We start from the raw sequence: 72,089 nt of genomic DNA on the forward strand, positions 1-72,089 counted from the left end.
AGCACAATTTTGGAAACTTAATTTTTTTGTTAGGACATTATAAGGGTTAAAATTTGACCAGCGATTTCCCATTTTTCCAACAAAATTTACTAAACCATTTTTTTAGGGACCACCTCACATTTGAAGTGAGTTTGGGGGGGGGTCAAAATAACAGAAAATACCCAAAAGTGACACCATTCTAAAAACTGCACCCCTCAAGGTGTGCAAAACTACATTCAAGAAGTTTATCAACCCTTTAGGTGCTTCACGAGAACTAAAGCAATGTGGAAAGAAAAAATTAACATTTTTAACCACATTTTTTTTATTTTCACAAGGGTATCAGTAGAAAATGAACCATAAAATTTGTTGTGCAATTTCTCCTGAGTCTGCCAATAACCCGTATGTGGGGGAAAGCCACTGTTTGGGCGCATGGCAGGGCTCAGAAGGGAGGGAGCACCGTTTGACTTTTTGAACGCAAAATTGGCTGTAATCAATGGTGGCGCCATGTCGCGTTTGGAGACCCCCTGATGTACCTAAACAGTGGAACCCCCAATTCTAACTTCAACCCTAAACTCAACACACCCCTAACTCTAATTCCAACCCTAACCATAACACTAACCACAACTCTATTCCCAACCCACACACTAACTATAACCCTAACCATAAACCTAACCCTAACACACCCCTAACCCTAATCCCAACCATAACCACAACCCTAACCCTAGCCCAACCCTAACTTTAGCACAACCCTAACTTTAGCCCAACCCTGACCCTAATGGAAAAATGGAAATGAATACATTTATTTCATTATTTTTACCTAACTAAGGGAGTGATAACGGGGGTTGATTTACTATTTTTTTTATTTTGATCACTGTGAAGGGGTCTATCACAGTGATTAAAATTAACCAATAGGAAAAATTTCCTATTGTTGCCGGGTTCTGGTCGGCAGATCTTGGCGGGTGCATTTTCTTCCCGCAAGAAGACGCAGGTGGCAGGGTACAGGACTGGAGGATGCAGGAGGGTCCTGGGACACCAGAGGTAATGGGGGGAATTGGGGACCCCATCTCTCTCTCCTCTGATGTGCGATCACATCAGAGGAGAGATAAATTAAATTTCAAATCTGACTTTTTTTTTGCGGTCGGCGTTATTCCACTAATAGTGGCAACTGCAACACTGGAGTCGGTAAAAACTGACCCGAATCATGCTCTCTGGGGTCTCAGCTACCCCTGGAGAAATTTCAACTCTGGGGGGCGCTAAAGACTTATTTTTCAGCGCCGTTAAAAAGCGGCGTTGAGGCATGAGTACTAGGGATGAGCGAGTATACTCGTTAGGATTCGGTACTCGGCGAGTAATGCGGTACTTGCGGTACTCGAATCCTAGCGAGTAAATTTCACTTCTCGCCTCGCAATATTCAGATCTCCTGCCTGGCATGTGTTAGCCAATCACAGTTAAGCCGCCGCCTTCTTTGTTGTGGCATTACTGTGATTGGCTGGCCGCGCAGCGTCACTGTATTGCTGGAGCCCCTGGAGAGCGGTCACATCAGCTGATGCGGCTGTTCTCCACGGGAGATCGACGTGGGACCCTTGTTATTAATGGGATTACGGCGGAAAGGTGAGTATAGGTTGCTTTATTATTTTAATTTCTTTACAGGTGATCGATGGCTTCGGGGAATTAGGTGTGTGCGGTGAGTACATACTCTATGTTATGTGTTGTATGTTATGTGTATGTCTTTTTTTTTTTTACATTCACCACATTAGCTGGATGATGGGAATACTACTTTCCTATCATCCGCTGATGCTGTCACTGCAGCGGGCATAGCCGTATGGGACAAATGGTCCCATCGGACGATGCCCGCACAGCCCACACAGGCCCCGCACAGCACTGTCACAGCCCGCACAGGCCCAGCACAGTCCCGCACACACACACAGCTCCACAGACCCCCCGCACACATTCTCCGCACACATAGTCTCCTCCCGCACACAGTCTCCGCCCGTTACTCGCATTTCCCATAGACTTACATTGGATTCGTTACGAGTACCCGAGTATTAGGAGTACAGCGAGTCCGAGTATTTCACTACTCGCTCATCCCTAATAAGTACCTTTAACTGCCGTCATTAAAAGGCATATCAGAGGTCGTTAAGGGGTTTATTTGCATAAGGTGTAGTACAACACACTGCCAATAAATGAATGGATGTGTCATTCCAAGTGGCAACCAGCTTGGTTACCGCTATGTATAATGAAGAGATAAACAACTATGTCACCTGTGAAAGTAGATAGATAATTATGTCCCTAAAAGTGCCCAGTATCAGGATTGTCACTTACTGGAAAGAGTGCCTCTGGCTGGATGAGTCCCGCATCTCTCTGCCCCAACGCACGTTTTGTCCTCACATCCTCAGGTGGTGTGAAGATTGTCCATCTTCGGGTTCTGAAACATGTCACATAGTTTGTGACAGGTAACACAGTTGAAGATAAGTTTATTCACACATCTCTTGTCTCTGACTATCCATAGCCCAGAAGCTCATAGATTCCCTTCAGTAAACAATCGGTCCTAGTGTTTCACCAAAAAGTAGTGATTTTGCTCAAGCAGAGTCCTGATGTGATGTCCAGGAATTATTACAGAATGTTTCTCTATAAATTAAACTTCGGCTTCATGAAGGCGACCTCCAATTCTTAAAAGCCCATCCTTATTTTCTTCATCTTTGGGTGAACCATAGCCCACTTGTTTGAGTTGCCCTCTTGATTCTCAATAGGTTGATCATCCACCTGTGGATTTAGCTTCAGAATCTTCCTCTTTGTTTTCCTTTACCTGTGGTTCTTTGCTTGGATCTTCTGATGTGTCAGTTTCTGGACCTGACACCTTAGCATCCTCCACTGACTTGGTTGTCTCCTCTGGATATTTTCAGAACTGTTTTCAGTTTTTTTGTTGTTCAATTTGGGGTTCTTTGGTTCCTTCCAGACCTACATTAGCAGTATGATCATTAACTTCTTGTTCTCTTGTTTTTTGGTGCTCTCCGAAGTTTATGTTTGAGGGAGACAAATTGACTGTAGACAAGTTCTCTGTTGTTGGGTAAGCGTTGTCTCTGGGGTTTAAATGTGTGCGACCCAACTTTTTGACTCATCCTTTACAATTTCTTTGTCCATGATATCCAAGAACAGTCTATCTTCTATTGACATTCCAATCCTGTTATCGTCTCTTGTGGAAAACTGTACACTGTATGTGATCTTGGTCACCATCATAAGTGTGGTCCTCACAGGAAAGGTCTGTGAAAGGACAAGGCAGAGGAGTTCCATGTGGCAATTTTTTTACCTGTAAACTACTCTGACATGGTTGTAAGCAAGTTGGTCATCCATTTTCTAGTGTACAAGTGAGCATACCGTTGACTGAAGTTGGCTTGTGTGCTCCTCCTGGACAGACATCTCCTATAATGACCCATCCCAGGTCAAGTTTATGGAGAGTTTTGAAGGCCATTGATCTGTCCTCTAGCCTTATGGACTCTTCTGAGGAGTAAGACAATTGGAGCCTCTGGTTCCAGTATTGGTATCTGGTGAGCTATACTCTTCAAATGGGGGTGGTATGCTGCTACCTCAGGTATAGTTATCTTGGTCCTGTGGTCAGGAATCTGATTACACTCCAGTATGGTCAGCAGGAGTAAGCAGGTCTGATCTGCCATAGACTCCACTTCGAACACGATCTCTTGCCTCCCCGCCATCTCAACAGTATCTGCATATCTTCAAGGAATAGGGAAAACTGGGGCCTGAATTGTTAAAGGTGTCAATGTCAAAGAAGGACTTAGTTAAATACCTGTTGCTTTGATCATTAGGTTTTCATATATCTTGATGGCTTTTTCCTGGTGTCCTGCCAGATAGACTCTGACAAGGCAGATTTTTGAGCAAGATCTTGCTCCCACAAGTCCTCTACAGATCTCCATACACTGAGAGGTGACTGTGAAGAATATGGGGGGATTTAAGTCATGCCCATCAACTCTATATCTATTTCATCTCTAAACTCTTGGAGCGCCTTGTCTACTCCCGCCTTACCCATTACCTCTCCACTCAGTCACTCCTAGACCCTTCACAGTCCGGCTTCTGCCTCCTACACTCGACAGAAATTGCACTCATCAAAGTGACCAATGACCTTCTGACAGCAAAATGTAACGGAGACCACTCTGCTCATTCTTCTTGACCTTTCGGCATGTTGAGACTTAAATGAAAGCTGATTTTCTCAGAAAAACTATAACACTCCTGCCATCAAGCTGTGAGCCTCGCAGCCAGAGTTATAGCATAAGACTAGGGGGCTCGAGTAGGAAGTCGTCTTTTGCCTGGGGATCAGCTGTGGCAAGCTGTGCATTTTGACCTGTCGCTCTGGGAAGGTCCCCTCCCCACTCCTCCACATGGTGTGCCATTGACTGAGATCTGTAAGTTTCATAATTTAATCCCTGTTATTTTGTAATTGCCTGTATATACTGTATCTTGTCTTTTTTGTAACATCTTTTATATTTTTTGTAAACACTGTCTATTTTTTCTGGTGTAAATCTATAAAAATTTACTAGTTTCATTTTCCTTGCTATCTAACCTACCACCATGTCCTCCGTGCTAAAATTACGCTACCTAGTGGGTTGTCTCCTGTCCCGATATTGATTTTAATTGTCCAACGAGGAGCTGGTGGCAGCAAAGTGTTCTGGGTTGTTTGGGAGATTCTGGCATTGATGGAACGGAGGTTTTATGTGTGTATTTCCTGCCTGAGATTGGGGATATACATACCGCCCTCACTGCAGAGTGCCCAATAGCCAGTACACAGCAAGGCAGCCTTTCTGGTGACTGCTTACCCTAGGTGTAGTTCCCTGACTGACCTGAGGGTGCCAGAGAGCTTCAAGTTACAATCCGGAACTGGAAAGTGGGATACAATAAATCCCTGACAACTGGGGGCAACCACACCCCCAGATCATGACAGACTGCAAAGTAAGTCCTACGAGGAATGGTTAAAGGATCTGGGAATGTTTAGCTTGCAAAAAAGAAGGCTAAGAAGAGACTTAGTAGCTGTCTACAGATATCTGAAGGGATGTCACAGTGTAGAGGGATCATCCTTATTCTCATATGCACATGGAAACACAAGAAGAACTAAAATGAAACTGAAAAGGAGGAGATACAAATAAGATATTAGAAAAAACTTTCTGACAGTGAGGGTGATTAATGAATGGAACAGGCTGCCACAAGAAGTGGCAAGTTCTCTTTCAATTGAAGTCTGCAAGTAGAGGCTGAACAGACATCTGTCTGAGATGATTTAGTGAATCCTGCATTGAGCATGATTGGACATGATGACCCTAAGGTCCGTTTCAACTTTAACATTTATTCAATCATGCACATCTGGGACTTCATTTCTTGTTACATTCACCAACGCCATGTTGCACCACAGACTGTCCAAGAGTTGACTGATGCTTTAATCCAGGTCTGGGAGTAGATCTCAAAGGAGAAAATCTGGCACCTTATCAAGAGCATGCCCAGGCATTGTAGGGAGGTCATACTGGCACGTGGAGGCCACACACTCTATTGTGCATCATTTCCTTGTCTTGAGTCATTTCCACTGAATCAGTCTGTAATATGATTTTCCAATTTGATTTTGAACATCATTCCAAATCCAGACCTCCATGGGATATTAATTTTAATTTACAATATTCATTGTTATGTATTTTTGTTGTCAACGAATTCCACTATGAAATCTCTATATATAAAAATCAATGTGTGTGTGTGTGTGTATCACCAACCAATCACAAAGCATCTTTCATTTCACCAGAGCTGTTCAAAAGACGCTAAGCTGTGATTGGTTGCTATGACCAACAGTTTTCCTTGCAACCAATTACTAAGCATCTCTCATTTCACGAGAGCTGGTTAAAAGTAGCTGAGCTGTGATTGGTTGCTATGTGCAAGTTTTCCCACTTGTCAACACCTCAGCAGACACTGACATGGTGGGAGAAATGTAGCATCCTCAGGAACATAAGCTCCAGCCACGTCTGTACCCCAGAAAGGAGCAGTGAGTACATGATAGAAATGAATCCCCCCTCTCGTGTGGTATCAATAAGTGACACACATGAATGTAAGAAAGTGTCATTAAATGTCATGTGGATTTAATATTTTCTCACAGACACTTTTATGCATTATTGATGTGTTACTGTGCTCTGATGCTGTGAGTTTTTTTAAAGTGCTACTTTCCCCATAATTCACCTGAATATACCCATATAACACGTAATGCTTTTCCCATAACAACCCATTAAATATGATACTATACTGCATACAGATGCTGCACATCCATGAGCATATATAGATATAATCATTATAATTTGTTATAACTAACCATAGTTAGTTACTATGCCCGGACACTGGTTGCTATGAGCAACAGCATGTGTGTGTCAGCCAAGCTCACTCCATATAGCACCAACCAATCACTAAGCATCTTTCATTTCACCACAGCTGTTTAAAAGATGGTAACTGAGGCCTATTATTCTATGGTGTTATTGTCCTTCTGTAAAGCTGGAAATAACACAATTTATTACCGTGCGGACAGAGACCACTCTCTGACACAAACTGCAGGGGGAGCCCAGAATCAGGAATTTCTCTTTGTCTGGCATGAAGCATCCTCATTAACTTAAAAATTCAAACACAGATTAAAAAAAAACACAAGATGGATTTCTCCAACCCAGGTATCATTTTAGTTGGGATGATCTGGGATATTAGGGGTAGTAGTCCGGTGGCTCTGATGGGATGATGTGGGATATTAGGGGCAGTAGTAACTGAGGCCAATTATCTTTATATATAAATCTGAATGTGTGTGTGTGTATCACCAACCAATCACGAAGCAGCAGAGTGGGACACCAACCAATCACGAAGCAGCAGAGTGGGACGCGGTTGGAGAGCAGGGCTGAGGATGGGTACAGCAGGACAGTGCATGGAGAGCGGGGCTGTGAGGAAGACAGTCTTCAGGACAGGGGCTGAATAGTGCCGGCACCCTCCCAGCCCTGTCCCGGCTCAGTCGGCGCTCCCCGTCGCCAACTGCGCTATCCCCCCTCTCCCCTGCAGCTTCCCGGCCTAAATTTAGTCCCCGGCTTCTACTGCAGCCTACTACAGTGCTAGGCCACGTCCAGCACCCGAGTGCCGCCTTGGAGCAACAGAGTCCAGCACCTGAGTGCAGCTGTCCAGCAACAGTGTCCAGCACCTGAGTGCAACTGTCCAGCAACGGTATCCAGCACCTGAGTGCAACTGTCCAGCAACGGTGTCCAGCACCTGAGTGCAACTGTCCAGCAACGGTGTCCAGCACCTGAGTGCAACTGTCCAGCAACGGAGTCCAGCACCTGAGTGCAGCTTCTAGCAACAGAGTCCAGCAACTGAGTGCAGCTCTACACCATAGCTGCCACTCCACCAAGCTTTGCAAGAATTCTTCACTGACACCATAGCTGCCACTCCACCATGCTTTACACGAACTCCTCACTGACACCATAGCTGCCACTCCAGGACTCTGACTGAGCTGCCCTGGACTCTGCTCAGCTGCCCAACAATATCACCAACATGAGTGAGCACAACTGACACACCTTTATTGAGTAAACACACCTGTTAGTGATTCCCGTGCAATTACACTAACCACCACCGGGGGCAAAACTATCTCTAAAAGCACCAGTGCAATGACCATACTGGCCACCGGGGGCAAAACTATCTCTAAGCACAAAGCTCAGAGAGAGAAAAAAAAAAGGTTACCAGTGCTCTTATCTGACATGATCCCGCATGGATCATGACACCGCCCAATCACACTTGCTGCAGCTCCGCTCTAGCTCTGCCACTACGGCAAGCTTTGCCCACTCCGGCCACCCATGCTAGGCCACGCCCCCACAGGCCGCCCAATCACATGTGCTGCAGCTCCGCCAACTCCACCCAGCTCCGCCCACTCCGGCCGAAAGAACAATCTGCGCACCTCTCTCTCCTGGTCCCGGCGTAACTGCATGTGGTGCATGGAGAGCGGGGCTGTGGAGGAAGGAAGACAGCGGGGCTGTAGAGGGAGAGAGCATGAGAGCAGGGTTGCGAAGGAAGAGAACGGGACTGTGGACGGAGAGAGCGGGAGAGCAGGGCTGTGAAGGAAGAGAACAGGGCTGTGGACGGGGAGAGCAGGGCTGTGAAGGAAGAGAATGAGGCTGTGGAGGGAGAGAGCGGGAGAGCAGGGCTGTGGACGAAGAGACCGGGGTAGTGGAAGAAGAGAGCGGGGCTGTGGAGGGACACTGGGACATGGATGTAGAGCGTGGCTGCGGAGGGATAGAACGGGACGGCGGGTGGAGAGAGGGGATGTTAAGGAAGACAGCGGGACCCACAGTTAGGTACTATGCCCAGGCAACGCCGGGCTCTTCAGCTAATAATAAATAAAATAAAGATTTGCAACTGGAACATTTTATTCAGTGATATCTAGGGTGCGGTATTTGTTAAACAGTGAGTTGTTAACTTTTTTTTTGTCACAGGGGTTTTGTAATATACAGCATTCAGACCCCTTTACATTTTTCATTCTTTGTTTCATTGCAGCTATTTGGTAAATTCAAAAAAGTTCATTTTTTCTCATTAATGTAGACTCTGCACCCTATCTTGACTGATAAAAACAGAAATGTAGAATTTTTTTCAAATTTATTAAAAAAGAAAAACTGAAATATCACATGATCATAAGTATTCAGACTCATTGCTCAGTATTGAGTATAAGCACCCTTTTGAGCTAGTACAGCCATGAGTCTTCTTTGGAATGATGCAACAAGTTTTCCCACCTGGATTTGGGGATCCTCTGCCATTCTTCCTTGCAGATCCTCTCCAGTTCCGTCAGGTTGGATGGTAAATGTTAGTGGACAGCCATTTTCAGGTCACTCCAGAGATGCTCAATTGGGTTTAGGTCATGGCTCTGGCTGGGGCAGTCAAGAATGATCACAGAGTTGTTCTGAAGCCACTCCTTTGTTATTTAGCTGTGTGCTTAGGGTCATTGTGTTGTTGGAAGGTGAACCTCCAGCCAAGTCTGAGGTCTAGAGCACTCTGGAAGAGGTTTTCATCCAGGATATCGCTGTACTTGGCTGCATTCATGTTTCCTTCAATTGCAACCAGTTGTCCTGTCCCTGCAGCTGAAAAACACCCCATAGCATGTTGCTGCCACCACCATGTTTCACTGTTGGGATTGTATTGGGCAGGTGATAAGCAGTGCCTGGTTTTCTCCATACCTACCAAAAAGTTCTATCTTCGTCTCATCAGACCAGAGAATCTTATTTCTCATAGTCTTGGAGACCTTCATGTATTTTTTTTTTTTAGCAAACTCTATGCAGGCTTTCATATGTCTTGCACTGAGGAGAGGCTTCCGTTGGGCCAATCTGCCATAAAGGCCCGAATGGTGGAGGGCTGCAGTGATAGTTGACTTTGTGGAACTTTCTCCCATCTCCCTACTGCATCTGTGGAGCTTAGCCACAGTGATCTTGGGGTTCTTTATCTCTCTCACCAAAGCTCTTCTACGATTGCTCAGTTTCGCTGGACAGCCAGGTCTATGAAGACTTCTGGTGGTCCCAAACTAAGGATTATGGAGGCCATTGTGCTCTTAGGAACCTTGAGTACTGCAGAAATTCTTTTGTAACTTTGGCCAGATGTGTGCCTTGCCACAATTCTGTCTCTGAGCTCCTTTGCCAGTTCCTTTGTACTCATGATTCTCATTTGGTGTGACATGCACTGTGAGTTGTGAGGTCTTATATAGACAGGTGTGTGCCTTTACAAATCAAGTCCTATCAATTTAATTAAACACAGGTGGATTCCAATGAAGGAGTAGAACCATCTCAAGGAGGATCAGAAGGACATGGACATCATGACTTAAGTATGAGTGTCTGAGCAAAAGGTCTGAATAATTATGACCATGTGATATTTCAGTTTTTCTTTTATAATAAATTTGCAAAAAATTTCTACATTTCTGTTTTTTTTCAGTCAAAATGGGGTGCAGAGTGTACATTAATGAGAAAAAAATGGACTTTTTTGAATTTACCAAATGGCTGCAATGAAACAAACAGTGAAAAATTTAAAGGGTCTGAATACTTTCTGAACCCACTGTATATTTTTCTTTATTACCTGTGAGGGTATCTAACGTCTCATTTCTTGGCTGAGACTATTTTGCCATCTTAACACATTGTATTATGTTACTTTTAATTTATTTTAATGTTTGCAATGATTCAGCTATGCATGCCTTTAGTGAGGTTCATCTAAAAAGTATCATTTAATTATTATTGGGATTAGCCATCCCTTAGTATAGTTTATGTTTTCCTTTCTAATATATCTATTGTTTAAAACAGGTTTTTGTGTAAAAAGTATTTTATTTGCTTTTTAATTTTTGGCAATATTTTGTTCTTCATATCACAATCTTTATAAAAAAAAAATAAATAAATTTTGCAATTTTCACACTAGCCACTGCAGCTTTTTACACTTTAAGGCAATGTGCACATGTTACGTATTTGCTTGCAGAAATTTCTGCATGGTTTATGCACCTCTTGGCAGCAAAAACGCTATGGCAAAAACATGCGTTTTGCTACGACTTTTGGTGAGGTTTTTTTCATGCTTTTTTTCTACAGCAATGAAGGATATTTTGAGCTAAATGAAGATATTTAAAAAAAAAAAAAAAAAAAAGTTTTGTGATGTAATTTCTTGGTTCAATACCATCTTTTTCATTCTGATGCAATAGCATCAGAGTAATGAGATTAGGGGTTGGTGTCAGTTAGCTGTCATTGACACCAAGCCCTAAGCCAGACACCCTCATTACTAGGATGGTAAAATAACCCACATGCACAAACACACATGTAGAAGTATTAACAGAATGAACCTACATAGGTTGTAACCAAACAGCAACTCTTAAGTATAAAAAAAAAAAATACAGTGGGCTCCTGTGTAATTTTCATAACCAGCAGAGAGCTGACAGCTGATGTTAATATTCTGGGAAAAAGCCTATGGCCATAAAGGTTTCCAGATTATTAATATCAGCTCACATCTGTTGGCTTAGCTGTTACTGACTAGTTTACAGGGGGACCCCACAAAAAAATTGACATAGGGTCCCCCTATAAAATCTAACCAGCAAAAGCTAGGCAGACTGATATTAATAGCCTTGGAAGGGCCATTGAAATTGGCTCCCTCCCAGACTAAAATCATCAGCCCTCAGCCACCACAGAAAAGGCGCATCTATAAAATGCGCCAAACCTGGCTCTTAGCCTCTCTCTCTTCCCACTTGTCCTGTAGCAGTGACAAGTGGGGTAATGGTTGGGGGGTTGATGTCATCTTTGTATTGCCAGGTGAAATCAAGCCCACAGGTTAGTAATGGAGAGGTGCCTATAAGACGCCCCATTCCTAACCCCATAGTTATATTATAAAAACACACACCCAGAATAAAGTCCTTTATTTGAAATAATGGCACAGACTCCTTTATTGAATCTAAATTAAACCATACATACCAAACGCCTAATCCACTGACGCCTACATCTCCTGAGACAAAAAAAAATAAAATAATAAACCACAATATTCCTCACCTGGCCTCAGAGAAGATAATCCATAATGTCCAGCAATGATCCTGATTAGAGTTGAGCGACTTTGGTTGGATCGGGTTTCGTGAAACCCGACTGAAACAAAATTTGAGTCGGATGAAACTGGTCTGACAAGGGCAAAAAAAAAAAAAAAATCGGAGTTTCGTCCGAAACCGGACCCCAATGTAAGTCAATGGGGAATAAAAGTCGGCATTGAGTGGATGAATGTCATCTGCTCAATGCCGACTTTTATTCCCCATTGACTTGCATTGGGGTCGGGTTTCGGACGAAACTCCGACTTTTTTTACCCTAGTCAGACCAGTTTCATCCGACTCAAATTTTGTTTCAGTCGGGTTTCACGAAACCCGATCCGACCAAAGTCGCTCAACTCTAATCCTGATGACTTTGAGAGGAGTCACTGATGTGTATAGCACTGAGCTGCCAAGAGAGAGTTCACCGGAGTTCATAAGCTTATCAGCTCTGGTGATCTCCCTTACAGCACCACTGCTGGGTGAGAAAGTTTTCAAAAAGCAGTGGTGCCATAAGTAAGACCACCCGGGTTCATCAGCTGATGAACTTTTGTTACCTCTCTCACGGCAGCTCAGAGATACACTGCAGGAGCGATGACACTCCTGTGTAAAGCTATGTGCACACGCTGCTGATTAACCAGCAGATTTTTCTGTGCGGTTTTACCTGCAGATTGGCCTGCGGCTTTCCCCTGCAGTTTGACACCTGGACAATGGAATAGGTGGCAAACCGCAGCGGAATCCGCAGAAAGAATTGACATGTCAATTCTTTCTGCGGATTTAAAACCTCAGCTTTTCCACAGTGTAAAAACCGCATCATGTGCACTGCGGATTGTAAATCCCATAGACTTACATTGTACTGTACACTGTCTGCAGATCTGCTGCGGATCCGCAGAGGTCAAATCCGCTGCGGATCCGCAGAGGTCAAATCCGCTGCGGATCCGCAGAGGTCAAATCCGCAGCATGTGCACATACCCTAAGTGTATCGCTGACAGCCGGTTAGAGCAGTCACATCTCCCAATGTGACTGTTCTACAAGTGAGATCGCAGTGGGGGACTCGGGAATACATGTACTATGTTGGACAGGCGAGTAAATCGTGGTTTATTATTTTTTACAGGAGACATGGGCATCGAGTATTGGGCGTTACGGTGAGTATGTTGTTTTTTATTTTACATTTTTTTTAGGAGACGAGGGCATCGGGGATTTGGTGCTTGATGAGTATGTGTTTTTTATTTGAATATGAATATGTATGTAATTATTTTACATGTTTTTTTCTTAAGTGTGAGCACAGGCGCCGGCTGATGAGAGACTACTTCTTCCATCAGCCCATGCCTGCTAACTTGCGGTAAGCCACTGTGCGGTGGACCATCATACTGTATGGGAGTGTTGGGGGGGACCATCATGCCTTATAGGGGACTGTGGGGAGATCATACAGTATTTGAGCTTTGGGGATCTTCATAGTGTATTGGGGAGTTATCATACTGTGTGGGGTGGCTGTGAGAACCAACTTACTGTGTAGGGTGGTTGTGGTTGACTTTATACTGTGTGGAGGTTTTTGGGGTATATTATACTATGTTGGGGGCTGTGGTGACCATTATAATGTATGGGATGGTTATGGAGAACATCATACTGTATGAGGACTGTAGAATCATACTGTGCAAGATGCTTTGGTGGACATCACACTTTATATAGGGGACTGTGGTGGACATCATACTGTGTGACGGTCTGTGGTGCCTCTCATACTGTATATTATATTGGGGGCTGTTGTGGATACCAAACTGTATGGGAAGCTGTGGTAAAAATCTTACTGTGTGGGGTGTCATACTTTGTGTAAGGTTTGTGGGGAAATCAACCTGTGTGGGGTCATCAAGCTTTGTAGGGGCATATTTACTTACAGGCATCATGAAAGGAGTATCAAAGTGAATGAGACCACTTAGGGGCTACAGTAGAGGCAAAATAATTGTCTAAATGCTGCAATACATTTCCTTCTCCGTTTGTTAAAAAGTTGGGAGATATGTTCTTTGACTGTGACGTGATAGGATTTTATCTATGGGGCGCCTGTTATTTCTATGTACGCCCTTGGTCATTAGCATTATCACAATAAATAGGCACTGAGGGTCATTATTATAAGGAGGCACAATGGGGGGATTGCTATAGTTTTTAGGGGAAGCAAGGAGTCATTATTAATGTAAGAAAGCACAGGAGGCACAGGTTCATTATTATGAGGTCAAGGGGAAGCATTATTAAAGTAGGCACAGAGGAATTATTGTTATGTATCACAAGTTGTGGTTTGTGTAAAGGTGGTAGAATGTGAGGAGGGTCCTGGAAAATCAGTAAAGTGAATATGTCTGTGTGTTACATTTTGCAGGGATAAGTTATGGATGCAAGAAGAGGTCATGGTGGTCTGGACCGAATGCAAAAGAAAAACATATGACAACAATCAGCGAGACGTCACTGATGAGAACCTGCACAATATACACATACAGTGTATGGTCTGCAGAGCACTGGTGTAAAACAGGTATTACCATTATATGGTCACTGTATGGTGGTAATATCAGTCTTAGGGCTCATACCCATTTGCGAGGAAAAAAAAACGGTCCATTTTCTGGACAGAGAAAAACGGACCAAACCTATGCGATTGTCATGCGTTTAGTATGCAATTTTTAATTGCATCATCCGTTTTACATCCGTATTTCATCTGTATGCAATGCTTTTTTTTTTTCTATGCAACTATTTTTGTACAGTCATTTATAGGACCATTTACAGTGTTCTATGAAACAGAATGGTAATGTATCAGTTAAAAATGGATGGAAAACGGATTGTCCGTTTTTTTCTTGCACCCATTGACTTGCATTGGGGAGTCTCAACTGAAATAGCAGCATGCTGCGGTTTTTATCTCAATCCAATTTCAGATGAGAAAAAAAATCACAAATGAGATGTCACCTATTGAATAACATTTGTCAGAGTGCAATCCGATTTTTAATCGGATTGCACTCGTCTGATCTCTCCAGTGAGTATGAGCCCTTAGGTCTCATGCCCATGTGCGAGAAAAAAAACAGTCCGATTTCCGGACCGAAAAAATAGATGAGTGCTATGTGAGTGTAATGCGATTTTTCCACGGAACATCCGTATGACATCCGTATGCAATCCATATGCAATGTGATTTTAACATGAGCTTTTACATACAGCAGTTCTCTCTATGTTAAATCTCATGTTAAAATAGCATTGTAAAAAAAACTGTACACATCGTTTTAAAACAAAATAATCTTCAAGACATACACGTTTTGTAAAAAAAAAAAAAAAAAAACAATATCCCATGCCTATCCAATACCACTGGGAGCGGTGCTATTGCAACATCCCCGTCTGTAAACAAATGAGGAATGAATGAAAAGCTGCCTGCGCAGCTTCCCCGCCTGAAAGGAGATGAACTCTATAGCGTCGGAAAGTTTCTGAACATTTTCCCACGCTGCCAAGTTCACCTCAGGTCAGGCGGGGCCTCTGGGCATCCTCAGTAACTAGCGCTGACATCACCGAGGATGCCCAGGATACCCCGCCTGACCTGAGGTGAGGTGAACTCGGCGGCGTGGGAAAATGTTCAGAAACTTTCCAACACTACAGAGTTCATCTCCTTTCAGGCAGGGAGGTTGCGAATGCAGCTTTCCATTCATTCCTCATTGGTTTACAGATTGGGCGATCGCATTAGCACTGCTCCGGGTTGTAAACTATAACCCTTTGAGATGGATTGCACCATAGGACATGACTGTACAGCGGACAGGTATGGAATATTGTTGCTTTTTTATTTTTTACAGGAGAACGATGGCTTCGCTTGGATTTGGAGTTTATTAAAGATGGGAAACCTGTGTGTTTAATTATTTCATTAAAAGACTTTATTCTTAATGTGTTTTTGTTTTTTCTAACACTTTCTTATTCTTATTACCCCATATGCCACCCGCTACAGGGCAATGGGGAGAGAGATGCTAAGTGCTGGAAATGGCGCATCTTGCAGATGCACCTTTTCTAGGGTGGCTGGGGGCAGATGTTTTTAGCCAGGGGTGGGGGCAAAAACAATGGTCCCTTTCTAGGGTATTAATAACTGCCCTCAGTCACTGGCTTTCCCTCTCTGTCGGAGAAAATTGAGTGGGGGCCCACGCAATTTTTTTTCCGTGATTATATTCTTTCATTTAACACCTACAGATCCAAAATTTTACACACATACACTAATAACATTCGTAGTCAGGGACATTTATAAATCGTAATGAAATGCAATGGTTTACTGTATGTAAACCATGTCTCATATCCTGTCGGCTTCTGCAATTATTTTACAAAACCCGACAATTGAATTATAGGCTATTCCACTATCTCTATCAAATATAAAGCTATATATATACACTGTAGATATATATATATACACTGTGTATATATACATACATATATATATATATATATATATATATATATATATATATACATACACACACACACACCTATTCTATGTGTTTATATGTATTCTACCTTTTCTACTTTAACCTGTCAGTGTGATTTTTACTGTATAGCCGCATATGAATTGACGGCTTTTCAAAGGACACCGATGCGTAAAAATTGGACAGCACTCGCATGGTGCGAGTGTTGTCCCATTTTTTTCTCGCACCCATTGACTTGCATTGGCGAGTCTCATCTGAGATTTGCAGCAATGCGTTGCATGCTGCGATTTTTTTCTCAATCCGATTTCAGCTGAGAAAAAACTAGCAAATGAGATGTCACCTATCGAATAACATTGGTCTGAGTGCAATCCTTTTAACGGATTGCACTCATCCGTATTTCTCGCAAATGGGTATGAGCCCTTAGTACAGTGGTTTTGGTTTAAGTAGTTTTCCAAGGTTGACGTTAAAGTCTGCAGTGACCCTATGATAGCTCCTCACAGAGCTTGTGTGTTGTGATGATTCTCCAGAGTTGGTGCTGAGAGAGGGTGATCACATGCAGTGACGTAATTCAAATAACATGAGCCTCAGTTATTACAAGTCTTTAATAGCATTGGTATTTTCATACAGGCCAAAAGGACTTTGGGGGCACCTACTGTAGTTATTCCCCTGATCATGTTACCACAAGTATGCAGTTTGCATACATGAGGTCATATGCTAACTAGGCATGCACAGCCTCGCTCAATACAAGCGAAATTAGTAAAGCCAAGTACAATCACTTGGAATGTAACGGGAGGTGTGTAAATCACATACTTGTGCTCACATGATGGCCGCTCCCAGTGCCAGCACGGGAGAATCCTCACAATGGGCGCTAGGAGGATTCAGAAGTCTGAAGTTACATAGACTTTAACCCTTTCATGACATGCGCCGTACATGTACTGCTCTTCGGGAGGTGCGTTCCCACAAACAGTAGTACAGGTATGGCACACTGATCGCGTGGCCCCACACTGAGTGCGATGGCGATTGCGTGCGGGTGTCAGCTCTGTGTGAGAGCTGACACCCCCGCAGCAAAGCCCATGATCCGTGCTAGCACAGATCGCGGGCATTTAACCTATCTGATGCCCTGTCAGCTGTGATAGCGGCATAGAGGGGCAGGGAATGAGTTCCCTGCATGCTTCCATCAGCACAACGCGATGCGATCGCGTTATCTTGATGGTCTCCATGGAGACACCCAGCTTCAAGATGGGCGGAGGTCCTTATGGGTCCTGCAGGGAAGGTGGCTTGTGAGCGCCTGCTGAGAGCCTCCTTCCCTTCCTGTCAGATGCTGATGTGATACTCCCCGCAAAAAAGCGGGGAGTATCACAAAAATCGTAAAGGAAAGCGATCAAAAAATGTCATGTGCCCGAAAATGGTACCAATTAAAAAGTCAGCTCGTCCCCCAAAAAACAAGCCATTACATGACTCTGCCGACCAAAATATGGAAAAATTATAGCTCTCAAAATATGGTGATGCAAAACTAGTTTTCTCAATAAAAAGCGTCTTTTAGTGTGTGACAGCTGCCAAACATAAAAACCCGATTATAAATCTGGTATCGCTGTAATTGCACCGACCTGAAGAATAAAGTTGTCTAATCACTTATACGGCACGAGGAACAGTGTAAAAAATAAATAAAACCAATTGTTTACATGCTGTTGCTTTTTTAATTCTGTCTCCCAAAGATCGCAGTAAGGGTGTGTGCACACGCTGCGGATTCTGCTGCGGATTCTGCTGCGGATTGATCAGCGCGGATTTTGCAAAATCCGCAGGTAAAAAGACCTGCGGTTTATCATCTCTACAATGGAGGAGATGGTAAACCGCACTGGAATCCGCAGAAAGAATTGACATGTCATTTCTTTCTGCGGATTGAAAACCGCAGCAATTCTGCGCAGAAAATTCCGCAGCGTCTGCACAGCGGTTTTCAATTCCCATAGGCTATAAAGGTACTGTACAACGCAGCTAATTCTGCTGCGGATCCGCAGCAGAATCCGCAGCGTGTGCACACATCCTAAGGCTCTGCGCTGAGCGCTTACATCGCAGTTTCCATGCAAATCTCTGAAATATGTGATTCAGATGGAATCTCTGTCGGAAAATTCCCTATAATGAGGCTGATGGAGGCACTGTGGACACCATAGGATCTGTGATCTGGTTGTGTCCGTCTTTTTAGGTTTGCATAAAAATGCTATCAGCAACACGAGGCCGTCGCTACGCTATAAAGCGCAAATGTGAAACCGGCCAAAGTGCTTATCGTGGAGCATCGGATAAATGTGATCATAAATGTTATGTAAAATGTTCCCAATAAAAGCTTCAATTCAATCCACAAAAAAGCAAGCCCTCACTCAGGTTCGTAATTTAAGAGAAATATTGGGGTTTCTACGTTACTGGTAGCACATAGGCTTTAGAAAAGCAAAATGGCTCCTCGTCCCCTCCCATAAAAAAAATTCAGCAAATTCTCTGCTCCCAAATCTAAATGCCCCCCTCTCTTCTGAGCCCCAGTGTGCCTAAGCCACATATAGCGCCCACATGTTTGGCATTTCTGTAGTGATGAGATCCCACCTAAATTACAGGTGCGTATCTCCAGAAGCATGAGCTGGGCATAACGTACTGGTTACTACAACGGCAGTTAGCAATTTTCACTCAGCAACATCCACTGCTGCTTGTTTCTGGAAAACACCCATGGAGTATAATTTCCAAAATGGGGTCACTTGAGGAAGGATTCTGCTTTTCTAGCACTTTGGGGCTCTTTATAAGGAATCCGCAAACTGTTCTAGGAAAATCTGCACTCCAGGAGGGAAATAGCACTCTGTCCCTCCAGAGTCACTCCGTATGACAAATTTTGGTGCCATTTTACCATTTTCCCAGCATGAAAATGTCAAATTTGGGGCTAACACAATTTTGGTTGTAAAAATGTAAATTATTTTTTCTTCACTGCCCAATGGCATAAAATTCTGTGACACACCTGTGGTGTCAATATAATCTCTGCAACCCCTGGATGAATTCATTGAGAGGTTTAGCTTGCAGCAAAACAGTTGTTTTCCTCCACATATTTGGCATTTGTGCACTCAGGATTATTTGCACAACAAATTGCATGGAGCAATTTCTCCTTTTAACCTTATGAAAATGCAAAATTTGGAACCAAAAAAGATTTTTGCGGGAAAAACGTGATTTTTTTTTTAATTTTCACGGCTCTATATTATAAACTTACGTGAAGTACCTGGGGGTTCAAGGTGTTCTACACACATGTAGATAAGTTGCCAAAGGAGTCTAGTTTTCAAAATGGTGTCAATTTGGAGCTAAAAATGATGTATCTTGGAAAAATTTAATTTTTTTTTAAAATTTTCACGACTCTATGTTATAAACTTCTGTGAAACACCTGGGGGTTCAAGGTGCTCAAAACACATCTAGATAAGTTCCCTATGGGGTCTATTTTCCAAACTGGTGTCACTTGTTAGGGGTTTCCACTGTTTAGGCACATCAGGGGTTCTCCAAACATAACATGGCATCCGCTAATTATGACAGCAAATTTTACATTCAAAAAGTCAAATGACGCTCCTTTCCTTCTGAGCCCTGCCGTGTGCCCAAATAGCAGATTTCCCCCACATATGGGGTATCGGCGTGCCCAGGATAAATTGCACAACAAATTTGTGGACCATTTTCTCCTATTACACTTGCAAAAGTAAAAAAAAAAAAAAAAAAAAAAAAAATTAGGTCTAAAGGAAAATTTTTGTGAAAGAAAACTAAATGCTTATTTTTCCTTCCACATTCCAAAAATTCCTGTGAAGCACCTGAAGGGTTAATAAACTTCTTGAATGTAATACACATCTAGGTAAGTTCCCAAACCTCAACCCCTTTAACGATAAGTATGGTGGTATTATCATTATTGTATATGCTGGTAATATTTGGTCATGGTTTGTCTGATATATTGTAATGTTATAATTTTGATGGTATAATTTTTTAATCTTATATAGCAGTATTATTACAAATATTGGTCCTGTAGTAAATCTTGATTTACTCCAGGCAGGGTAATATTAGGAATATATCCCCGACTGGTGCTTGGGGTTGGAGACAGCATGGGCACATGTGATTTCAGTCCCAGCCCACATATGAATGGATACTTTACTGCTGGGGTGACACAGGACACATGGTAGTGCTAACCTGTTCTTCTCAGGACAATCATTTTTCCAGATGTCCCAAGCAGTCTGAAGAGGACTTAATCAGAAAATGACTTTACACAACTCCTCTGTAGTCCAATCCTTGTAGAATTTCAGTCATTCCTTTTTTTTTATTTTTCTTGGAGAGAAGTGGCGTGTTTGCGGCCCTTCTGTACACCAGGCCAGCATGCAAAAGCCTTCAGCTCAATGTGTGTGCAGGTGCTCTGACATCTGCCTGCTGCCATTCCCATGGCACTGATGCTGAACCAATCCCATTGGTGAATCTTCTTTATGAGGCTGTCATGGCACTTGCTGGACTTTCCTGGGTGCCATGAAGCCTTCATCATAGGATTTTAACCTCGCCCTTTGAAAATTTTGGTGATCCAATTTTTGATTTAGAGTAACTCTTAAAAGCCGCAATGCCCTACCTGTAAGGCTGTGTTCACACGTAGCATTTTTTTGCGCCGTCGCAGCGATTTTAAATGCACGACATTGCTGCGAAAACACAAAAAAAAAAAAAAAAAAAAAAAGCATCCTATGGCATTCCGCACATGCTGTGCTAATCGTGCGGAATTTTTCCGCGGCGGAGTTGCATCGCGGAAAAATATGCAGCATGCTCATTCTTTGTGCAGAATCATGGGAAAATCCGCACACATAGGAATGCATTGCTCTGCTTTCCGCATGTGGCTGTGCCCACCATGCGAAAAGTAAGCAGAACATTTGCGGATGGTACCCACGGTCCGGAGGAGAGGAGACTGTCCTCCAGGCTCTGGGTACCATAGCCCTGTAAAAAATAGAATTAAAATAAAAAAATCGTTATATTCTCACCTTCCGATGTCCCTCGCAGCGTCACCAGGCCTCAGCGACGTCATCAAAGGTCATTGTCGCAATGCATCACTGGGAACGGGACCTGCCGGGAGCATCACGATGATCGGGAACGCTGCGCGGACCGCCAGAAGGTGAGGAAAACACCATTTTTTAAAAATTATTTTTAACATGAGATCTTTGTAATACTGATGCCGCATAGGTAGCTTCAATCGTAAAAAGTTGGTCACACTCGTCAAACACTATGTTTGACGAGTGTGACCAACCTGTCAGTTTTCCAAGCGATGCTACAGATCGCTTGGAAACCGCTAGCATTCTGCAAGCTAGTTACGCTGGCAAATCGCTAGTTTTTCCGTGGGAAATAGGCGGGAATTAAAATGCGGTTTTCTCGCATATTTCCCACGGAATGGCATTCTGCAACGTGAGCACAAAGCCTAAAGCTCTGTTGATGGAAAGTATTGATTATTGCATGTTTCTTTAGAGATAACATTGGTCACAGAAGGCAATCATGTTTTCAAGCACCAGTCCAGTCTGCTCTTCCAATTCAATCAGCATGATAAAGTGAGATCAGCAGCCTTTAACATTTTGTTCACTGAAATTATGTAATGTTGTCAATTTGTGGCATGGCTGAAATTCAGTGAGAGGTTTGCACTTTTGGTATTTATCCAGTATCTACTGGGTATGAAGCAGGCTCAGCTCCTGAGCTCATGTGACACACTCCCTGAGGGATATACATTTGGGCGTTAAAGCAGTTTAGGTAAAATAAAACTTTGATGTTACTTTTCCACTAGCACTAGACCACAAAGTAAAAAAAAAAAAAAATTGTCTCTATTGGCAGACCCCATAAAGGGAATTTGTCACCTCATTTTTGGCCTATAAGCTGCCGGCACCACCATCAGGGGCTTATCTACAGCATTCTTATCATGACATCATCACTAGAAGATGGGATGCGCCGGACCAAATGCCAGGGTGAGTATAATCTAACTCATTTTTCTTATCTTTCAGGTTACATCGGGGGCTTATCTACAGCATTACAGAATGTAATGATGGCAGTGGCCACACCTCATAGGCCAAAAATGAGGTGACAGATTCCCTTTAAAAGGACTCCATTTATTTTTAATGTACTTGTGTTTTTTATGGCTCAAACGAGTGATGAGTGAGCTTGCTCTGATAAGGTGTTACTCTATTTGCACATAGGCGTGTTCAAATATGTTTGAGTTGTCATGGCTGCATCACTCTCAGCTGTCAACAGCTGTAACACATGCAGGGATAGCCTGTTTTTTTTTTTTTTTTTTTTTGGTGATCCTTGCATGTGTTGCGGTTGATGAACAGCCATGAGACATGCAGCCATATCAACTTGAACATAGTATCCAAGTACACCAAAGATACTACTAGGGCTCATACTCGCTTGCGAGAGATTCGCACAATTCTCATGCGAGTCTATTGCATGAAAACCTGGCACTGCTGCCGGCACTGGGACCAGAACGTGCAGTTGCATAGAAATATATAGCCGCACGCTCCGTTCTGAGTGCCGACAGCAGTGCCAGGTTTTCATGCGAGAGACTCGCATGAGAATCGTGTCTCTCGCAAGTGAGGATGAGCCCTTAGGCTGGAGTCACACACAACGTATAAAAATACGGTCCGCTTAAACAGATGAGAATCGCAGAAATGTTCCCTGAAGTGATCCGTGTGCGATGTTCTTGCATCTGTGTGACTTCCGTACTGTGAGATTCTCTCACCGGCTTGCAAAATGGACATGTGTCCATATCAAATATTTGTGAACATATAGTGTATATTTATGTCATTGACATATATTTATGTTTCATAGCGATATAGGTAGCAGAATAGGTGAAAATCAATTGGCAGTGTCAGAATCCACACAGTATATGAGACAATCGTTTACATACAGGAACCATTGCATATCTGTTATGTTTTTATATGGCCCTCACTAATAATGTTAGTATGTGTGTAAAATTTTGGCGGTGTTAAATTAACGGATTAATTCAGGGAAAAAATTGGCGTGGGCTCTGGTGAAATTCTCTGCCAGAGAGGGTAAGCCAGTGACTGAGGGCAGAAATTAATAGCCTAGAGAGGGACCGTTGTTTGTTGCAAATTTGTTAGTTATGAACAAGTCATTTTTATTCAATGGACATTATGAAGGGAGGGAGAGTTAGTGTATAGAGAATGAGTTCCTCCTCACTTTACAGAAAATCTGTGATCGTAGTTACTGTATAATCTCAAGGCTGCACCTGATTTACCCCAAATTGTCCAAGTGAATGACCCACATACCACACAGCTCAAGCCAACTTACCCATTCTTTTACTGCTGAAATAAGCTTACCTTTTATAAGCACAAACTCCATAATGGAAAGTGATAACAAGGGTAGATAGTGTGCCATTAGGTCAAGGTGTGTTGTTTCAATAGCTTGAATATATAATAAAAATGGCTGGTGCCCTTTAAAGGCCCAGGTAACCTCATCTTTCACCAGACTTGTGATCTCAACGTTAGGCCAGGCTGTACCATAAGATGCACACGTTAGAGAAAACACAAACCACCACACAAACTGCCCACAGTTGTTGACACATTCACACCAGATCAATTGACTCATACTGGAACTCTTGTACCAAATAACGATGCAGACTTTGAGAAAATATATTTATTTTTTTTTCTCCCCCAGCTCCATAACCCCACAAATGGGTAATAACACTGCACATTTTCCCCCATAAAAATAAAGACAAGTTATTCAATTATTCTGCTTTCCAAACACTGCAGGCAAAGCTGAAAACTTCAAAATTTGTTAAGGACACCTCTCAGGCTTGTCTTTTGGATTGAAAGATTGGCTGGAGTAGTGAAGTAAGAGAAACATTATCTTTACAATCTGCATTTCCCCATGCTACCTGCTTAAAGTTTGTGTTTACCACTTCCTAATTTAGTGATATTGGTCAGCTTTGTACTGAAAGTGTTAACCATGTGCTCAGATTCCAGGAATGAGCCGAGCCTGCAGCTAGGAGAATGAAGTCACCAATTGTAAGGCCCTCCAGCACTGGAGAGAAACTGCCTAAATTTGGGCAAAGGAGTGCAGCACTTATGTTGCTCGGAAGGCAGGATTTCTTCATCCATGCTAGTTCTGTGTATTTAATATTCTACCATGGTTTGTTTTAATTAAGGAATTGCAATCTACTTTATGCCAAAGCAAATTATATTTTTCATAAAGCTACACCTGTTCAAAAGGGAATAATATCTGGAAAAACTGCATCATGATACTTAGGATCTGTACATTACACATCATGGAGGTTAGACTCATTTACACATCACAGTTGTGTGCAGTTACGTGGCCACTTGAATTAAGTTGTGAAGCAAGTTACCTTTCTTGTTTTAGGCTTCAATTGGATTGCCATTCTAGAATCTGCCCATATGAATCAGCAGTTATTATCTCTACCCTCCACCTCAAATTCCAGACTGTAATTAGATGGGCCTTTCATTAAAACAGGTGGAGTGAGGATGGCCAGTCACTTTATAAGCAGGGTTAGTGGGAGGTGTTGACAGCAAGTGTTGAATACAAAAAAAAAAAAAAATATATATAGCACCCAGAACTGCATAATTATGAAGACGAGACATCATGTGGCCACAGGAGATGACTGCTAGGTCTAAGCTGCACTGCCACAGGGAAATCCTACAATACCTTACAACAGTAAGGGTGTGTGCACTCGCTGCAGATTCTGCAAAATCCACAGGTCAAAAGACCTGCAGTTTATCATCTCTACAATGGAGGAGATGGTAAACCGCAGCAGAATCCGCAGAAAGATTTGACATGTCATTTCTTTCTGCAGATTGAAAACCACAGCAAATCCACGTGGAAAATTCTGCAGCGTCGGCACAGCAGTTTTCAATTCCCATAGGCTATAAAAAGGTACTGTACAACGCAGCTAATTCTGCTGCAGATCTGCAGCATGTGCACACACCCTAATGCAGACTGAAGTGTATTAGGAGCAGTGTTCACAAACTTACAGCATGACATTGAGAGATTGCAATTCTAGATAAAAGTTACAAAAAGACACGTAAATGAGAGGCATAATGTTTGGCACAAATTTAGAAGACAAAAAACCCATAGGAATGGAAGACAAATCACCACACGGAATTACTGGTGTAAAGTATGATAAAGGTGCATTCAGCTTCACTGTCCACAAATTGCGTGGACCTGCATATCCACCCCAAGGTACTGACACATGACGCGAAAGTTCTACATGTGACTCAGCAGACCACTATATAAAAATATACAACCCATGAGCAGAAGCAAAATTACTTGCAAGGTATTTAACATTGGTTAAACATATGGCAAACGCTTCATGTAATATCCTAGGTCAGTGAAGGTGTCCACTACTGGACAACACTATAAGTGACCCCAAAATGCTGCATACATAACATAATTATACATTGCTCCTGTGCAGTCATCACTCCTCCACGCTCAACACTGGGGCCCTTGCTAATGTGGGGAGGTTGACCTGACAGGCACTGAGAAAAGGGTGCTGTACCGAGAGTGACCATTAGAGGGCAGTGGGGAGCACAGAAGAGTGTTACATAACTGCCACAGGTCAAGGTCACTGATTGGTCAAAGGTGACTGTCAGGTGACAGTGGGTGTAGCTACCAGGACTGGCTGTATAAAGGCTGAGGGAAGTTTCCAGAAGAGTCAGCCAGGGGAGCTCACTAAGAAAGGAGGGTCTGCTGCCCAGTGGAGAGCACCAGACAGTAGAGATAGTCACGGGGGGTGACCCAGGAACACAGGAGCATCAGATGGCCACAGTCTGAACAGATTAGGTACCTGTGTACTTTGAACGGGGAAACGCTGTGGTGGAAGTGCCTAGGGCAGCCACAGTGAGGAGAACCGCAGAGGACACCACTACAGTGTCACCGAGGCATCGAAGGTACCCAGGTCTGTGTGAGGAAGAAAAGTGAACAGCCCTGTCTTAAAGTGTGGACATTGGCAAAGTTGGTGAATAAAATCAGACCTGTTTAACTACAGTACTGTCTCAGTCTCCAGTCTGTTTGTGCCAAGAAGTGGGTCACCCCCCCAGTTCTGTTGGACCAGCACACCTCTCCTGCCAATCAGCAGCAGTACCACCGCATCATCGTATCATCTCTCCCAGCCCTGGCCCGGACTCCTACACCAATATCATATGTACCCTTTACATTTTCATGCAAACAAAGCATGAAGGTAACAAACAATAAGTAGATGCAGTCATGTGACATCTGTCAGGGGACAAGTGGGAGACCGTGCTAATAGCAGACAGTCATACCGGTTTGCCACTAGATCCTTTTTTTTCCACCCCTTCTATTTAAAGACAAACAACCCCCCTCACTTTTTCTTCTACATATCTTAGCAAAATGGCTCAAAAAGGGTCCAAACAATCTCCTGAAAGGCCCAAGTTTAAGATTAATGGAATTACCAATAAGCCCACAAAGTACCCAGCAGTGCTAGTTAGTTAAGATGGTGTCTTTTCACAGAGGCAAATGGTTGGCAGTAGGATCCCACCTTCCTTAAAAAGGGCCCGACTTTCTAGCAACATTAAAGATCCTTTGGTGCAGCCTTGTTAAAAATATGATCACTTAGATCAGGGTCCAGGACTTCTGTAGAAATGCACAGGTGAGGTTTCCAACACCGTGCAATGCTAAGGGAGTCCTGGAAAAATGCGCTGTTGGGAGGTACGGAGGACTGGAGTTGTGCAGCCCCGAGTAAGGCTATGTGCACACGCTGTGGATTTGGCTGCTGCGGATCCGCAGCAGTTCTGCAGACATTGTACTGTACTATGCAAGTCTATGATTTACAATCCTTTGTGCACATGCTGCGGATTTTCAACTGCAGAAAAAGCTGCGGTTTTGAGTCGGCAGAATGACATGTCAATTGTTTCTGCAGATTTAAAACTGCAGGCCAATCCACAGGTCATTTTACATGCGGTTTTACTTGCAGATCCGCAGATACAAATCCGCGCATGAATCCACAGCGTGTGCACAGCCTTAGAGAAACCACCAATTTATATTTTTGATAAAAAGGCAACCCCAGATTGGTTGTAGGTACATTTCAGGTGCAATATATACATTTTTTGTAATATATCCAGCACTTTGAGGTTATTACAACTGGTGGACAAGTAGTGGACATTACTTTTAAAATCAAAGATTAAAAATAACCACAGAACTCATCTAGTTACTTCAATATGAATAAAATAAAATCATTCTATGCATTGTTGACTTAGCAATGCACATCTTCCAAACTATTAATCTCAGACTGGACATTTAAAAAAAAAAAAAAAAAAAAAAAAAGTTAGAGGGGTCACTGAAGTATAATGGTGTACCAATCATAATATTTTACTATACTGAAAATTAGATATCACAGCTTGTGCTTCTATCATCAGTATGTATCACAATAGATTTGAACGGCTATGTGCGCATAGGATATTCTCTAGACACAGCTTACATGTATTATACTTGGCTGTGGTGTTGATTCTACAACATCCACCACATGTGGAGATGACCCAAGCCCTAGAGCAGGGTTCCCAACTCCAGTCCTCAAGGCCCACCGACAGATCATGTTTTCAGGATTTCCTTTGTACTGCTCAGGTGATAATTGCTTCACCTGTGCAATACAAAGGAAATCCTGAAAACATGATCTGTTGGTGTGCCTTGAGGACTGGAGTTGGGAAACCCTGCCCTAGAGAACCATTGTACACCAGCCAACCAATTGGCAGTAATCAAGCCCATACACCATAAAAAAAAAAAAAAAAAAAAAAAAAAAAAAAAAAAGTCAGAAGACTGTCACACCCCCAACTAATTTATGTGACCAGGTAGCTTTTTCTCAGCTTACAGGGAATCTGTCACCCTTTTTTCAAATATGAGCTGCCGGCACTGCCATCAGGGGCTTATCTACAGCATTCTGTAGTCCGGTCTTGGTCTGATGGGTGTTGAGGTCCGGGGCCTCCCTTCTTCATATGATGCCGTCCTCTTTTCTTCCTGTCGTGGCTCCGGCGCACTGCTCTGCCCTGTTGAGGGCAGAGCAGAATACTGCAGTGCACAGGTGCCAGGCCTCTCCTGGCACCTGCAGGACTCTGCCCTGCCCTCAACAGGGTAGAGCAGTGTACCAGAGCCACGACAGGAAGGAAAGAGGACAGCATCGTATGAAGACGGTGAAGGGGTGACAGATTCCCTTTAATACAGCAATACTTTTACATGACCAGTCCTTTCCTTTATTCCTGAGAAGTCAAACATTTCATTGATATGAAAATTAAGTTGCAGATCTGAAATCACTGCCACTCCAGCTCTAGGTTCCACCTACTTAACAATCTCTGCTTTGCGACTTCAAAGGAGGCAGTGGCGCTGGGGACAATAGAGCTGGAGTGACAGGCTTCAGGTCTATCAGTGCTTCAGACTCATTTGCATATCAATGCAAATACACTTTTCTGTAGTGATGGAACAGACTTCCCAGTAATTGCAGAACTGGATTTGTCTTTGAAGGAGTTGGATGCATATATAAATAGTGTGGGGTATGAAATCACACTGACAGATTCCCTTTAAAGAGAATGCTGTGAGCTCAGTGGTGCCAATTGGCCATTACTATAGTAAAGACAGCATTCTCATCACACCAAGACTTGTGTAATTTTCTTTAAGTTAAAAGTAAAATTGATCCTGGTCTCAAGCCAATATTTGTTACAGATTAATCACATGGATCTCCTGCTGTATTAAACAAGTTAATAGGCACATGATTAAGACCAGGGTATCCATCAGTGTGATCATCTCCTGCTATAGGAGGCTTCACAACAGTAATTCAATAGTTTTCCATGTAGTGATCTTTTCCAGTGATTAGTACTAGATTAGCAGTCTTGAGGTCATTTGGAACAATGCTTTACAAAACTAAGCAGTGCAGGATATTGTCTGGTGAGGAGATTACATTCTTTAGGTACCGAGACTTAATATTCCAAAAGAATGGCAGGTTCTATAGAACAAGAAAACTGGTCCAAGACGACTCCTTTTAGAAGATGTGCCGATGACACGACCCACACGTCTGCAAGGACGTGGAAGTTAAAAATCGAAACTGCTCACTTTCAATGCCAAAGGAGGCAGCACAATAATGGGCCCCAATAATCAGTATTCAGAATTTTAAAATAAAGTCACGAAACAGCTAAAACCACTTGTAGAGGATAGGGACTGTCCAGATAAAAGAATGTCTTTAGTAGTAAGCTGCATGGAATTTCTATGGTAGTTTTAGTTTTTGTTGCACAGTGGTTTTGATGTAATGCAAGTTTGCTTATCAAATTGAACCTTATCTTGCAGGACCTGAGCTCATGTTAGACATGCTTGTACACGTTTCAAATCCAACACCCTGCCTCACCCAATAACTATTGGGGCATTTCTTACCATTTACTGACTTTTGCTGAAGACTTAAAACCTGCATTTGCCAAAGTGTTGTGCAAGATTTTAAAACTCCATTTAACTATGTTGAGTTGATATACAAATGCAAAAGAGTTATTGTAAAAGCTTATTTACACAGCCTTGCGTGCGCGCAATCATTTTATCTGCCAAAAATTAAGATTAGGCCTCCACAGAGTGATAATGCCTTCCGGCAGGTTTTTATTTTTTTTTCCACGGAGGGGCGCAGGCCACAACTATGGCAGTGTAAAGAAGCCAGTTACCTCGGAGGTACATTTAATAGCACCGAACTATGCAAATATAGCAAGCCTGATATGGGTCTAGAAAGCAAATCAAGGATTTTTTTTGCAACAGGGAAAAAAAAACAAAAAAAAAAAAAACACAATATCATAAAGGAAGCTAGAACAGTGTGTGCCGAGTGATCTACATTAAAATGGTTATGCAATACTGAGCACAAGAAGAATAAAAAATGGTTTCTGTAATCTAGGAGTTGAACCAATTAAGCTTTACAGGCACTTAAGAGTTAAACTCTTACTTTGGTCCAAGTACCCAGTATTCACAGGCTCCAAAGCTTGCATCAGTGAGAAGTTAGGAGCAAAGTTGGCAAACCTTCAATACTAATGGTACTAAAAAAAAAAAAAAAAAAAAAAAAAAAAAAAAAAAAAAAAAAAGGATTGGTTGAAAGGATGGTGAATGGCTCACATAGCTAACCATTTCAATATCACAAGGGGAGGTCAAAGACAGCCAGTAACTTCTTGCTCAGTTTAGAAGACTGACAACAGAAGTTGGTCAGAGACCTAGGTAAAGTCAGTTGCAGCAGGGAAGCCAAGTCTGACAGGAATGGCTGCAAGACACCATGGGCTGGACTGGAGTAAGGTAGTAACTATTGTAGTTTCCATCACTCATGAAGGTGGCTGGCTGGTAGTAGCAGGTAAAGTTCGGGATGGCAGGAACAAGATTTTGTTCAGATAAAACCTGAATAGCCAAAGAAGCAATGAGTGTGAGAGTCTGCCGACGTTCATGTCCCATTAAGCACACAGTGCTTTCATTTACTACATTGTGAAGGGTCATTAGGTATTCATAACGTTTATCCTCCATTCCCACAAAGTGGTCCTGCAGATAGCATTTAAGTTTCCTCAATTGCTCACGAATATCTGGAAAGTCTATGAAATAACGTGAACACATGTACCGCTGCATAGTTTTCATATCAACTTCTGACTTTGGTCTAAAGCCACGCACAAGCAGGTTGCAGTATTTGAGAAGACCACCACCTCGGATTTCTTCTGGGCTTCGAGTGGCAATTACTCGATTACGCAAGTGGTCCATTGCTTCATCAAAGTCCCCAAACATGCTCTCTCCAGTCACAGCTGGATGAAAGCTTTGACATACTGGAGTCTCTAAACTCTGATTGCGTACAAGTATTGAATCCAACAGGATTTGGAAGGAATCAACACTGAACTCAAACTGTCGTCTTAGAGTGTCAACAAATTTCAGCTCTATGTTTTTTCCATTATTGTTTGATAGGGATATTAGACTCCACCTGTCACTTTCAGTACAAACCTTTACCAGTTTTTGAACATAGGCTTCTTTCAGGGTCATTGGTGTAATCTTCTCTTTATTGACCCCTACAGGCAAAAAGTCCAAGAGACAATCCAATACAGCATTCTTTACCACCTGAAATGCATCAGGACCTTTCAAATCCACCAGAAATATGAGGTCCAAGTCTTTGTAACCCAAGCCACTATCTTCATGCAGGACATGACTTGCAGCCGAACCATTCAGTTTCACCTTGTGAACCAGGATACCAGTCTGCTCTAGACGATTTCGGACTACCTGCAAGAGATACACAATGGTTTATCATCTCAAAATTATAATCCACAAATCTAGGTTTAATATATACAGAGATTGTAAACTGTTCCAGACTAAACATGCCTCTTTATTTGCATGCTCAGCAGATCTCCATGCTGTGGCATGTTTCTTAGGGACTGCACTCTCCTTTCGGCATCTGTCAGGCTTCCAAGCTTTGATCCAGCAGGTGTTTCTCCAGTAATCCATCATCTGTGATACACTCCCATATTTTAGATTATGCAACTCCCCTACTTCAGCCATACATAATACCTGGGATATGAGCGATGCTTGACACCAGGAAGTTCTACGTAAGGGAACTAATGAACAGTTCGTTTACCATAGGCAAAAAGTGATATTGCCATACAAGTCCTAGTACAATAATAAAGAGGATACCAGTGGTGGTAGTAATCATGTGCCAGCACTGAAGAACCTAGTTTTAGAGCCACAGCTAAATTCACTTTCAGGTGCATTGAGGGCATATTAGTGCAAGTACATATTGACAGACCACTAGAGAACTACCAAGGAAATTTGCTTGTGGCTTCACAAGTTTGACTTCAGTACTAGCACAGAGGATAACTGTTTAGTAATCAATTTCATCAGGGGTGAATCTAGAATCTTGCATGTTGGTCAGATTCATGGGCCCTTGTAGCATTCTAGATCCTATAAAGACATATGGTTCATCCCCCATGTAATAAGATCCTTAGTCCTGGCTCCTTCTTGCAATAGTCTCCTCCATCCTGGGTCCCATGCTATAACATTCCCCTGTTCTGGGCCCCTTCGTCTTCTCCAGTACATTTTAAAGACAAAACAATTATTCTTGCCATACCTCCACCCACTTCTGTAGCTAGCACCCGACTATGGCAGTGCATGATGTCACTGCCATGTGCTGCAAGTCACAGGCAAGCTGATGTCACATCTGAGGACCCCCTTCCAACATGGGTCTGGCCATACCCTCTGGAGACCCCAATAGATACGCCCCTGCTAGTTTCAACATTAAAGTTCTCATGACAGGTTGCCTTCAAAGAGAACCTGTCAGCAGTTTTGGCAGATATAAGATGCGGCCACTGCCTTTCAGGGCATTATAGAATGCTGTAGATAAGCACCCGAACGATAAGAAAAATGAAAAATAAGTTATTATACTCACCAGGGGCAGACTGGTCCAATGGATGTCGCAGGTCTGGCACCTCCCATGTTCTTGCAATGCTTTCTTCACAGGCTCCCTGGCATACTTATCTGCCCTGTTGAGGGCAGCGCACAGTACTGCAGTGTGCAGGGCCTCTGACCTTTACTGGCACCTGCAGTACTTCAACAGGGAAGTTAAGTACACCTGCACTGGAGCGCAAAGAAGCAACAGGAGGGCGCCATTGCAAGAAGATGGGAGGCGCTGGACTTGGACCTGTGGCAACCCCCTGGGCAAGTATAATAAACTTATTCACTTGCAGGTCAGATAGGGGGCTTAGCTACATTATGGAATGCTGTAGATAAGCCCTGAAAGGCAGTGGCTGCATCTTATTGCAGCAAACACAGGTGACGGGTTCACTTTAAATATTGAGGTCTATATGAAGATATAATGAAACCTTTTACCCATCCTCCACTACTCATTTACAGTGTGGATGCACAAAAAGCTCTGTCTAGTGATAACCAGTCACCAAGTGCCTTGGAGATGGAGAGCTGGGAACAATTCATTAACACTTTCATAATCTCATCTGTCATCTTCCTGAAATGCAGCCTTGGAATACATTTAAGGACCAATCTTTTGCACAATTTTATAGTTTGGCATTTGTGGCACCACCACTTATGGGGTTATCCTGTACTTTTTTGCTATATGGTTCCAAGAACAGAAAGGGGTATTCCCATTCTCTTCCACTAAATTGATAGGGTGCCATTGCGGAAGCCATCCTGCTATGAAGCAGGGGACTAGCTGTCAAACTGCAAAGGAGCCAGCTATCAATCAGCATGACATCAGCTGTAGCACTGGCAACAGTAGACCATAAGAAACGGCACTGCTCCGAGTGAGGTGAAAGGAAGCAGAAGAGTCACAACCTGATCCAGCATAGATACATCACCAAGCAGATAGCAACTACCTGCAAGTTCTTAACCCCTGTACATAAAAAAAAAAAAAAATACTGGTCAGACTCTGGGACTGCAGTGCTTGTGGGGTACTCGGTACCGGGATGGTGTCAGTAGGATGTCGTCACAGCAGCGGTGACCCGGACCGTGGCCCTGGGTGCCCAAGTAATAGGGAAATGTAATGGTTTAAATGAACAGTTCATGACGCCACCTGTGGTGTTCGGCAAGTAGGATGTTAGGCCGACGCTGCATGCAGATCCTCTGGGGCTGGTGGTGTGTTGCAGCCTAGATGGTGTAGTTCCCCACAGGTGAAGCTGTAGCCCCAGGGCAGTGTGGATGCAATGGAAGAGGAGAAGTGCAGGCAGTGTGGAGAATGGTACCCAGCTGTAGCAGTGCTGAATGTGTTAGTGCACAAATGAATGGAGGACACCAGGGCTTGTAGTTCCAAAGCTTTACTCACAATCCGTTGTACACACACACACACACGTGCCTGCCTCCGGGCCGTGTCCTCCGGCTCAGAGACTCAACCTCTGGGCAAGTTAGGATTCTCCCCGCCAACATGTACCTTTCTCAACGACTCCTCTATGGCACCTTAAAGTGTGAAGTACTCCTAGTACTGAGTTACACTGGAGTTCCTCCTGACTGATGTTCCCAAGAACCCTACTTGTATGGCAGACAGCTGTAGCCTGCTTCAGGGACTCCCTTCTCCTTAGTCTCAGCTTTCTATCCAATTGCTGTTGTGCCCCAAGTCTTAGATGGGAGTAGTGCATTTACAGCCAACTACTCCACCAGTGTCTGCTGCAGAACCACAAGTGTCCATACAACCTCATGGACCGGGCCCCAGCCTTGCGCTGAGAACCTATAGGCAGAGTTCCTCTTCTAACCCACGTCCTCTGTTCTCTCTACTCCGTTCTGTACTTGTCTTTCTTAAGGAAGCTTAGGTTTCAGTTCTACATCTTTCTCCTTTCCTGTGCCAGCTGGCTCAGATCACTGAGGCAGCTGCAGCACTCCTTCCTCCATCCCTTCTTCCAGGGATCCTCACTCCTGTCTGAGTGACTTCCTACCCGACTGACCTTCTGTCTGACTCAGTCATCCTACACTGTCCCACTCTTATGCAACTTAACTCCACCCACCTCCCAGCATGTTCAGTGTTCCAAGCAGGGAACCACCAAAGGTGCTCTGCTACCCTCTGAGCAAGGAGCTGCAGTGTGGTTATGCAGAACTACCCTGTTGTGTGGGGTGCGAGTGTTGGTGTGGAAAGGAGTTCCCACCTTACCCAGATGGTGGGGCACTACACCTTAGGAGAAGGTGCAGTACCTCTGGCGACTGAGCCTCAGGGGCATCACACTTGCGTTGGAATCTGTACTGGGTGGGCCAGTTATATGTATACACCTAAATAAAATGGGAATGGTTGGTGATCTGAACTTCCTGTTTGTGGCACATTAGTATATAGGGGGTGGACTTTTCAAGATGGGTGGTGACCATAGCAGCCATTTTGGATCCAACTTTATTTTTCCCAATGGGAAGAGGGTCAAGTGAGACTTAGTGTTTCACAGGAAAAAAATGGTGTGCTTGGTTTTGATGTAACTATTCTTCCATGAGTTATTTACAAGTTTATGACCATTTATAAAATGTGTTCACAGTGCTGCCCATTGTGTTGGATTGTCAATGCAACCCTCTTCTCCCACTCTTGACACACTGATGGCAACACCACAGAAGAAATGCTAGTCTAAAAGGGGTCAGATTCCTTGTAGGAATGCTTGGACCTGACACCCATAATGTGGTGGTGCATTATCTTGCTGGAAAAACTCAGGGAACGTGCCATCTTCAGTGCATAAAGAGGGCAACACATCATGTAGCAGTTTCAGATATCCAGTGGCATTGCAGTGCATAAAGAGGGCAACACATCATGTAGCAGTTTCAGATATCCAGTGGCATTGAGGTTTCCATTGATGAAGAATGGCCCCACTTGCTTTGTACCCCATATACCACACCATACCATCAATTATGGGTGTCAGGTCCGAGTATTCCTACATGAACAGTTTCCTGGCAAGTGGATTGGTTGTCATGGGCCAGTTAAATGGCCACCAAGGTCTCCTGATCTGACCCCCTTAGACTTTTATCCAGGGCTGTGGAGTCGGAGTCGGTAGAAATGTACCGACTCCAGCTTTAAAAAAAAATGTATTAATATTTCATAATTGAACTTTCATATGAATTTTATAAATGTTACTCAAATATATATGTTCTACCAAACTATGAACAGTGATAAGCAGTTCTGCTGGAGATAGAGACATTTCTTACTTCTTGTGTGTCACTGTTCTCCACTGCCCTTATCTAATCTTATACTTGGTTAACCTCATGCTGCCCCAACCCCCCTACTTACAATGTATGAAACTGAAAGTGAAAATGTGTTGCAAATTCTTAGTAGTAAAGCTCCTCCTCTAGACTAGATCATACTAGGTGTGCGTCTTCCAAGCATCTCACAGCTGCCTGCTACTCAGAAGAGGAAGACTGTAAGAAGTATTATCCTTTCAACAAACTTTGCATCAGTTAACTGAGTACATGAGGAATAATAACAGTATTACTGACCACTATATCAGTTGTACGACCTGGCAATAATTTTGTACAATTGTTTTTAGGAAAAACAATTGTCATTTGGATTGTGAATGCAGAATTAAAAGCCTGAGAATGTCAAAGCAGCATCACATTAAATCAGCTGTATTTGAACATTTCACCATCACTCAAGATAGAAAACATTATGTCTGTCAGTGTATGACAAATGATCCAGACAAAAACAAATGCTGTGAAGCCAAGATGAGTGCATATTCAGGCAAAGATAAAAATGCTCCTACCAGAGCTTCTAATCTAAAGAGACATTTACAGCGCTTTCATCCAGAAGTACTGAAAGCAGTGGATGAGAGACTGCATCCAAACCAATGAACCAGTGCCCAGCTCTTCCAGCTAGAGTTGAGCGGCTTTGGTCGGATCGGGTTTCATGAAACAAAATTTGTTTCAGATGAAACTCGTCCGACTAGGGCAAAAAAAGTCGGAGTTTCGTCCAACTTTTATTTCCCATTGACTTGCATTGGGGTCAGGTTTCGGACGAAACTCCGACTTTTTTTGCTCTAGTCGGACGAGTTTCATCTGAAACAAACTTTGTTTCATGAAACCTGATCCGACCAAAGTCGCTCAACTCTACTTCCAGCCAAACAAAGGAGCAGAGAACTTTGCAGCCATCAGTTGCAAGATATTTTGTCAGTGACAAAGTTACTGTGACAATGACAGTAGATACATTTAAAAAAACAGATTATAGAGCTTGTTGTAAAGGATAGTGTGCATATTTCATTATTTTCACGACCAGCTTTTATGTGTCTGAATGGGGAAATGGGCCGCAAGCTTGGTGTTTCTCTGGAGAGAGAGTTAGAAAATTAGTAATCGAAGAAGCTTTTAAACAAAAAGAACTTAAAAAAACTCTCAAGGGACACTGTTTCTTAAAATGGATGCCTGCACACGTCACAGAGTGAACCATTTTGCCATCAATGTCAGATTTGTTTGTGACAAAAATGAAATAGTTACCAAGACACTGGCAGTAAAAGACACCAAAGCTCATCACACCAGTGAGTTTCTCCAGGTCTTGGTGGAAAAGGTTCTGCAAGACTATGAACTTAAAAAAGAACAAGTTCTTTCTGTCGTAACTGACAATGCTTCAAATATGATAAGTACTATTAAGCTAATGAAAGTAATGATGGTGACCAGCAGCTAGAAGAACATTCTGGGTCCACAGACACAAATGTTTGAAATAGAGGAACACAGTATTGTAACTGAGGAGCAAACTGAAGTTGCTCCAAATGAACAGCAACATGATAGTTTAGATGATCTTGTTGAAACTGTGTCAATGTTCTTTCATTCATCACATGCGCTGTGTTGTGCATACGCTACAGCTGGCTATAAGAGACAGTCTGCAAGAAGGACATGCTGCTGCACTGATTGGCAAGGTGAGAAAATTGGCTACTGTTGCCAGAACCCCTAAAGTTGACTCAATTTTGAAGAGACGTGCTGGAAAAGGGGCAATTATTGATCAAGCCACACGATGGGGCAGTACTTAATGATTCAGCGCTTGGTTGAACTGAAAACCTTTCTTGTAGACATGGCTAACCCTCAACTGACACTAAATGAAAGTCAGTGGAATCAGGTGACAGAGCTGGAAAAATTGCTAGAGCACCCATTTACAGTGACTAAAAAATTACAAGCAGAGGACTTAACTCCAGGTATTTTCTTAAAGGAGTGGAAGAACCTGATGTTTCGCCTGTCCCAAAGAGGAGGGTTAATTGCAAGTGGCATTGCTACATCAATGAAACGGAGAGAGGAGCTACTATTACAAAATAACATTCTTTTGGCAGCTGTTTATGTAGACCCAATGCATCGGATTCTTCTAGATGATCAACAGCTAAGTAAAGGAAAAGAAGCTCTGTTTGAAATAGCAGTAAGGATGAAAGGGTTGCAGAACAGTCAGGAGGAACAAGAAGAATGTGGTCGTCCTGCCACATCTTCACCCTCATCATCAACTGATGAAGAATTTAATTTCGAAAAATATTTGGATCACAAGGACCGTGCAAAGCGTTCCCGCATAGAAGAGTCATCCCCATCAAGGAACACAGCCAGTACATTTCAGCAGAATTTTTCACGTGCACTAAAAGAAATTGAGAAATTTGACCGTTCATCAAAAATAACAGTGCAACAAGCGATTCCTCTGTATCCTGACATTGTCAGAGATGTTGCCCGAGTGGTTACTGCTTTGCCACCAACACAAGTTAGTGTAGAGAGGTTGTTCTCTGCTCTCAAAATAATTAGATCAGATTTGAGGGCATCCATGAAGGAGGATCTGACAGAGGCAATACTTTTTCTGAGGACAAATTTATAGATTTCTTCTTATTAACTGCATAAAAGTGTTTATTGCATATTTACTTACAGTTTATAAAAGTTATTTGCTATATTCTAATTGTATTCTAATAAATGTAGTTTTTGCTCTAAGTGGTCTGATTACTTATATGATGGTGAGAAACTGAATAAGCACGATGTTTAATATTTTACAACAGTAAATTTGTTGTTATGAATTGGCCATTTATGAAGGAGCCGGAGCCTGATAAAATCCAGGAGTCAGAGTTGCAACTGTGGCTTACCGACTCCACAGCCCTGCTTTTATCTTTGGGGTCATCTGAAGGCAATTGTCTATGCTAAGATACAAGATGTGAAGCATCTGAAACAATGAATACTGGAAGCCTGTGCTAGCATTTCTTCTGTGGTGTTGCTATCAGTGTGTCAAGAGTGGGAGAAGAGGGTTGCATTGACAATCCAACACAATGGGCAGCACTTTGAACACATTTTATAAGTGATCATAAACTCGTAAATAACTCATGAAGGAATAAAGTTACGTTAAAACTGTCATGGTCCAGTCTAGAGTTTATTTTCTGCTGTTTTCACTCCGGACTGGTCATGCAAGGGTTAATCTCAGCCTCGTTCTGGAGCTAGCTGGGCTATTTCAGTCTGTCACAGCCTGCTGACCAGTGTTATTGATAGCTCAAGCTTCCAGTTTAGAGCCTCTGACCCTTGTACCTTGGTGATCCTCCTGCCTTTGACTTGTATCAAAGTGTATGACCCGGACTGATCTCTGAACCCCCCTCCCATATACTAATGTGCCACAAACCAGAAGTTAATATCACCAACCATTCCCATTTTATTTATGTGTAGCCATATAAATGGCCCACTCTGTTTTGACAGCCACTGGCCCATTAAATTCTTCCTGCTCTGTGAGCACGAGCGTTCACTACTGAACTCTGAGGCATGTGCAACAAAAGATTACATCCTGACACCAGTGTCAGCCTTAGGATTCACTTTGTGGGCAATATTAGTGAGCGATTCTAAGGCCCGCTTCAGAAGTAGTTTAACTATTCAAATTGCCCTTGTAAATGAAAAGATTCCTCACCCCCAACCTATAGGGAAATGCTACAGATCAACAATTAGGAAATTATTAATGGCAACTACTGGAAACATTGCATATAACCAAAACTAGTATGACTTGGCAGCCAATTAATGCAAAAAAAAAAAAAAAAAATCTAGGACAAGTTCTTCCAAAAGAAATTAATGACAGTAAATACTTACACCTATTATCCTAAAAAACAGCTTAACCAGGAGGAGCTGGTTTGTATGGGGAGATCACACAAGCTCAAGACAAATCACTTACATGGATGAAGATTACAAATTCCATCTAGGCTACAAAGCATGGTCACCAAGTGAGTACATTTGTATCAAGTCATAGAAACCGGTCTCAGGTAAATGTATCAGGAGTGTTTATTAGCTACAGTAACCAGCAGTAAACACCCAAGTCCTAACATCCTTGGAATGAACTGGTATTGGCTCAATTATATAAGAATATGAACTTTAATATCAGTTTGCATATCCACCTATAATCAATTCATACATGACTGGAAATGTACCTTACTCTCATCTTGCCCAACAGCTGAGCCAGCAAAATGCCAGCTAGGGTGGAAATTCACACCACACCCCATGCTCTGTAGTTCTCAACACAGTGTGCTACAATTCTAGCTGTTTGAAAGCTTCAGGGGCAGGATGGCACATATGTCTTTATTAGTGAGCCACAAGTAACATTTTATTGCAAAAGCCATATGCTCTGTGCTGAGAGAATAAGGGTGTACACACGCTGCGGATTCTGCTGTGGATCCGCAGCGGATTTGGTCCTGTGGATCTGCCCCAGTTTCTGCTGCAGTGTACAGTACCATTATAATCAATGGAAAATGAAATCTGCAGTGCACAGGTGTGGAATTTTCCATGCGGATTTGCTGCGGTTTCAAGTCTGCAACATGGCAATTCTTTGTGTGGATTCTGCTGCGGATTGGCACCTGCTCCATGACAGGTATCAAACTGCAGGGGAAAACCGCAGGGTAATCTGCAGTAAATCCACAGATAAACTGCAGGTCTTTTGACCTGCAGATTAGACAAATCTGTGTGGAAAATTCCACAGCAGATTCCGCAACGTGTGCACACACCCTTACACAAATCCGTGCCGAAAATTCTGCAGTACAATCTGCAGTGTGTGCACACACCCTTACTCGTTGCAGTCTACAGTTTTAATATGCAGACATTTTATGTAGTTCCATAAACAATTCAGTCCCAATAGTACTATAGGGCAAGTCAGAACCAGCCACTGATGAGAGGGGAGGAGGTAGAAGGGGGTAAGGAATGTTTATGGTATGTGCACACTGCAGATTCGCAGCAGATCCGCAGCAGATTGTGGAACTGCTGCGGATCCGCAGGGCCAGACAGTGTACAGTACATGCAAGTCTATGGGATTTACAATCCGCAGTGCACATGCTGTGGTTTCACTGCGGAAAAGCTGCAGTTTTAAATCTGCAGAAAGAACTGACATGTCAATTCTTTCTGCGGATTCTGCTGCAGTTTGATGCCTATTCCATTGTCCAGGTGTCAAACTGCAGGTCACTTTACCTGCAGATCCGCATGGAAAAATCCGCTGGTGAATCTGCAGCGTGTGCACATAGCCTTACACAGGCCTGGGCCACCATGTAAAAATATGGCACTTTTTGCATTGTCCATATAAGAATGTAATAAAAAAAAATAAGATATATAATTTTAAGGCTTCCATGATTTTTTAAACTGTAAAAAGTTTTAAAGTTCAGTGAAGACAGCTCATGGCTACATCAGTATTATGGGTTGTAGACCTGCATCTTAGAATCAATCTTGTAGTCTAATGTGTGTCTGATTTTTTTGATAAGGCAGACAAATAAAGTCAGGTTGTCAAACCTGCTGCCGCTATACCACCAGCAATTAGTTATGCAGCCGGAGTTTAGCAATTCATAGATTCCCATGTAGAAGCGTGCAGTTTTGTCATGGTTACTAGAAATGCAGGTGTGAAACATTGAACTACCGCTGCACAAGTGTGAAAGGCTTAGTGGCCCAGACAAAGTGACTGGGACCAGCAACAATGCCAAATGCTTCCTATGGGGAATTTGGATTTCAGAATCTGACAGTTTTTTTAAATTTAAAATCATTACCTAAAGATTCTGCAATGGTATGGACTAGAGACATGTGTATGCCAAACTTTCCTCAGTATAGTTTTCTTTTCCCAATTATACACTTCATTAATATGAGGTGGGAAGGGGTGGCTAAAGGACACCCTTGCTGGGTCTGCCCGTATCCTTCAGATGGCTGGTCAGAAATTGCAGTCAAAGTACATTATAGGTTTTGATTTCCAAATACACCCCATCGCCTCCACTCATAAGTAATGCAAAGTCGATTTTTTTTCTCCAAGTAACAAATCCAACCTGCTAATGCAACTGTGGGTCAGATTAAAAGTCCCACACTCTAAGAAAGGCAGAAAGCCACATTATAGTGCCAGTTTTTAGCTACTGACATTTGCAAGCATGAACATTAATAGGCTTTTATCCTGTCAAGAGCCACATAACACCAAGATGTCTCAGATTGAAGATGAATGTTTGCTGCTATAGTCAGTCTGACCTATAGAGGCAGGAGCAGTTCAGAATTTACACAGTGCATATTAAGCCTAGGCCTAAATGGCAACTTTGGCTACACCACCTTTTGTGTAGTCAGAATTAACATGTCACTACTATACCACAGTGCAATACAAATTAAGAAGGTCGCATTATGAGCCTTAGGGTACTGCAACAAAGCAAATCGCAAAAGAGTCAACACTTCTGATTAGGTTGGCACATAGCCCTAGCCTTCTGAAGTGTGCTAGCTATAAGACACATAGTAAGCAACCAATACCCAAAACTGACAAGATGTAGCTCTCCTCTCCCTTCAATGAGCCAATATAAAGAGGAATTTTAAGTTCCATTTGCAACCTTCTAAAACCTGATCTGCAGAGATTCCTTCTTAATGACTTGCATATACACCAAATATACTTCCCATGACAAATGGCATCTAGCTGCAGTTTAACAGATAGACAAAATCCCAAAATCCCAAGCTCTTGAGTTCAGCTACATAGCTCATAGTCCCAGATGAATAGGAGGATGACAGTCATAACATCCTTGGAGTGCCAGAAGACAGGTTTGTCTCATCTGCAGGCAGCTCACAGGGTGTGGAAGAAAGCACTGTACAGTATGAAGCAGTGAGTAACCAGCTAGAGATCACTTCACACCCAGAAGAGCTGTAGTCTACCAAGTTGAGAAAATATTTCCACTGGGAGGTTATTTTCTCCTGCATGAAAGATACAGGGGGTTAACAAGAAGCAAACCATACATCACATGCCATTTTAGGTACTCCTTTGAATGTGAGAAAAGTGATGCAAAATTACTAGAGCAGTTGGAACTAGATTTTGGCAAAAATGCAACAGGGCTATAAACCAAAAAGGGTATATCCACACTTTTACCTAGACAGGTTTGGAGCAAGTCCACAAGAGTGCCAGCCAAGTGATCAAAAGAATGAGCACTCATTTCAACCTAAAAATAATTAGCTGTTCAGTCTTTTCAGCACCTTTCAACCACTTCAGGTTTGCAAAGATGACAAATGCTCAAAAGTAGTAATCTGACCACTCTGGCATCTTCCACTCTGAAAACTACACTTTACAAGACACCTGTGCAATCACCCCAGTAGTTTTCTTTGTTGAGTGATGCCAAGGTGGGTGGGGGACATACACACCCCACATTGGTTTACAAACTTCCAAAATAGGCGAGATTCCAGCACATCTTCCTCTTGAAAGAGGCTGTGTGAATATTCCCTTATGTATACCAATATGTGACGAACAGCCCACCGCTGTTCGCCACTTACGGGGGTCTCGCTGCCAACAAAACGTGACAGCAGACCCTGCGTCACCACTATGTCACAATCCCACCACTGACACCGGTGTATCAGCGGACAGAGGGACGCGACACTGCCAGCACATGGCTATCACAGGCGCCGTGGGAGCTTATCTTAGTTATCCCACCACTGGCACCATGTGACCAAAAATATCCAGAAAGCTAATCTCACTCTAACAATTTGCCGCAGGGGGGTTTAATTTGGATGTCCCACCACTGCTATCAATCTTCCAAGTACTGTGGGGATTTATGTATATCCCGCTTATAGTTCCACTTTGGAACTCGCAGCTCTCTGGCGCCCCCCCCCCCCTTACCCTCAGGTCAGTCAGGGAACTGCACCTTGGTGTGAATGGCAGTTAGGCTACTGCAGTAGGGGAATCAATGCTGAGGCCACAGCCCCTTATTCAGCAATATAAGACCCTTCTGTACTGCCAGCTAGCCGCAATAGCCGAACACAACGCACTGCCACCATCCACAGTTTACTTAATTCAGTGTTAAATTGAGTCCGTGGCAAACCCCTTGAATTAGTAGCGTAATTATCTAACAAAGGTGTATAGTAGGGAATATGGTCTTTTAAGACTTCAGAGTCCATTAGGAAGAAAAGAAAAATAAGCGACTGAAGAGAACAGTCAAGTGACCTCTAAAACAATTCAAACAAGACAGAAACATGGTGGTTATGCAAGGGTCCTAGAAGCTACAGGAAGGAATGCAGCACTGAGCTCAGGGTCTGGAGGAGGATGGCCCTCTGTCACACAGTGGTACCTGGTAAGTGGGACACTTATCTACTTTCAGTATGAAAGACCCTACTACATTTGTCATGCTAGTCACAAGTGTGGCCAAACTGCTTCCTGGAGCACAAGGGCATTTATGGGCCATCTCTGGCTTGTCTCAAATGCCATGTACAAGCAAGCCACCACTTACAGGGCATCTACACTGGCCCATTGTAAACAGTCACTCCAAGGGCAAGCGCCTCTGCCAGCGATCAGTTACTGTATACAGGCTGCCCAATATCTGATGAACGGCTGCATGTTTTGGGCATAAATGATATTTCTTCATTTAGTTCTCTTCATATAAGTTTGTTTACTGCACAAACCAACACCATAAAGTCACAGCACTTGATTGTAACATGCACCAAGGTCCAATTATCTCAAGACTAGATAAGTGTACACAGTGGCGGATTATAATGAGGTCAATTTGGGCAGTTGCCCCGGGCCCAGTGGGGTTAAGGGGCCCACAGCCCAGGCCAGTAAATTGCCCCATTATAATCCACCACCGCGCAGGGCCGGATTATAGGCAGGGCAGGCGGGGCTTCAGCCCCGGGGCCCCCACCACAAGAGCTTCTAAGGGGGCCCCCACCACATTCCTGCTGGCTGCTGCAATGGCACTCCATCTTCTCCCCACCTAAAAGTGAGTGACCGTGGGGGCGGCATTATGTGCTCTGCTACCAGCAGCATCTACAAGTAGCGTGAACGCTGATGCTGCTGGTAGCGTGCAAAGGCTTGTGATGAGATCACAGGAGGTAAGGTGTCAGGGCCCCCGATCATGTGACCCCTGTCTCCTCCCCTCCTGTGACCTCATCACAGGTCCTGTGCGCACAGCACAGAGCACTGAGAGCAGCCATGTATGTGGAGTGCGGCTCTGCGGGTGGAGGTCGGTGCCGGAGGCCCCATTATTCTCTATGTGGAGTGCGGCTCTGCGGGTGGAGGTCGGTGCCGGAGGCCCCATTATTCTCGATGTGGAGTGCGGCTCTGCGGGTGGAGGTCGGTGCCGGAGGCCCCATTATTCTCGATGTGGAGTGCGGCTCTGCGGGTGGAGGTCGGTGCCGGAGGCTCCATTATTCTCGATGTGGAGTGCGGCTCTGCGGGTGGAGGTCGGTGCCGGAGGCTCCATTATTCTCTATGTGGAGTGCGGCTCTGCGGGTGGAGGTCGGTGCCGGAGGCTCCATTATTCTCTATGTGGAGTGCGGCTCTGCGGGTGGAGGTCGGTGCCGGAGGCTCCATTATTCTCTATGTGGAGTGCGGCTCTGCGGGTGGAGGTCGGTGCCGGAGGCTCCATTATTCTCTATGTGGAGTGCGGCTCTGCGGGTGGAGGTCGGTGCCGGAGGCTCCATTATTCTCGATGTGGAGTGCGGCTCTGCGGGTGGAGGTCGGTGCCGGAGGCTCCATTATTCTCGATGTGGAGTGCGGCTCTGCGGGTGGAGGTCGGTGCCGGAGGCTCCATTATTCTCGATGTGGAGTGCGGCTCTGCGGGTGGAGGTCGGTGCCGGAGGCTCCATTATTCTCGATGTGGAGTGCGGCTCTGCGGGTGGAGGTCGGTGCTGGAGGCTCCATTTTTCTCTATTCGGAGTGCGGCTCTGCGGGTGGAGGTCGGTGCTGGAGGCTCCATTATTCTCTATGTGGAGTGTGGCTCTGCGGGTGGAGGTCGGTGCTGGAGGCTCCATTATTCTCTGTGTGGAGTGGGGCTCTGCAGGTGGAGGTCGGTGCTGGAGGCTCCATTATTCTCTATGTGGAGTGCGGCTCTGCGGGTGGTGATCGGTGCTGGAGGCTCCATTATTCTCTATGTGGAGTGTGGCTCTGCGGGTGGAGGTCGGTGCTGGAGGCCCCATTATTCTCTATGTAGAGTGTGGCTCTACGATTCGTGACCCCCGTCACGTGACGAGGGGGGCCCACAGAGTCTGAACTGCCCCGGGCCCTGGCTACCCTTAATCCACCCCTGAGTGTACAGCAAAAAAAGGGGGAGAAAAAAAAAAAAAAAAAAAAAAAAAAAAAAAAAAAGGTACACAGAAGCCTGCAGGATTAGAGCATATGTAGATAAGATATTGACAAGCAGCACAGTTTACCTGTGTGTAATTAGTGTACAGTGCACACCATAGAGGGTAACTAGTCACTACTGCAGCCCTGGTGCTGCCGGTCACTGACCGCTGCGTCCATGTTCCCTGCTCCAGGCCAGGCTCACAGGAAGCCAACACCTGAGCTGCACACACAGGGTTATGGCATTACAATAAGGGTGCAGCTCCGTGGGGGAATGAGCCTTAGGCTATGTGCACACGCTGCAAATCCACCCGCAGATTTGTATCTGCGGATCCACGGGTAAAATGACTTGCGGACTGGCCTGCGGTTTGCCACCTGGACAATGGAATAGGTAGCAAACCGCAGCAGAATCTCAGTGGAAAAACCGCAGCATGTGCACAGCAGATTGTAAGTCAGACTTACATGGTACTGTACACTGTCTGCAGATCCGCAGAGGCCAAATCCACAGCGTGTGCACATAGCCTCATTCCTCCTGGGAGCCGCTGGCTTTCAGCGAGTCATGCCCGAAGCAGCTAGTTACCAGGCCGGAGTGTGCGGGCCAGGGACGGACCAATACCAGGAATCCAGCTCACCCACATGAGACTGGCAGGCCGCCAGGGAACTGATCAGCACGACCCCACCGACAGTGACCTAGAGCTAGCCATGCGGCTACGGGTGACTTTGACAGCCCTGATGGGAAGGTGAGGCCACCAGCCACACTATCCCACCATACAGGATGAGGCCTGCCATTTATTGCTGATCCTTACAGCCCTAACCAGAGGGCTCACAGGATCGGTGTACCCCCCAGAGGATCCCATGCACCACACTCCCTTGGAGAAGGCCCGAACACAATCCAAGGGGCAGAGAATAAGAGAGAGTTAACCACTTGTGAGCCGATTCCGGGTCCTCTATACTGGAGACACGTGTGGAAGGGCAGGATGGAGGCAGCCATAGAGGGACATGGCTCCAGGCCTCCCCTGGCTGATAGCAGAGGACACTAGCCGCACTCAGCACCCCCGCCCGCAGGAATGGCAGCCCCGCCCGCAGCCTCCGCACCACGTGTGTGACAGCCGCACGCCTTACCTGCACCAGGTGCCGGAGCTGGCAGGACAGGGTCGGGAAGTTCCCGCGCCCGTGGATGGGCACACTCTCCCTCAGGATGGCGTCCAGGCGGCGCACCTGCTGCCACGAGAGGACGCTGAAGCGCTGGGAGTCGGCCGCTACGGGAGACGACATGGCTGCTGCTTTCCGGGAGTCGTACGCTGACACGGCAACAGGTCCTGGAGGAGGAGGCGGTGTGTGAGTGAGAGGCGCGCAATTAAAAAGTCTCTAAAAGCCGTGACAGAACATTAAAACGAGGCCAGGCCGCTCCAGGGAGGATGTCAGGTGCGGGTCAAGGCGAGCAGGCCGCACAAGCAATGACACTGACAGCCAGAAAACCCACAGAGCAACGCCCCGTCCGCGGTCTCTTATATACTCATCGTACACCTACTCTGATTGGACGAGACGCACGTCTGCTATCTGCCTTCTCTCTCACGGTAGCTTACGATTGGCGGGGAGAAAGTGCTTAGCTACGTGCTCCCCCAGCCCGCCCCAATACTGACGCTCACTATAGCCGGACAGCTGCCAGACACAGGCTGTTCTTATTGGCTGACGTTTAAGCCCCCTCCCCCCGGAAGGAATCCCAGTTTTGATTGGTTAGAAAACAATGCATGCTCATTTAAAGGGACAGTCGTTTGACAGTTCACCCGGCGTGCTGGTAAATGAGTGTCTGACGGGCGAGTGCGAAAGTCCGGCGCAGCCAGCACGTGTGATCAGCAGCAGCGCCGGGTGAGGGCGGGTGCTCCACCTTCCGGGTAACCCCTTAATGACAAAGCCTGTTTGAATTAACGAAAATATATATTTTTTAAATGGTCATCTCGTTTAACTCCTTAATGACCGGGTCAAGTTATATAATTCTGACCACTGTCCCTTTATGAGGTAATAACTCTGGAACGCTTCAACGGATCCCTCTGACTCTGACATTGTTTTCTCGTGACATATTGTGCTTCATGTTAGTGGTAACATTTCTTTGATATGACTTCTGTTTATTTGCGCGAAGAAAAAAAAAATTGGCAAAAGTTTAGCAATTTTCAAAATGTTAATTTGCCCATAATCCAGAGCTGTGTCACACAAAATGGTTAATAAATAACATTTCCCACATGTGTACTTTACATCAGCACAATTTTGGAAACCATTTTTTTTGTTAGGACGTTATAAGGGTTAAAGTTTGACCAGCGATTTTTTTTTTTTCACATTTGAAGACATTTTGAGGGGTCTATATGGCAGAAAATACCCCAAAGTGACACTATTCTAAAAACTGCATCCCTCAAGGTGCTCAAAACCACTGTTCTGTCCTCACTAAATGAAGCAGACTTCATGCAGCTTAAACAGGCAGCTAAACCGCTATACCGGGGTCCAATAAGGAGACTGTAGGTTGAATCTGTATTTTATTGAACGTGGTGATATATTGATGTGCGGTGAAACTACAAATAAAACATACATATACACTGAGTCAATACAGGGTACATCAGGGATACATATCATACATAATACATTAAGAATCAACATCTGCACTAGTAGCTGAGGAGAGGGAAACTGAGCAAACTAATCTGAGACAGAAATTAGATATAGGAAGTTAGATATAGGAAGCGTGATTACCTACCAGTGATGCTGTCACAAAGGGAGAAGAGAAATGAGATGCTTCCAGGATGCAAGCTGAGAGAAAATGGAGAACTGGAGGGAAAATGGGGGCTGGACTAACCATGATCCTTCGCAAAATTTACCAGGGTGCCTTGCAATTTTCCCAGAATACATTGTGAAAGGAGGGAAAAAAATACGAGCATCAAATGTGAAAGTAAAATAGAATAACACTGCGGTTATCACTCTGGCCACTAGATGGAGCCAGAAACAATGAAAACAATAGAATCTATAGAAAACTGAACATCCTATATATTCTCAATACATCATTGGAAATATCAAATAGACAGTCAAAGGTAGTGAATTAGATGTTGGAGACAGAACACTCCCCGTCTGGCATCAAACGGATGTCACTATTTTTATTCTCCGAAGACAACAATAGGACCAGCTCAGTTACTGGTCTGGAGAATGTCTTAAGTTCATTCCCTTTGGCCAGCCTAAGTTCTACTTTGCGGATGTTGCCTTCCTTACTCAGGAATGTTGCAGTCACTAGTCCAAGTGGCCTCTGATTCCGATGGACCTGACAGTCTTTCACAAGGACGAGGTCACCAATCCTCAGATTAGGCCTGGTAGATTGCCACTTTGTCCGTGGCTGCAGGGTAGACAAGCATTGTTTGCACCATCTGTCCCAGAATGTATTGGCAAGACTTTGTACCTCTCTCCATTGGCACGTGTAGAAGTCCTTGGCATCGAATCCTCCTGGAGGGGCACTGGATAGTCCTGTTTTCTGGGTTAGGAGAGTAGCTGGAGTCAATAACAGGGGTTCCTCGGGGTCGTTAGAGATTGGAACCAAGGGTCTTGTGTTGATTATAGCTGTGGCTTCTGCCATGAATGTGGTTAGGCTTTCGTGGGTAAGTCTTGCTGCCCCTTCCTGAAGAAGAGTGGAGTGTTGTGAGCTCTTTTTCGGGTTTGCCTCTGGCTTCTGGTGAGGGTTATGGAGCTGGCTGTGCTGGCAGAGGAGTACTGATTTCTCTATCTGGACTCCCTCTGTTGGTGAAGGGAGGTAATGAAGCTGATCTAAATGGCAGAGACCGGCCAACTGAGAAAGAGGACTGCGATTGGACATCAGGAGTTTCTGATTGGATTTAAGGCAGCCGACTCCCTAGTTTCTTGCTGGTGATTTTTCCTGACTGTGGCTCCTGGTTTCCAGTTTGGTTCCTGCCTTCCTAAAGCTAAGTTTTCTCTGCTATTGTTCATATGAGTTTTTGTCTGGTTTACTTAGTCTTTGTGTTCAGCCAGCCCTGGCTGGGACTGGACTGAATCCCCATTTTGTCTCTGATCAGTTGATCTCTTTTGCTCTGTCTTCAGAATATACCTGAGTGCTGAGATAGTGTTTTGAAGTCTAGCGACTTCAGGGCCTTTTTCTTTCAGACGTGTTGGACATTCTTTTTGGCAGGGTTTTTTGCGTGATTGCAGACAGCAGCTTTTCTTTCCTGTACTTTCTAGTTAGCGAGGGCCCCATCGCTTGCTCAGCCTATCTTTCTACCTGTGTCTGTGTTTTCATCTTGTTTCACCGACAATACATGTTGGGGGCTGTCTATTGCTTTGGGGTCTGCTCTGGGGCAGTTTAGATTTTCCCTTTCTTTCTTTAGGCTTATTTAGTTCTCCGGCCGTGACGAGGCATCTAGGACCACCGTAGGCACGCTCCACGGCTACTGCTAGTTGTTGTGGATAGGATCAGGGGTCTGCAATCCGCTAGTTTCCAACCTCTCCGGTTTTCTGGGCTTAGCTTGCTTTTTGTTTTTTCCTCCTCGGTGACTCATTTATAACAGTGGAGTCAAGAATTCTCCGTACTAGACCAATCATTCGTTCCCAAGATCCACCCATGTGTGAGGAGTGAGGTGGGTTGAATGACCATGTGCAACTTTGGCCACTGAGAAACCTTTCAAGAGTCTTATGGTCTAGATTTGAAGGTATTCCCAATTCCTTTGCTGCACCAATGAAGTTGATACCTCTGTCTGAACGTGTTAGGCGTCAAGTTTCTGCATCTGCTCTGCAGAAATCCAGAGCCTCACATTCTGCGGTCTCCTGCTGTCTATCTACCGTAGAGGAGATTGCTTTGCAGCAGATCGCTCCAGAGACTAAGTCCCTCTGTTCTCCTACTGGGCATGCTCACGAGACGATCTCACATTGGAGATCGGGAGTCATGTGCCCAGGTCCTGCTCCAGATCTCATTGGTCCATCTCGGAGATCGGGAAGCTTCAGGAAGGTTCCGGCTATAAAAAGTGCGCATGACCGTTCGGCCATGCGCTAGTATAGTCTCTAGTTGCTATTGTGTGATTGATGATGGATGTATGAACCTGCGAATGACTCATTAAGATCCCCTCCCTCTGATATTACGAATGTGTCCAGGGACTTAGATTAGAGTCAGCGCCAGCGCGTGACAAGCCTCAAGCCACTACAGCATCCTCCACAGTGCTAGCGTCCGACATTGCGCCTGCTTCCTTGCTTTGTCGACCAGCGGCAGTGTCCTACGCCACGCTGCAGCCCTCTTTGGCGACTGCAGTAGCGACGCCGCACGCACGGTAGGTCTAGACGGACGCAGCTCCTCTGTCTTGGGTCCTGCTCCTGTGACCAGATACCATGTGTGCATTTACCTGAGACCTGTGACACTAACAGGCTCAGCATTTTGTGTTTACCTCTGCTGGCATCTCTGTGAGCAAACAGAGATTGCTTAGCGCACTTGGGTGACGTTCAATCCGCATGCGCATTTCCGCCATATTGCTCGTCTGTCACTACTTAGCAGCAGTGTTTACACCTAGTCCACGGTGGACCCCGAGCGGCGAACGCACTTTATTATTTATTTTTATTTAGTGCGTTCCGCCGTTCCAAACACCCTGATAGTGATGTGAGGTGCGTTCATACCTGTTAGTATCCTCAGGGTGGCGCCAGCCGGTGTCATATTACTTCGGTCTGACGTGTGGAGTGTCAGCAAGGTGATTCACGTTGGTTACCTGGCGAGGGGCAAGGTAGATATTAGCAGAGTTGTTTTGCACCAAATTTTCCTGGAGCTGAGCCTCATGATGACTCTCACTTGCTTCACTGGATGTGTCATGTTCTTGGTTATAATTTAGATCAGGAAGTTCATTAACATACTGAGATGTGTGTTGTGACGAATCTTGCAGTGGCAACTTCAGACTTGACGTACTGCTACGACTATGCAGCTCAGGGTCGTGCGCGGCTTCTAGTGATTCTGCCTCGGCTAGTGCTGCAGCCACTTCCTTTTCTGCAGCTAGGCTCTCTAAGGCGGAATCCACTCGTGCCTTTTCTATCTGTGACCTTCTCTCTTGATCGGCTCTCTTCATCTATGCGTACCTTCTCTAACTGCGCCTTTCTCTCTTGATCGGCTCTCTCATTATCTATCTGTGCTTTCTCTAACTTAAGTTGCATCTCTTCTTCAGCATACCTTGCTTGCATTTTGGCGGCTTCAGCATTTGCGCAGGCAATAGCGACCATGCTGCTAATGGATACAGTCTTTGAGGAGACAGAAGTAACAGATTTTGTCCTGTGTGATTTGTGGGACATGGTGTCTTGGAGGAATGCTTGGCTGTGCAGAGATTGCTGTAGCTGTATTAGTCTCTGTGTAGCCGGTGACTTGAATCTCTCTAGATGGATTTCTGCAGTTTCACTACTTTAGTTCCTGCAAGCTGGTCTTTTCCCTGAATTGCACTAGCTGGATGGCGCTGCGTAACTGGCCTCTGCAGGATGGAAGACTCTTCTATCTCTGAGTTTTCACTAGCTGGCTAGCCATTGTTCACTGCGGTCCTGCAAGATGGAAGGCTCTTCTCTCTGTATTCGTCCGATTATCCACCACAATCGGATCCTTCAAACAGAACCTGAAAACCCATCTTTTCAGGAAAGCTCCATGGAATTAATGGCGCTATATAAATAAATAATAATATTCCCACCAGCTAGAGAGCCGCTGTTTCACTGCGGTCCTGCAAGATGGAAGGCTCTTCTCTCTGTATTCCCACTAGCTGGAGAGTCGCTGTTTCACTGTTCTGTCCTCACTGATTGAAGCAGACTTCATGTAGCTTAAACAGGCAGCTAAACTGCTATACCGGGGTCCAATAATGAGACTGTAGGTTGACTCTGTATTTTATTGAACGTGGTGGTATATTGATGCAGTGAAACTACAAATAAAACATACACAAACACTGAGTCAATACAGGGTACATCAGGGATACATATCATACATAACGCATTAAGAATCAACATCTGCACTACTAGCTGAGGATGGGGAAACTGAGCAGGCTGATCTGAGACCGAAATTAGATATAGGAAGCATGTTTGCTTACCAGTGATGCTGTCACAAGGGGAGAAGAGAACTGAGATGCTCCCAGGATGCAAGCTGAGAGAAAATGGAGAACTGGAGGGAAAATGGGGGCTGGACTAACCATGATCCTTTGCAAAACTTACCAGGGTGCCTTGCAAACCTTCCCAGAATACATTGTGAACGGAGGGAAAATAGAAGCAAAAATGAAAGTAAAATAGAATAACACTGTGGTTATGACTCTGGCCACTAGATGGAGCCAGAAACAATGAAAAAAATAGAATCTATAGAAAACTGAACATCCTATATATTCTCAATACATCACTGGAAATATTATTAAATAGACAGTCAAAGGTTGTGAATTAAATGTCGGAGACAGAACAACCACATTCAAGAAGTTTCAATGAAAACTTCAGGTGCTCCACGAGAACCGAAGCAATGTGGAAGGAAAAATTAACATTTTACCTTTTCAGAAAATTTTTTACTTTCGACCCAAACATTTTTTATTTTCACAAGGGTATCTGGAGAAAATGGAGCACAAGATTTGTTGTGCAATTTCTCCTGAGTACGCTGATACCTCGTATGTGGGGGAAATTTACTGTTTGGGCGCACACCAGGGCTCAGAAGGGAGGGAGCACCATTTGACTTTTTGAATGTAAAATTTGCTGGAATAATTAGTGGACGCCATGTCGCGTTTGGAGAGCCCCTGATGTGCCAAAACAATGGAAACCCCCCAAAAGTGACCCCATTTTGGAAACCACACCCCTCAAGGATTTTATTCAGGGGTATAGTGAGCATTTTGAACCCACAGAATTTGATGATCTTCCAACTCTGTGAGGCGCTATAGCCTTAATCCCTATTTTAAATGAGGGATTAATTACCTTTAGTGACCACCTTTTTAATGCGTATCGGAGGTCACTAAGGGGTTAAAGAGCCAAAACTTGTGTGTGTGTGTGAATATTATATATATATTTATGTTTGAGGGCTTAGTTGCAGTCTTACTCCCACCATACAAACATTTTAAAAATGAAAAACAATTGGAGGGAAGTGTATTGTGTGGTGTGTGGGTTTTTTTTAAATGAAACTTTTTTGAATTTTTTTTGTCCCAAAAGCGATGATTGGCTTTGCTGAAAGTCTCATTGGATTCAGTGATGGTCAATGGATCAGATCTGTATTCCTCCAGATGGGGTCCTGTTCTCTTAACTTTCTGTAGTGTGTCTCAAATCTGTATCCCCCGTTAGAGCCATGGTGGCCTGGCTGCTGTTCTGTAGTCTCTCTGCAGATGAATAAAGGTCCTTTTTATACCCACATCTGTCCTTTAGGCCATAGTTCACAGGTCAGTGGGAAGGTGGGATCAGGTCAACTCTCATTGTTTAAGCATTTAATCAATCTGCATAGTTTGTCCTTCGCTGTTTGCAGGTCAACAGGCTGCATGACCTGGTACACTGGGTAATCAACATATTAGCAAACATCAATTGTTCAGTTACTCAGTGTCCGTGTCCTCCAAGGATAGTAACACAATAATCAATTCAAGAGTCAAAGTTTAGGCTCATATGATAAATGCCCTATGTCTCTCTTGACCTACCGAAACCGAATAAAAATGCATTCAAGAGTCAACTTACAGACTCATATGAATGAACAATAGTCTGTTTCCTGACCTACTGAAAAATATATCTGGTCTAATTAAGAATAAATGCTGTGTAGTCACATTCTTCTCCCATCTAAATTAGCCAGGCGTGATAGGCTTCTGATCATTCTCATAGATTGTAAGCTTGCGAGCAGGGCCCTCATTCCTCTTGGTATCTGTTATGATCTATGTGATTATTGTTATGCTGTAATGTCTATCGTCTGTACAAGTCCCCTCTGAAATGTAAAGTGCTGCGGAATGTTATGAATGGGAAACCGAGGAGGAAAAACAAGACAACAAGCTAAGTCTCAGAAAACCAGAGACGTTGGTAACTATTCAGATTGCAGATCCCTGAACTTAACCGCACAACTAGAAGCAGTCGTGGAGCGTTCCTACGTTGTTCCTAGATGCCTCGTCACAACCAGAGAACTACATAAGCCTAAAGCAGGAAAAGAGGAAAACTAACTGCCCCAGAGCAGACCCCAAAGGAAAGACAGCCCCCCCCACATGTATTGACGGTGAAGCAAGATGAAAATACAAACAAAGGCAGGAAAATAGGCTGAGTAAACGATGGGGCCCGGCTAACTAAAAAGGACAGAAAAGGAAAGACTGTTGTGAGTTCATTTTCCCCTCCGTCACTGAGGCCTGGTGAACTCCCTATTCTAGTGAAGGAAGGTAGTGAGCCTGATTATCAGGCACCTGGGACTAATGAAGACGATTGGCTGAGTGGAGTCTCTGACTGGATTTAAGGCAGCCTACGCCCTTTCTGCCCTGCGGGTGATTTCTCTGTGGACTCTTGGACACCAGTCTGATTCCTGCTCTCCTAAAGCTAAGTTTTCTGTTTTGCCTTTTTGCATTTAAGATTTGTTTTTGTTTCTCTTGCTTTTTGGATTCTGCCACTCCCTGCTGGAGTGTGCAGTGTTCCTTGAGCTCTGTCTTCTGAAAGTACCTGAGTGCTGATTTAGTTTTTGAAGCTTAGTTGCTTCAGGGCCATTTTTATATCAGCTTGTTGGCTTTTGTCTCTGATAGGGTTTTGGCAGATTGCAGACAGCAGCCTTCCTATCCGTTCCTATCTAGGTAGTTTTTGGTCCCCGTCTTTGCTCAACCTGTCTTTCTGTCTGTGTAAGTGTTTTTCATCTTGCTTCACCGTCATTATATGTGGGGGGCTGCCTATTGCTTTGGGGTCTGCTCTGGGGCAGTTAGATTTCCCCTTTCCTTCTTTAGGCCTATGTATCTCTCCGGCAGTGATCGAGGGGTCTAGGTCATCGTAGGAACCCCCCACGGCTACTGCTAGTTGTGTTGATAGGTTCAGGGGTCTGCAATCTGATAGTTGCCAACTTCTCTGGTTTTCTGGACTTAGCTAGCATTTCTGTTTTTGCCCCCTACGGTGACTCAATCATAACAGAATCACCCGCCCAAACTGCAGATCCTGGGGTACTCAATAGCAGGAAAGAATTGTGTTTAAAAAAAAAAAAAGGTGTGTGTATATTCTTTCCTCTATATCTCTGAGGCCGTAGGGGGAATTTTTTTTTCTCTCAATGGAGATAAAGCAAGTGTCTGATCGTGTGGAGCAGCTCGCTGCTGAAGTGCGAGGAATTTCCGCCTATCTTGCTCGTTCACATGCTGTTGAACCAAAGATCCCCACACCTGATGTTGTAATGATGTATAGTAGGTTTCTATGAAGACAGTGGCTAGATGATAGAGTCACAGACACAGGTATACGTGAAAGTAGTTTGTATTAAACAAGCAGCACAGAACAGCACAGGTGCTGGCGGAGCCAGACAATGACAGCAGTTGTAACAGCAGCAGAACTCAGTCCAGTAGATAGCAAGTTGCACACCAGCACTATGTAGATGTAAGCAGACACAGTCTTAAGAATGCAGGCAAGGACAGTCACTTAGCCCTCTCCCTTGCGGGAGGGGAATCTTCGAGCACAGTGCAGTGGCAGAGAAAGTCACTAGGTAATTGATACTGAATGTGTAAAGGTAGCAGGGATAAGTCTCTCAGGTGAAACGCACACAGCAGTCAAGATCTTCAGCGCATACCGTGAGTGCTGTAGGAGCGGTGAGCGGTGGAGGCAGGGCTGGAAGGAGCCTTCAGGCAGACACCGTCAGAAGGTCCAGGCGGCGGCGGTTAGGCAGCAGGTAATCCAGGTGGATTCAGAAGGAAGGAAGGAGGTAGCACAGCGTGCAACTCCCAGCTAGCAGATCAGGTACAGGACGAGATATACAAGCAAGGTAGTCACGTCCAGGAAAGCTATTTAAACCCGGCGGGCGGGACCAACAGGCGGTGATGTCACAGGAACCAGTATGGCCGAATGAAGCCAGGCTTAAGGGCAACAGTAAGGGCAAAGTCCGGAACACAGCAGAATAGGAACGATGCTTACATTATTCCCCCCTTAAAGAATGTCCTCCGGACAATCTTCGACCAGGCTTGTCCGGGTACCTTAGATGAAACTGCTCCAGCAGCCGCGGAGCACAGATATTCTCCACCGGTTCCCAGGAATTCTCCTCGACAGAGTATCCTTGCCACTTGACCAGGTATTGCAGCTTCCTTCTGAAGATCCGTGAATCCAGAATCTTCTCCACGACATATTGTTCATGTCCATCAACGAGCACTGGAGCTGGAGGAGAGGAAGTACGCCCTGGGAAGGAATTTGGTACAACTGGCTTTAGTAGGGAAACATGGAACACCGGGTGAACCTTCCAGGCAGGGGGCAATTTCAGACGCACCGCTACCGAATTCACTAGAGCCACGATCTTGTATGGCCCTACAAACTTCTGTCCAAGCTTGACAGTCGGTGCCCTCACCCTCAGATTCTTGGTAGACAACCAGACCGTATCTCCCACCTTATACACCGGAGCCGGCCTCCTGGTACGATCTGCTGCTCTCTTATACCTCTCCTGCGCTGTCATCAAGGTGGTCTTTAGAGCTTCCAAATTCTGCTGTAAGAAGGAAAGATGGTCAGACACAGCAGGCACTGCAGCCTCCTTGGGGAACTGCGGCAAGATGCTTGGGTGGTAACCCTGATTAGCAAAGAACGGTGACTGCTTAGTCGAGGAGTGCTGCGAGTTGTTATATGTGAACTCTGCCAGGGGAAGCAGATCTACCCAATCGTCCTGCAGATGACTTAAGTAGCAACGGAGGTACTGCTCCAGGGTCTGATTCGTACGTTCCGTCTGTCCATTGGTCTGTGGATGGTAAGCCGAAGACAGACTTACTCTAATATCCAGAGCCGCGAAGAAACACCTCCAGAACCTAGACGTGAACTGCACCCCACGATCCGAGATCACCTCATCCGGGACCCCGTGCAGACGGACCACCTCTTGAATCAACAAGTCTGCAGTCTGTTTTGCTGTGGGTAATCCAGCGCAAGGGATAAAGTGTGCTGCCTTAGTGAGGCGGTCCACGACCACTAGAATGGTGTTCTTACCCTTGGAGACCGGTAGTTCAACAATAAAGTCCATTGAGATGGATCTCCAGGGACGAGATGGTATAGGCAAGGGTTGTAACAACCCGGAAGGTGACGCACGAGGCGTCTTGAACCGAGCACATACCTCGCAGGATGACACGTATCCCTCCACGTCCTTCCGGTACGAAGGCCACCAGAAGTACCGAGCCAGGAACTCTTGGGTCTTCGTTATTCCACGATGTCCCCCAATCTTAGAATCATGGATCAGTCGGAGGACTTCAAGTCTTGTCACTTCTGGTACATACAGCCGATTCTCCTGTAACCACACTCCTCCACTGAAATTTAGGCTTACTTCGGGGGTAGGTTGCCTTAGCAACGGATCTGCTGCGTATGCTGCTTTGATCTCAGACAGAAGATCCTGATGATGGATTGCAGAGATGAAATGAGCGGGAGACACAACAGTACTAGGAGACGACTCAATCACTTCCTCAGGAGCAGCAATCCTAGATAGCGCATCTGCCTTACCATTCCGTGCCCCCGACCTGTAGGAGATGATGAAGTTGAATTGGTTTAGAAACAAGCTCCAACGTGCCTGACGTGGGTTCAAACATCTTACGGACTGCATGAATTCCAAGTTTCGGTGGTCGGTAAGAACTGTAATTGGAGTTGAGGACCCCAGCAGCAAGTGTCTCCACTCCTTGAATGCCGTCACAATCGCCAGTAACTCCTTGTTCCCTACGTCATAGTTCTTCTGCGCCGGGGAAAGCTTCTGAGAAAGAAAGGCACAAGGATGAAGAACTGCCTTCTCACCTCCTCTCTGTGACAACACTGCGCCGATGGCGACATCTGATGCGTCCACCTCAAGAGTAAAGCTCAGGTCTGGGTCTGGATGTCTTAAGATGGGAGCCGACACAAATTTGTCCTTCAGCCGTGTGAACGCCTCCTGGGCTTGCGGAGTCCACCGGAACGGTACCCCCTTCTTAGTCAGTTGGGTGATGGGTGCCACAATCTCAGAGAAGTTACGGATGAAGCGCCTATAGAAGTTGGCGAATCCCACAAACCTCTGAACTTCTTTCACCGATCCTGGCGCTGGCCACTCCTGGATCGCTCTGGTCTTTTGATCGTCCATCTGGAGACCCTGTGGAGAGATGACATAACCGAGGAACTGCACTGTTGCCCTGTGGAACTCGCATTTCTCCAATTTGATGTAAAGATGGTTATGCAGCAGGCGTTGCAGCACTGTCCTCACGTGGAGCCGATGTTCCTCGAGATCACTGGAAAAGATTAAAATGTCATCGAGATACACAACCATAAATACATCAAGCACATCTCGGAAAATGTCATTAACAAAATGCTGAAAGGTTGCAGGAGCATTTCGTAGTCCGAACGGCATGACCCGTGACTCGAAGTGTCCATAACGACAGCGGAAGGCCGTCTTCCACTCATCTCCAGACCGAATTCTCACGAGATTGTAGGCTCCCCGAAGATCCAGTTTGGTGAATATCTTAGCCTGCTTCACCCTCTCCAGTAGTTCAGAGATTAAGGGTAGCGGGTGCCGATTCATGACCGTTACCTTGTTTAAATCACGGTAGTCCATGCAAGGACGCAGACCCCCGTCCTTTTTCTTCACGAAGAAGATTGGTGCACCTGCAGGAGAAGTAGACGGTCGGATGAAGCCCTTGGCGAGATTCTCGTCGATGAAGTCCTTCAAGGCCTTTAATTCAGGACCAGACAAAGGGTAAATACGCCCGAATGGGATCTCCGCCCCAGATACCAGTTCTATCGGGCAATCATAAGGCCGGTGGGGAGGTAACATATCTGCCCTCTTCTTGTCACATACCTCTGCCAGATCCTGATACTCCGGTGGTAATTGTCCCTCAGTCGTAGCTACTACCTTGGGGATAGCAGCGACCTTAGGAATAGCGGGGTTGCTGTTAGAACTTGGAGGGAACTGCACTTCCCTGGTCTCCCAGTTGATGCGAGGATTCTGAACCTGGAGCCAAGGTAACCCCAGGATAATAGGGAAGTGAGGAGAAGATATTAGTAAAAAGGACAAATGTTCCACATGTTCCTCTCCAATGCATACCTTCACCGACTCAGTCTCCATGGTTACCGGTCCAGATGTAAGTGGCGACCCGTCTACTGTCTCCATCAAGACTGACGACTCCCTCTTCACTGCCCTGATTCCATGCTTCCTTGCAAACGCGATATCCATGAAGTTCCCACTGGCCCCGGAGTCCAACATGGCGGCGCTCTCGACACACCGACCCTGGAAGCAGACCCTCAAGGATAGGTAATAGTGGGAATTCTTCTTAGTAGCGGAGTAGGAGGAAACGACGGATGTCATCGAGATCACCACTGCGTTCAATGGAAGAGATGCCAGCGAATTCATATCGGCAAAGTCCAGGTCTCTCTGATTGTCTCTGCCCCCCGAATTGTTCAGATCTAGGACGCAGGACTCCCCCGCCTCGGAGTTACAATCAATGATAGCTGCAGCCGTCTTACGTCTCCTGACTGGACACTCGGAGATGAAGTGACCGGTCCCCCCGCAGTAGAAGCACAGGTTTTCCTTAAAGCGATGCTCCTTGCGGGCATCAGGAGGATTTCTACGTACGGCATCCACCTGCATCGGTTCGGGCTCGGGCTCGGGATTCCTCCTGCTGGTGACATCTCTGGAGGGAGAAGAGAACGGAAGTGTTATTAAACCGTAGATCAGACCAGCGCTCCTGTCTGCGCTCGGAGAGTCGATTGTCAATGCGGATGCAGTGATTGATGAAGTCCCCAAGAAGCACGGGCGAGTCCCCGCGTGCCAGTTCATCCTTAACTGCCGTAGACAATCCCCTGCGGAAGATGGCCTGCTTGGCTGCCCCGTTCCAGGTGGTGTCTAAAGCCCATCTACGGAAGTCCAATGCATACTCCAGCACCGAACGCTTCCCCTGCCGAAGGGTCAGCAGCGTCATCTCAGCAGTATTAGCTCGGTTCGGGTCATCAAACATCTGCGTCATTGCGGCAATGAAATTGTCCATAGAGTTAAGCAGGGGGTCGTCGGTCTCAATCAAAGGGTTGGCCCATGCGAGCGCCTTACCAGACAGCAGCATGACTATAGTCAGAACTTTGGAGCGTTCAGTAGTGAACTGTGGGGCATGAGCAGCAAAGAAGATCCGGCACTGGTTCAAAAATCCTCGGAATTTATCCCTCTCACCAGCGAACCGGAAGGGTGGAAGCTTCGGGAAGGTCGGTGTAGTATCCCGGGCAGCACCTGCTACCTGCGCGGCTGGGGCCTGTTCCAGAGCAGCAATCCGATCGAGCTGCATAGGAATCGCTTGCTCCAACGCCAGAACACGATCACCCTGAAGAGGAGCTGCTTGTTCCAGCGCCGTAATCCGATTTGCCAGTCGTTGCAACTGTGCCTCTGCTGCCCCGGCGTTGTGTTCGATACGTTGCTCCAGCGTGTCCAGCTGGGTCCTAATGCCTGCCACATCCTGCTGTATCAAAGCAAGCTGCTTGCTTACACGTTTCTCCAGGGACTCTACACCTGCGGTCTCCATATTGGTGGCTTGTATATCCTGTAATGATGTATAGTAGGTTTCTATGAAGACAGTGGCTAGATGATAGAGTCACAGACACAGGTATACGTGAAAGTAGTTTGTATTAAACAAGCAGCACAGAACAGCACAGGTGCTGGCGGAGCCAGACAATGACAGCAGTGGTAACAGCAGCAGAACTCAGTCCAGTAGATAGCAAGTTGCACACCAGCACTATGTAGATGTAAGCAGACACAGTCTTAAGAATGCAGGCAAGGACAGTCACTTAGCCCTCTCCCTTGCGGGAGGGGAATCTTCGAGCACAGTGCAGTGGCAGAGAAAGTCACTAGGTAATTGATACTGAATGTGTAAAGGTAGCAGGGATAAGTCTCTCAGGTGAAACGCACACAGCAGTCAAGATCTTCAGCGCATACCGTGAGTGCTGTAGGAGCGGTGAGCGGTGGAGGCAGGGCTGGAAGGAGCCTTCAGGCAGACACCGTCAGAAGGTCCAGGCGGCGGCGGTTAGGCAGCAGGTAATCCAGGTGGATTCAGAAGGAAGGAAGGAGGTAGCACAGCGTGCAACTCCCAGCTAGCAGATCAGGTACAGGACGAGATATACAAGCAAGGTAGTCACGTCCAGGAAAGCTATTTAAACCCGGCGGGCGGGACCAACAGGCGGTGATGTCACAGGAACCAGTATGGCCGAATGAAGCCAGGCTTAAGGGCAACAGTAAGGGCAAAGTCCGGAACACAGCAGAATAGGAACGATGCTTACATATGTATTTTTTGGGGATCGATCTAAATTTTTGAGTTTCAAAAATAATTGTAAATTATTTTTTGCTTTGAAGCCTAACTCGTCAGGGAGCCCCGCGCAGCAGGTTAAAATTGTCATCTCTTTGCTGCGCGGCGATCCCCAGGATTGGGCGTTTTCTTTGAAACCAGATGACCCTATTCTGACTAATGTGAACGCATTTTTTCAAGCCTTGGGGTTGCTGTACGACAACCTAATGCTATTGATCAGGCTGAAAAGACCCTGTTAGCTTTGAACCAGGGTCAAGAATCTGCAGAGTTGCACTGTCAAAAGTTCCAAAAGTGGGCGGTCCTTACTACCTGGAATGATAGTGCCTTGGCTGCTCTATTTCGGAAGGGTTTGTCAGAAGCCGTAAAAGATACTATGGTGGGATTTCCTGTTCCCTCTGGTCTGGACGATTCTATGTCTTTAGCCATTCAGGTTGATCGGCGTTTACGTGAACGCAGGATTACACGAGAGGTGTTGCCACCGGTTGAACAGACATCTGAACCTATGCAGTGTGATAGAGTTTTCTCTAAGGCGCAACGTCAGGAATTCAGAAGGCGCAATAAGCTGTGTTTTTTCTGTGGAGATGCCTCACATATTATTTCTGTTTGTCCTAAACGTGAGAAACGCTTTGCACACACGTTTTCTGTTGGTGGGGTTCAGCCTAAGTTTCTTTTGGCTATTACTCTGATCTGTTCCCTGTCCACCTTTTCCGCCAAGGCTTTTGTGGATTCGGGAGCAGCGCTAAACCTAATGGACTTGGATTTTGCTAAACGTTGTGGATTTCTGTTGACACCTCTGCAGACGCCTATCTCTTTGAGGGGGATTGATGCTACCCCTCTGGCTAAAAATAAACCTCAGTTTTAGACCCAGTTGGTCATGCGGGTCGCCCCAGACCACCAAGAAAATTGCAGATTTTTGGTGTTGCATGGTCTGCATGATGCCGTTGTTCTGGGGTTTCCCTGGTTGCAGATTCATAATCCAGTTTTGGATTGGAAGTCTGTGTCTGTGGTGAGTTGGGGTTGCCGGTGTACCTTTAGTGAGGCTCCGTTTTTTTCCACCTCTCCTCAGTCACATGAGGTTCCTGACTATTTGGCGGACTACTATGATGTATTTAGTGGGAATGAGTCTGCGTCCTTGCCTCCTCATAGGAGTTATGACTGTGCTATTGAACTAAGCCCGGGGTGTAAATTTCCTAAGGGTCGGCTCTTCAATTTATCTGTACCCGAGCACGAGGCTATGCGGTCCTATATTAAGGAGGCGTTGGAGAAGGGTCATATTAGCCATCCTCTTCACCCTTAGGTGCCGGGTTTTTTTTTGTGGCCAAGAAGGATGGTTCTTTAAGGCCGTGTATTGATTATCGTGCCCTCAATAAAATTACTATTAAATATCAGTATCCGTTACCCCTGATTTCGGATCTATTCTCTAGAGTCAGAGGTGCTTGCTGGTTTACCAAGCTTGACCTCAGGGGGGCGTATAATCTTATCCGCATTAAGCAGGGGGATGAATGGAAGACAGCGTTTAATACTCCGGAGGGACATTTTGAGTACCTGGTGATGCCTTTTGGGTTCACTAATGCCCCTTCTGTCTTCCAGTGCTTCATGAACGATATTTTCCGAGACTTTGTCGATAAATTTTTGATTATCTATCTGGACGATATTTTGATCTTCTCCAAGGATTGGGATGCTCATGTGGAACATATTCGGACTGTGTTCCGGATCTTGAGAGAGAATTCTCTGTATGTCAAAGGATCAAAATGCCTTTTTGGAGTACAGAGGATTTCTTTTTTGGGATTTATTTTGTCTCCGTCAACTATTGAAATGGACCCGGCCAAGGTACAGGCCATTTATGATTGGGTTCAGCCCACTTCTTTGAAGGCCCTCCACAAGTTTTTGGGTTTAGCTAATTTTTATCGGAAATTCATAGCAAAATTTTCTAGTATTGCCAAACCATTGACTGACCTGACCAGGAAGGGTGCGGATGTGTTGAATTGGTCTCCGGAGGCGGTTGCTTCCTTTCAGGAGCTGAAGCGTAGATTTACCTCCGCCCCGGTTCTGCGGCAACCTGATGTCTCACTCCCGTTTCAGGTAGAGGTGGATGCTTCTGAGATTGGTGCAGGAGCAGTGTTGTCCCAAAGGGATCCGGTAACATCTAAAATGAATCCCTGTGCTTTCTTTTCCCGAAAGTTCTCTTCATCTGAACGTAACTATGATGTGGGGAATTGGGAACTGTTGGCCATGAAATGGGCATTTGAGGAGTGGAGACATTGGTTGGAGGGAGCCAAACATCAAGTTGTGGTCCTCACTGACCACAAAAATTTGATTTACCTAGAGTCGGCTAAACGCTTGAACCCTAGACAGGCTAGGTGGGCCTTGTTTTTTACACGTTTTGATTTTGTGGTCTCTTTCCTTCCTGGAACTAAGAATGTCAAGGCAGACGCCCTCTCTAGGAGTTTCTTTGCTGATTCTCCTGTGGTGACCAAGCCTGCTACCATCTTAGGCGAAGGGGTAGTTCTTTCTGCCATCTCGCCCGATTTGAGACTTGCTCTGCAAGAGTTCCAGGAGGACAAACCTGAGCGTTGCCCCAGTGGAAAGTTGTATGTTCCTGACCAGTGGAAGAAGAGAGTGATGTCTGAAGTTCATTGCTCTGCATTGGCTGGTCATCCGGGTATTTTTGGTACTAGAGATCTGGTGAGTCGCTCTTTTTGGTGGCCCACCTTGTCTCATGATATCAGGAATTTTGTGCAGTCCTGTGGGACTTGCTCCCGGTCTAAATCTTGTTCTCGCTCTAGTGGGTTGTTGATGCCTTTGCCGGTCCCCAGGAGGCCATGGACCCATATTTCAATGGATTTCATCTCTGATATGCCGGTCTCTCAAAGAATGACTGTTATTTGGGTGATTTGTGATAGGTTCTCTAAGATGGTTCATCTTGTACCACTCCCTAAGTTGCCATCTTCCTCTGAGTTGGTGCCCCTGTTTTTGCAACAGGTGGTTCGCTTGCACGGGATTCCTGAGAACATTGTATCTGACAGAGGAGTTCAATTTGTGTCTAAATTTTGGAGGACGTTCTGTTCCAAGTTGGGAATTCAGTTGTCCTTCTCCTCTGCTTTTCACCCTCAGACCAATGGGCAGACAGAGAGAACAAACCAGACTTTGGAGTCGTATTTTAGATGTTTTATTTCCGCTGATCAGGATGATTGGGTTTCATTTTTGCCCTTGGCCGAATTTGCTTTAAATAATAGAGCTAGTTCTGCCACTTTGATGTCACCTTTTTTTTTGTAACTTTGGGTTTCATCCTCGATTTTCTTCAGGGCAGGTGGAGCCCTCTGCCTGCCATGTGTTGACACTGTGGCGGAGAGAATGCACCAGATCTGGGACCAAGTGGTGGATAAGTTATCTCTCTCCCAGGAAAAGGCCCAGCGGTTTTCCAATCGACATAGGACCATTGGTCCCCAGTTTAAGATTGGTGATATGGTGTGGTTATCATCAAAGAATATTGCTATGAAGGTGGCTTCTCCTAAGTTTAAGCCTAGATTTATTGGACCTTACAAGATTTTGGAGATTATTAATCCGGTCTCTTTTCGTTTGGCTCTTCCTGTCACATTTAAGATCCATAATGTGTTCCATAAGTCCTTGTTGAAGAGGTTTGTTGAGCCAGTTGTGCCTGAGGTGGCACCTCCGGACCCTGTATTGGTTGAAGGTAACTTGGAATATGAGGTAGAGAAAATTCTGGATTCCCGTCTGGCTAGACGGAGACTCCAGTATTTGGTTAAGTGGAAGGGTTATGGTCAGGAGGATAATTCCTGGGTCTCTGCCTCTGATATTCATGCCAAAAGATTGGTGCGTGCCTTTCATCGGGCTCACCCTGATCGCCCTGGTAGCGTTGTTGAGGGTTCGGTGACCCCTCCTCAAGGGGGGGTACTGTTGTGAGTTCATTTTCCCCTCCATCACTGAGGCCTGGTGAACTCCCTAGTCTAGTGAAGGAAGGTAGTGAGCCTGATTATCAGGCACCTGGGACTAATGAAGACGATTGGCTGAGTGGAGTCTCTGACTGGATTTAAGGCAGCCTTCGCCCTTTCTGCCCTGCGGGTGATTTCTCTGTGGACTCTTGGACACCAGTCTGATTCCTGCTCTCCTAAAGCTAAGTTTTCTGTTTTGCCTTTTTGCATTTAAGATTTGTTTTTGTTTCTCTTGCTTTTTGGATTCTGCCACTTCCTGCTGGAGTGTGCAGTGTTCCTTGAGCTCTGTCTTCTGAAAGTACCTGAGTGCTGATTTAGTTTTTGAAGCTTAGTTGCTTCAGGGCCATTTTTATATCAGCTTGTTGGCTTTTGTCTCTGATAGGGTTTTGGCAGATTGCAGACAGCAGCCTTCCTATCCGTTCCTATCTAGGTAGTTTTTGGGCCCCGTCTTTGCTCAACCTGTCTTTCTGTCTGTGTAAGTGTTTTTCATCTTGCTTCACCGTCATTATATGTGGGGGGCTGCCTATTGCTTTGGGGTCTGCTCTGGGGCAGTTAGATTTCCCCTTTCCTTCTTTAGGCCTATGTATCTCTCCGGCTGTGATCGAGGGGTCTAGGTCGTCGTAGGAACCCCCCACGGCTACTGCTAGTTGTGTTGATAGGTTCAGGGGTCTGCAATCTGATAGTTGCCAACTTCTCTGGTTTTCTGGACTTAGCTAGCATTTCTGTTTTTGCCCCCTACGGTGACTCAATCATAACAAAAGACACTGTCTGCAATCTGCCAAAAACAACCTACAAAAATATTGTCCAACACTTCTGATAGCAAAATTAACCCTGAAGCAGTGGCGGATTATAATGAGGTCAATTTGGGCAGTTGCCCCGGGCCCAGTGGGGTTAAGGGGCCCACAGCCCAGGCCAGTAAATTGCCCCATTATAATCCGCCACCGCGCAGGGCCGGATTATAGGCAGGGCAGGCGGGGCTTCAGCCCCGGGGCCCCCACCACAAGAGCTTCTAAGGGGGCCCCCACCACATTCCTGCTGGCTGCTGCAATGGCACTCCATCTTTTCCCCACCTAAAAGTGAGTGACCGTGGGGGCAGCATTATGTGCTCTGCTACCAGCAGCATCTACAAGTAGCGTGAACGCTGATGCTGTTGGTAGCGTGCAAAGGCTTGTGATGAGATCACAGGAGGTAAGGTGTCAGGGCCCCCCGATCATGTGACCCCTGTCTCCTCCCCTCCTGTGACCTCATCACAGGTCCTGTGCGCACAGCACAGCACTGAGAGCAGCCATGTATGTGGAGTGCGGCTCTGCGGGTGGAGGTCGGTGCTGGAGGCCCCATTATTCTCTATGTGGAGTGCAGCTCTGCGGGTGGAGGTCGGTGCTGGAGGCCCCATTATTCTCTATGTGGAGTGTGGCTCTGCGGGTGGAGGTCAGTGCTGGAGGCTCCATTATTCTCTATGTGGAGTGCGGCTCTGCGGGTGGAGGTAGGTGCTGGAGACTCCATTATTCTCTATGTGGAGTGTGGCTCTGCGGGTGGAGGTCGGTGCCGGAGGCTCCATTATTCTCTATGTGGAGTGCGGCTCTGCGGGTGGAGGTCGGTGCCGGAGGCTCCATTATTCTCTATGTGGAGTGCGGCTCTGCGGGTGGAGGTCGGTGCTAGAGGCTCCATTATTCTCTATGTGGAGTGCGGCTCTGCGGGTGGAGGTCAGTGCTGGAGGCTCCATTATTCTCTATGTGGAGTGCGGATCTGCGGGTGGAGGTAGGTGCTGGAGACTCCATTATTCTCTATGTGGAGTGAGGCTCTGCAGGTGGAGGTCGGTGCTGGAGGCTCCATTATTCTCTATGTGGAGTGCGGCTCTGCGGGTGGAGGTCGGTGCTGGAGGCTCCATTATTCTCTATGTGGAGTGCGGCTCTGCGGGTGGAGGTCGGTGCCGGAGGCTCCATTATTCTCTATGTGGAGTGCGGCTCTGCGGGTGGAGGTCGGTGCTAGAGGCTCCATTATTCTCTATGTGGAGTGCGGCTCTGCGGGTGGAGGTCAGTGCTGGAGGCTCCATTATTCTCTGTGGAGTGCGGATCTGCGGGTGGAGGTAGGTGCTGGAGACTCCATTATTCTCTATGTGGAGTGAGGCTCTGCAGGTGGAGGTCGGTGCTGGAGGCTCCATTATTCTCTATGTGGAGTGCGGCTCTGCGGGTGGAGGTCGGTGCTGGAGGCTCCATTATTCTCTATGTGGAGTGCGGCTCTGCGGGTGGAGGTCGGTGCTAGAGGCTCCATTATTCTCTATGTGGAGTGCGGCTCTGCGGGTGGAGGTCAGTGCTGGAGGCTCCATTATTCTCTATGTGGAGTGCGGATCTGCGGGTGGAGGTAGGTGCTGGAGACTCCATTATTCTCTATGTGGAGTGAGGCTCTGCGGGTGGAGGTCGGTGCTGGAGGCTCCATTATTCTCTATGTGGAGTGCGGCTCTGCGGGTGGAGGTCGGTGCTGGAGGCTCCATTATTCTCTATGTGGAGTGCGGCTCTGCGGGTGGAGGTAGGTGCTGGAGACTCCATTATTCTCTATGTGGAGTGAGGCTCTGTGGGTGGAGGTCAGTGCTGGAGGCTCCATTATTCTCTATGTGGAGTGCGGCTCTGCGGGTGGAGGTCGGTGCTGGAGGCTCCATTATTCTCTATGTGGAGTGCGGCTCTGCGGGTGGAGGTCGGTGCTGGAGGCTCCATTATTCTCTATGTGGAGTGCGGCTCTGCGGGTGGAGGTAGGTGCTGGAGGCTCCATTATTCTCTATGTGGAGTGCGGCTCTGCGGGTGGAGGTCGGTGCTGGAGGCTCCATTATTCTCTATGTGGAGTGTGGCTCTGCGGGTGGAGGTCGGTGCTGGAGGCTCCATTATTCTCTATGTGGAGTGCGGCTCTGCGGGTGGAGGTCAGTGCTGGAGGCTCCATTATTCTCTATGTGGAGTGCGGCTCTGCGGGTGGAGGTCGGTGCTGGAGGCTCCATTATTCTCTATGTGGAGTGTGGCTCTGCGAGTGGAGGTCGGTGCTGGAGGCTCCATTATTCTCTATGTGGAGTGTGGCTCTGCGGGTGGAGGTCGGTGCTGGAGGCCCCATTATTCTCTATGTGGAGTGTGGCTCTGCGGGTGGAGGTCGGTGCTGGAGGCCCCATTATTCTCTATGTAGAGTGTGGCTCTACGATTCGTGACCCCCGTCACGTGACGAGGGGGGCCCACAGAGTCTGAACTGCCCCGGGCCCTGGCTACCCTTAATCCACCCCTGCCCTGAAGTCACTAGACTTCTAAACCTATATCAGCACTCTGAAATATTCTGAGACAGAGCAAAAAAAGAGGCCAATCTAATAAGGGACAAAAAGCAGATTGGCAAATACTGATTAATAGGAGTGGAATTTCAGCATAGCCCCAGCAGGGGCAAGCTGATTACACAACAAACTGAATTGACCAACAAGCGCAAGTGTGAACATTAGCAAAAAACAAACAACTTGAGAAGACTGGAATAGAGCTGAAGTCCAGGACCTGAGAAGCAGACTGAATCACCAGCACCCGGATAGGGCGTCGGCTGTCTTATATCCAGTCTGATACTCCAGAGATCCAATCGTTATCTTCCTCATCAGGTGGCAGATCACTACCACTTAATCCAACCGCACTACCTCCTGTCACCACCAGAGGGAGAACGGAAGGGGAACTCTCAACTGGTGGAGCAGAAAATGAGTTCATGACAGTACCCCCCCCTTGAGGAGGGGTCACCGAACCCTCATCCATGCCACCAGGCCGATCAGGATGGGCCCGGTGAAAAGCACGAACCAATTTATTGGCATGAATATCAGAGGCAGAGACCCAAGAATTATCCTCCTGGCCATAACCCTTCCATTTGACCAAATACTGGAGTCTCCGTCTAACCAAACGAGAATCCAATATTTTCTCTACCTCATATTCCACATTGCCTTTAACCCCTTTCTGCCATCAGACGTACTATCCCGTCCATGTGCCTTGGGACTTAATTCCCAGGGACGGGATAGTACGTCATAGCGATCAGCGGCGCTCACATGGTGAGCGCCGCTGATCGCGGCCGGGTGTCAACTGATTATCACAGCTGACACCCTGCACAATGTTTCAGGGGCGGTCACGGACCGCCCCCGACACGTTAACCCCTTGTACACCGCGATCAAACACGATCACGGTGTACCGGGGGTTAAAGGGAAGCATCGTCAGGGAAGGGGCTCCTTCCGTGCTTCCCTGAACCCCCCACCGCAACCCAAAGTGCAGCGCTGCTGCGGGGGGGCTCTTTCCCTACAGGCGCCCGGATCCAAGATGGCGACGGGGACCTTCGGGGGCCTGTAGGGAGCTGACTTCCTCACTGCCTGCAAAGCGCAGGCATGAGGAAGTCTGCAGCAGTGCCTGTGACAGATCGTTGATCTGTCACAGTGATCTGTGATGTGACAGATCAGCGATCTGTCACAGGACAGTGATGTCCCACCTGGGACAATGTAATAAAGTTAAAAAAAAAAAAAAAGTGTAAAAATAATTTTTAAAAAAATCGCTAAATAAATTAGTAAAAAAAAAAATATATATTCCCCAATAAATTCATTTTTTGAAAATAAAAAAACAAACAATAAAAGTACACATATTTGGTATCGCCGCGTCCGTAACAACCCGCCCTATAAAACTGTCCCATTAGTTAACCCCTTTAACGAACCCCTTAAAAAATAAAAAACGAAGCAAAAAATGATTTATTATCATACCACCGAACAAAAAGTGCAATAGCGCGCGATCAAAAAGACGCATATAAATATCCACGGTACCGCTGAAAACATCAGCTTGTCCCGCAAAAAATGAGCTGCCATACAGCATCATCCGCAAAAAAATAAAAAAGTTATAGCTCGCAGAATAAAGCGATGCAAAAATAATAATTTTTTATATAAAATAGTTTTCATTGCATAAAACCAACAAAACATAAAAAAATGACCTAAATGAGGTATCGCTGTAACCGTACTGACCCAAAGAATAAAACCGCTTTATCAATTTTACCGCACGCGGAACGGTGTAAACGCACCCCCCCAAAAGAAATTCATAAAACCTCCCGTTATCACCCCCTTAGGCTGGTTTCACATTTGCGTTTTTTAGCGCTGGAAAAAAACGCATACGTGCGCATGCGATTTTTCCCCTATATTTAACATGGGTGCGCATTCCTGCGCGCAGGCATGCGCACGTATGCGATTTTCATGCGCTGCGTTTTTTTGGGGTGTGCGTTGGTATTTTCCAGACGCAGCATGTTGCATTTTTTGGCCCTGGAAAAAAGCGCATGCGCACGTATGCGCACGTTTTGCGCTAAAAATGGCCATTATAGCCTATGGATGCGCATACGTGCGCACTGGCATGCGCATGTATGCTTTTTTTTAGCGCTGCGTTTTTTTGGTGGTGTCCACTTGTTATCCTAGTTATAATCTTCTAAAGTCAAAAAAAAAAAGTCTATATAAAGGAGGTGCCTGCCAAAACTCTGCCACTACTACACTGACAGATTGAAGAGCAGACAGTCAACCAAGAACCCATTATATCAGCGAAGAATGTGAGTATATTACATTATATGCCTGTCCTTTTAAATTATGTATGTACTAATGATTTTTATTATTTTTACATGCAGTATGTCTTCAGAATCCGAGTATTCCCCATCGCGGCAGGAATTGGCGCAAGCAGACCGTGAGGTGATTATTTTCGTGCATCTGGTAAGTATATCTGCTGCTTCTCCAAATCTCTTACGTTTTTTTCAACTTTTTTAAGACATCGTCATCATCATCTGCGGACG

The 72,089-nt window shown here is 45.4% G+C and overlaps 1 protein-coding gene across 1 annotated transcript; it reads right to left on the reverse strand.

Annotated features, from left to right (window-relative positions):
• Positions 1–23,625: 23,625 nt before the first annotated feature.
• On the reverse strand, positions 23,626–47,413 carry TENT5B (terminal nucleotidyltransferase 5B). The gene is made up of 2 exons (XM_073563973.1): positions 47,042–47,413; positions 23,626–31,233 (listed from the first exon to the last, which is right to left on the reverse strand). The coding sequence occupies exons 1-2, from the start codon at positions 47,192–47,194 to the stop codon at positions 30,208–30,210; spliced, it is 1,179 nt and encodes a 392-aa protein (XP_073420074.1). The 5' UTR covers positions 47,195–47,413; the 3' UTR covers positions 23,626–30,207.
• Between the last annotated feature and the right edge of the window lie 24,676 nt (positions 47,414–72,089).

The sequence above is a fragment of the Dendrobates tinctorius genome, unplaced genomic scaffold, assembly GCF_039654945.1.
Source record: "Dendrobates tinctorius isolate UK_male_01 unplaced genomic scaffold, ASM3965494v1 ptg000015l, whole genome shotgun sequence".
Lineage (NCBI taxonomy): Eukaryota > Metazoa > Chordata > Amphibia > Anura > Dendrobatidae > Dendrobates > Dendrobates tinctorius.

What these genes read in the sequence shown, in the direction of transcription:
- TENT5B (XM_073563973.1), bottom strand. Translation starts at nt 47,194, where the DNA reads ATGTCGTCTCCCGTAGCGGCCGACTCCCAGCGCTTCAGCGTCCTCTCG. An exon ending in AGCTCCGGCACCTGGTGCAG is followed by an intron (nt 31,234 to 47,041) that starts GTAAGGCGTGCG and finishes TATCTCTTGCAG; the next exon opens with GTAGTCCGAAATCGTCTAGA.